The 72,089-nt window shown below is 41.8% G+C and overlaps 3 protein-coding genes and 1 long non-coding RNA gene across 4 annotated transcripts; 1 reads left to right on the top strand and 3 right to left on the bottom strand.

The window, feature by feature from the left end:
• Positions 1-7,207: 7,207 nt before the first annotated feature.
• On the bottom strand, positions 7,208-11,859 carry LOC116325171 (granzyme K-like). Its single transcript, XM_031745990.2, has 5 exons — positions 11,777-11,859; positions 11,437-11,578; positions 9,855-9,993; positions 8,233-8,499; positions 7,208-8,136 (listed from the first exon to the last, which is right to left on the bottom strand). Exons 1-5 carry the CDS (start codon positions 11,838-11,840, stop codon positions 7,984-7,986), a joined length of 765 nt encoding a protein of 254 aa, XP_031601850.1. The 5' UTR covers positions 11,841-11,859; the 3' UTR covers positions 7,208-7,983.
• An 11,153-nt stretch (positions 11,860-23,012) lies between these two features.
• On the bottom strand, positions 23,013-50,495 carry LOC116325170 (granzyme K-like). Its single transcript, XM_031745989.2, has 6 exons — positions 50,427-50,495; positions 27,801-27,872; positions 27,503-27,644; positions 25,917-26,055; positions 25,375-25,644; positions 23,013-23,940 (listed from the first exon to the last, which is right to left on the bottom strand). Exons 2-6 carry the CDS (start codon positions 27,862-27,864, stop codon positions 23,788-23,790), a joined length of 768 nt encoding a protein of 255 aa, XP_031601849.1. The 5' UTR covers positions 27,865-27,872; positions 50,427-50,495; the 3' UTR covers positions 23,013-23,787.
• Positions 36,863-39,803, top strand: LOC120442942. The gene is made up of 5 exons (XR_005614993.1): positions 36,863-37,108; positions 37,824-37,902; positions 38,491-38,648; positions 39,011-39,097; positions 39,478-39,803. It is a non-coding gene; the product is annotated as an uncharacterized LOC120442942 (long non-coding RNA).
• Positions 50,496-54,084: 3,589 nt separating the features above from the next.
• LOC116325172 (granzyme K-like) lies at positions 54,085-58,011 on the bottom strand. The gene is made up of 5 exons (XM_031745992.2): positions 57,851-58,011; positions 57,514-57,655; positions 55,692-55,827; positions 55,020-55,289; positions 54,085-54,913 (listed from the first exon to the last, which is right to left on the bottom strand). Exons 1-5 carry the CDS (start codon positions 57,912-57,914, stop codon positions 54,761-54,763), a joined length of 765 nt encoding a protein of 254 aa, XP_031601852.2. The 5' UTR covers positions 57,915-58,011; the 3' UTR covers positions 54,085-54,760.
• Positions 58,012-72,089: the final 14,078 nt, after the last annotated feature.

Below are 72,089 nucleotides of genomic sequence, written 5' to 3'. Positions count from 1 at the left end.
GATTACAAGCAAAGACTCTTCAAACGCACCACAGCAGCTTCTAACTTCTCCTTTTCTTCCTGCAGACGCTCCGGCTGTATTCCTACAAACTGTGTTCCTGCCGGCAGCTCACCTTCACTCAGACAAACCATCGCTGCTTTTAATACAACTGCAGTCAGCTGGAGTCTGCTCTGAGTTCACTTCAAGCTTAAACATTGTGAGTTTAGCCTCTGTAACAAAAGAATTTCCCAAATATGAAATAAAGTTGTTCTTAAATTAAAGGTATAAACATTAAAATCTGACTCTCTGTGTGAGAGAGAGATGGATACAGTATCTCACAAAGTGAGTACACCGCTCACATTTTTGTAAATATTTTATATCTTTTCATGGGACAACATTGAAGATATTACACTTTGCTATAATTGAAAGTAGTCAGTGTACAGCTTGTATAACAGTGTAAATTTGCTGTCCCCTCAAAATAACTCCAACACAGCCATTATTGCTTAAACCAAGCAAAGGTGGCAGCAACAAAAGTGAGTACAGCCCTAAGTAAGAAAGGTCCACTCTCTCATACTGTAATGTCAGTGGGAGTCACTGGGGAAGGCAGTGTAGTAACATCCTTTTTATTTGAGGTAAAGTGGTAGAATGATACAGAATGAAGGACTTGTGAGGAGCCTGCATGGCTGCAGTACACTGCAAAAATCCAGCCTTTATGTTGACACCATTACAGTTGTATCTTTCACTGTCTGAGGCAGATCGTGGAGAAGTGGGGAAGCAGGACCCAAATGCTGGACTCTTGGATGCAGACAGTGCCTTCCTCCCAATGCTCGTGCTCCGCGTCTCCCCTCCCGTGATTCTCGTGCCCTCTCGTTCCCGCACTCCTGCTGGAAAAGCCACAGAAGCAGCCGTTAGCACTCACTTCAATACCAACAGACTAACACGCACTGGAAAAAGTGAAAACGCTAACGGGTAATCACACAATAATCCAGTGTCGAGCAGCACTCAGCCGCACTGCTATGTAGCTCTCCTGACGACCCTGATCAGGTAGAGGTGTGTGTGTTCCTCCTCCTCGGGTGTGGCAAGCCTCCCAACGGGACACACCCACTAGGCCTGGTGGTCCAGGAAAACCAGGACATCACACATATGCACACACATACACAATACAAAGGGAAACCAGGGGCACAAACACCACACATAATCACGGTACACACAACAGCATATAAATATGTCCAAAACTGCTCACGGACCCTGGGTCCCCAGACCCAGATCCAGGTCCCTGACAGCAACATGCAAGATGCATTTTTGTTTTCATGATCATCCACTGTTCAATTAAATTAGGCAGTAAAATCTGAACTAAACATACTAATATTTGCAGCTACAAACACACACTGATCATGACTCATTGATTGACTGATTATTTGAAACACATGCACCCTCACGTACCCAGGCCATGATGTTAAAACACACTTCATGATATTTATTTGAATATCATTTCTATGCTTTGGCTCTCTGTAGACTGATCCACAGGTCTGCAGACTGTTGAGTTTCACTGCATCACACTCTGTGTGCTCTCTTAACTGGACATTTGCAGCCTGGATGGCTTCAATGGCCTCAGTTAGATCTCCAGTTATGTTTTGTAGAGCTGTACTCATGAGTCCTTCTTTACATCTTTGTTTGTTCACTTCCTCGACACGTTTAAACAAAGCTACTGTGTCAGAGTGGAGTGTCACTGTCTTCTCTACAGACGGTGTGCACGTAGCAGGCTAGTTTTGTTGTTGTAGATCATCCCAGAGCCGGAGTCCTGCAGGTTTTAGATCTCACCCTGGGTCAACACACCTGAATCAAATGATTAGTTCATTACCAGGCATCTGGAGAACTTCAACACATGTTGAGGAGGTGATTTAGCCATTTGAATCAGCTGTGTTGGATCAAGAACACATCTAAAACCTGCAGGACACCGGCCCTCCAGGCCTGGAGTTCCCACCACTGGACTAGTCCTTAGTTCCTCATGATGTCAGTTCTTTTCTGTGTCCAGTCTGTGTGTGTCCGTCATGTCTCCATGTCAGTGTCACGTTCATGTGTCTTAGTCCTGGTCTCTGTGTTTGTTTCTTTTCTTCTTTTATATTAATAGTCTCTCGTCCTGTGTGCATTGTGTTTCTTTACTCTGTAATTAGTTCCAGCTGTGTTCCCACCTGTTAGTCATTGTCTTGTTAGCTGCTGTGTCCTCAGTTTTCTCTGTTCCTTGTTGTGTCATCTCAGCTAGCTGTGTGTTCCAGTTTCCTCCTTGCCTGAGTTTTTGTATTTCCTGTAACAACAATGAAGCTTCATTTAATTTGTCTTTGGTTCCTACTCTGCCTGCACACAGTGCACCTTGACACAACAGGCTAAAGTAAATGCATAAAGCATTATCAGCAAAGTGATCACATTAATATGTAGGGTCAATCATACAGTTAGAACAGATGGACAGTTTAATGCCTCGAACAGCTTATTGCTCAACAAGCCAGATCTGTCATTGTCGCTCCACACGAGTGTTATTGTCCTTGTTTTGTTTTTGTTCTCCTCCTTGTGTCTGTATCACTGTGAAACTAAGCTTAGATTAATGTCATTTTCATTCTGTGCTCTAAAGACTGACGCACATCATGTCAGGATGTTGTTTACAGATGTTTGTGGTGAGTGATGTGTTCAGGGTCCGGGCCAGGGGACTTCTTGCTCTGTGGCTTGTGGTCAGATGCAGAATGACTGATGGAGGCAACAGTTACATTTGTCACTGTGAATGACTGAGCAGGTGAATGATAATGGTTTATTTGGCTGCTAAGTAGTTGCAGCCTCCAGTGTTATTGTTGCTGTTTGAGATTCCTCTTTAAATGAATACATTTTGTGAACACTAGTTTCTCTACCTAGTTAATATTTTTGTCCATTTGTGTTTTCTGTTCATTGCAAAGGTTTGAGGCCCGTTACATAAAAATAGCCCAACCTTTAAAAAGAGTCAAACATGTAGTTTATGTGATGGTTGAGGGCTGCTCTGCTGCTGGATGGATCGATGTAATCAGTGGATGGATGAATTCTGCTCTCCACCAGCAAATCATGAAGAATGTTTGGCCACGAGTTCATGTCCTGAAGTTTAAGAGCATTCAGGTTCAGCAGGGCAACGATCAGAAACACACCACCAAGCCCACCTCAAAAAACACAATGAATGTTATAGAGTGCACTCCTCAAAGCCTGGACTTAAATTCAACTGAGATGCTGTGACATTAAACAGGAAGTTCAAACACATCAAACGTTCAAACATGAATTAAAACAATTCTGCAAAGTAAAGTTGGCCAAATTTCCTCCAGAACGATGTGAAAGACTCATTTGCAGTCATCAAGTGCTTGATTGCAGATCTTGCTGTCAAGTATGGTGGGACTAGTTTTCAGGTTTAATTTTTCACATAAGACAAAGCAGGTTTGGATAATTTTTCTCTTTAAAGAAATAATTTATAAACTGCATTCTGTATTCAGTCTGGTTATCGCTGTCTGTTGATGAACTTTATTTGTTGCAAGTGTGACCAATGGGGGGAAAGAAATCAGGAAGAGAGCAAATGCTTCTTCACAGCTTTGCGTGGTTTTACACCATGTGGTGAAGGTCAGGAGGTGAAGTAACACTTTAGCTGCGATGTGCTGAGGCCGAGTCAGGAACAAGTTCAGTAAAGTATCAAACATTTAAAGTCTAATTTCCTCGGTACCATGTTTTTAAGGTATGAACTTCGATGTTATGTGTTATATTTTTAACAATGTTCTCTACATGTCAGTCATGATTTAAAAAATTAATAATGTGTTTTATATCATCAGTAAGTTCCCAGTTTCTTGGTGTTTCTGTGAACTAGTTGAAGCAACAGCTCTCAAAAAATGTAGCAGAGAGCTCCACCTAGTGGTGTAGTGTGAACGTGTCAGTGCCACAGTCCAGTGAGGACCATGAAAGTGTGGCAGCACGAGGGGGTGGAAATCAGGGCTGGACTGGGACAAAAAATCGGCCCGGGCATTTTGACTAGAGACCGGCCCACCAGGTATTATAGGAAAAACCATAAAGTCTTTGAATAAAAACAAACGCTGTTGTCGCAGTGATGTACACTGTCTTGTTGGTATATATGTATCAGTCTAATAAACTTAAACCTACACCATCCTCCCTATTCTGGTATTGTAAACAGTACCCGAAAGTAGACTGCTTGGTGGAGTTAACCTCCTGAACTATCTACAACACATGGTGAAAACCTGAAATTAAGACAGAGAAGGCTAGAGGTGAGACATGATCATTACTGATTACTGATGACAGATTTAGATATATTTTCATAAACCATTCATTTACCACATCAATAAACAGCATGGCAGGGCAAAATATTTTTTCTAACATGGTAACCTTTAATAAGTGAAAGGAGACAGAAAGACAGATGAGAAAGAATAAAACTTAATTGACTTTTTGATGGCATTTTACACACAGTACTGGTACAGAATCTAGAAAATGTGGGAAAATGCTGGCATCATAAACAGTACTTAGCTACTTCTGAAGAAATTATGATGGGACCCTAAAAAAAATTACTATGTACAATAATGGATAATAATGAGAGGAGAAGAGGCAGCTGTGCACAGCAAACACAGAATAACTCCAGCTTTGTGTCTTTTTCATTGTAGCTGAAATACGGGACAAACTGTGTTCCTTTTCACCTCAATACGAAACGCGCAATATTTTGTCTGTATATGAGACGATTCTGTTTTTTACGGGATGGTTGGAAACTAATAACTAACCTTATAAATAAGATAAAACAAGTTCAACATCATAATATCATAGCACCCGCCCAGCAGTATGGAAACGAGTTATTGTAACTGACTGTAAAAAGTCAGCATAACGAAAATAAACTCCACCTAAACTTGGTTTATATCTGACCCAGATAGACTACAGGTCATAACTTCTTACCTGAAGTTCAGTTCACCGCCTCGGGTCTCTGCTCCTCCTGCCTTTCTGTCATCCACCTGCCAGCGTGTTGCATCTGCTGGCCTCCACCACTTGCTAATGTTACTGAATCTGTAGAAGCTCCGCAACAGCCACCACCAAACAATTGAGTTATTTTTACACATCTCTCAGCATCTGGCCAATCCACCACCTTTCAGTGTTTATACCGTTACGGAAAAAAACGAAGAAAAAAACCCCATCGGCCCATAAAAACGAAAAATCACCATCGACCCACAGTCCAGCTATGGTGGAAACTGAAGAACAGAGCAAGCAACCGATGATGTCACACGCACACACTAGAATGGCGACGTGGTAACTGGGAGCTCAAAACTTTTATAATTATAGTGAAAACCTGACAACGCCACCCTGAGAATATCTAGTCTGAAACTATGCTAATTATCAAGAAGACACTTTGGTGTGTTAGGTTTGAGACAGACGCGGTTCAGGATAAAACAAACAACTGACAGCTGTTAACAAATGTCTCATGAAAGAGCCGATGAATCATTCGTTCATGTGCTGTAAAATTCAGAGCTGTGGTTTACCAGTGGGTGAATGGGATGCCAGATGAGGACAGGTCACCTCCACTATAGGCCTTCTGCTTATGAATGAATGAAACACAAGTTCTTAATATATCCAAAACAAAGCTTAAACACACAGCTGTGGCTAACCGTGCTGCAGAAACACGCTGTCGATCTGCAGCTAGAAAAAGGGCCTTCCAGTGGTGTAACACAAAAACCTACAAATCAAACATTCAGATGTACAAACAAAATAAATTAAATCTTCAGTTTAGAGCAGATAATTTCACAGCACAATTCTGTATTGTTATAAATACAACTGCTCTAAAAGAATAAGTCAAAACATTAAAGTGCAAATTAACAGGCTTTGCACAGACGGCTCAAATCCTGAAACCTTGAACCAGAGTGTTGCAGACAGAGCAAACAAGAGGACGAATAAGGCAACAAGGCAAAAAACAAAAAGAACACAAAAAGGAAACTAAAAAGGACACAAAAACGCAACGCAAAGTGGACACAAGGCAAAAAGTAAAAGAGACTTCTCCTTTTTCTTCTGTAAACGGAGAAGCAGTAGCAGCCCCACTTTAAAGCCATCAGCCGCCCACTCAGGCCCAGACTTCTGATCAAAAGGCGTCGCACAGTTTGCAAACAATGTGACCAATAGGAGGCTTCTGCAGCTACAACCTGTAACGGCGAGAGAAGTCAGGTAACCGAAGGCCTGGATGCGTACAGCAACAGGTGAGCCTGTGAGACACACTCAGGTGGCAGCTACAATTTATAGTAATGTGATTGGCTACTGATGGTGATTCACAAAGCTAGATTAAAATACAGTCCTGATCAAAAGTTCAAGACCATTTGAAAAATAGCAAAAATCATATTTTACATGTTTGGATCTTAACAAGGTTCCAAGTAGAGCTTCAACGTGCAACAAGAAGAAATGAGACAAAACACTGAGCATGCAACTGATTGAAAACAACGCTTAAACTGAAAGAGACTGTTATACAGCTGACCAAAAGTTTAGGACCACACCTCCAAAAGAACAAAAGTATTACATCAAACTTTACGTTACACCCACAGAGGCTGGATTTCAGGCCTTTAACTTCATTTCTGGTTGTAGCTGAGCCGAGGGAGCTCAGGCTTCGTGACAGTAAATATTCTTTGTGTTGACATTAATGCGATCGTCTTTTAAAGAAAAAAAATCCTGGAAAAATTCTAAAGATGACCTGAAGAGCAGGAAGAAAAGACTCATATTAGTCAGAGACATAACATTTATGCATATTCATATTGATATTTAAATATTAAATACTGTGATTGTTTTTCTGAAAGGAATTTAATAACATCTAATAACTGTGTTTCAGTTTGGGTGTCATGTGGTATGTTATCAGAAAATACAGTAAAAATATTTCTTGGGAAAAGAAGTTTGATTTAATTTGAACACTAAAAATGGAGGACTGAAACAATTCCTCATTGCAAAATAATGTGAAAGATTTAGGAGTTTGGTTTGGGCTCGTCGGCAGGTGAGGCTGAGACACACCGGAGCTCCATCAGCTCATCACACCTCCCTGCATCAAAGAGTGTGCCAGGACCCGAGGTTGTGGCTGTGTGTGAGACAAAGTGACAATCGAATAAAGAAAAGTGTGAAAGAGTGAAGTATGTGGTCATGTCTGTCATTTGAATGCCAAAAGGAGTTACTGCAAAAAACAGGAAGCTTTGAAAGAACAAACAATGAATGAAAGAAAGAGCCACCAGCTTTATTAGAAAGTAGAAAGAATAGAAAATGTGTCAGAACAAATCATTGTTTTAGGATTGTTTGTTTGTTTGTTTGTTTTTTAGCACAAACACTCCAGGAGCAATAAAATACACAAGAATGTATGCTTAAAAATTCAGCATAAAAAAATTCTGGCCACAATTTTTAGTTTCTAACACAGGAGATGGTGACAAACCATGACTGACAGACTGAATAAACTCACTTTGTTTGATGTTCATGGATTTCGTGTAAACATTAAAAATAATTGAAAAAGAGAAATTAAAAATTAAAATTTGAGTGAAAATAACATCTTTTCACAAATCAGTAAATTGGAGGGTAAAAAAGCTTATTTTCCCCTGTAGAAATGTGAAGATTGCTTTTGGAGCTGTCATGATCTTTTCGAGGTCATCACATTTATACAGGGTTGTGTATACACGTGTAATTACAACAGCTAAAATGAAAAACAGTCATCCATAAACCATCACAGTGGCTGTGCCTTTCTTAATACTGAATGGCAACAAAACGTGTTCAGGTCAGTCCAGTTAATGTTGTTGCCTTCAGTTCCTGCAGTGGAAACCACTGACCATGACAGGACCGCTACCATACATGTGCAGAATGTGAGCAAGCTAGCAGAAACTAAAATATGAGAAATGATAAAATGGATAATGGTCTACAGAGACATCACCGAGAGATTTAACATAAAAGCATCAAAGATTCTCATCTTGCTCGTAGAGATTCTCGCCTGTGCTTTCATGACATTTAAGCTGACTTTAATGTTTCCTTGATCCACTGTAGCTGTTTCCTTGAGACAAACGAGTAGACTCCAGGATTTTTAATGACACCACAACCCGCTCCAAAAGAAGTGACTCCAACCAGCGCTCCATCGCACAACAGCGGCCCTCCTGAATCCCCCTGCAGCAAGAACAAACACATGACAGTGTTTCAGGTGTTGAGCTGAATGAACATTTACTTTAAACAAGGAAAAATACATGGATTCTTCATACGTACCTGACAGGTATCAGCGACGTTTGTACCATCTGAACCAGCACATATCATGTCTCTGGTGATCTCAGGTCTGTGGTTGTAATAATCACGAGAGTTGCACTTCTGTCTGTCCACCACAGTCACATTGACAGACATGAGGACGTCTGATGCATCGCTGTTTTCAGTTACTCCAAATCCAGCCACCAGACACGTGCTGCCAGCTGCCGGGTCTCTGGCTTTGCATAACTTGAGCCATTTGACTGCCCCGGTTTTCTTTGCTGGTTTGTTAAGCTAAAAAAAAAAAAAGTATATATATATAAAAAAAACACCCAGCACGCCCCTGCGGGCGGTTTATCCTTCAAGCTCGGGTCCTCTACCAGAGGCCTGGGAGCTTGAGGGTCCTGCGCAGTATCTTAGCTGTTCCCAGGACTGCGCTCTTCTGGACAGAGATCTCCGATGTTGTTCCTGGGATCTGCTGGAGCCACTCGCCTAGCTTGGGAGTCACCGCACCTAGTGCTCCGATTACCACGGGGACCACCGTTACCTTCACCCTCCACATCCTCTCGAGCTCTTCTCTGAGCCCTTGGTATTTCTCCAGCTTCTCGTGTTCCTTCTTCCTGATGTTGCTGTCATTCGGAACCGCTACATCGATCACTACGGCCGTCTTCTTCTGTTTGTCTACCACCACTATGTCCGGTTGGTTAGCCACCACCATTTTGTCCGTCTATATCTGGAAGTCCCACAGGATCTTAGCTCGGTCATTCTCCACCACCCTTGGGGGCATCTCCCATTTTGACCTCGGGACTTCCAGGTTATACTCGGCACAGATGTTCCTGTACACTATGCCGGCCACTTGGTTATGGCGCTCCATGTATGCCTTGCCTGCTAGCATCTTGCACCCTGCTGTTATGTGCTGGATTGTCTCTGGGGCATCTTTACACAGCCTGCACCTGGGGTCTTGCCTGGTGTGATAGACCCCAGCCTCTATGGATCTTGTGCTCAGAGCTTGTTCTTGTGCTGCCATGATTAGTGCCTCTGTGCTGTCTTTCAGTCCAGCTTTGTCCAGCCACTGGTAGGATTTCTGGATATCAGCCACCTCCTCTATCTGCCGGTGGTACATACCGTGCAGGGGCCTGTCCTTCCATGAGATATATATATATATATATATATATATATATATATATATATATATATATATATATATATATATATATATATATATATATATATGCTGTCAGCATTAATCTTTGTTAAAATGACGTTAACACCATAACCGCATTACCGCGGCAAATCTCTGTTTGGTGCATTTGCACGGGGCTAACACGTTAACGAGCTAACCTGCCCCGTGCGGCGATCTGTGTTAACGTGGTAATAGAGATTTGCCGCGTTCATGCGGTTTTGGCATTAACATCATTTTAATGAGATTACTAATATATACATAAATATGCAGTATTGTGCTGAAGTTTTGCACCATCATTTATTCACTCATTTATTTTTATATTTTCCTTAGAAAATGTGAAATATCTGCAGTGATTTGTTGAAATGTGTGTGAACGTGTAAAAAGAAAATACTTTGTTTAATATGAAAATTCTTAAAATGTTGCATTTTCTCTTTACTTGCTTTTGGACACCGAATAATCTTTTTACCTTGAGCAACATGAGGTCGTAGCCCAGAACTACACTGGTATAGTTGGGATGAGGAACGTGTGTCACAACCTCTTGGATCTGTTTAGAATTTTCTTCCTGTTTCTTGATGGAGTGTGCTCCCAAAGTCACCTTATTAATACTGTAAAACACACACACACACACACACGCACACACATGCACGCACACACACACACACACACACACACACATTTTAGTGATGAGTGTTTAACTATTTTAAAAGTTAAAAGTTCAGGTATTTCAAAAACAATAATCATAATTGTCTCATTGCATGTGTATTATTATATAGCACAGGGGTGGGAACTCCAGGCCTGGAGGGCCGGTGTCCTGCGGGCTTTAGATGTGTCCTTGATTCATCACAGCTGATTTAAATGGCTAATTGACCTCCTCAACATGTCTTGCAGTTCTCCAGAGGCCTGGTGATGACCTCATCATTTGATTCAGGTGCGCTGACCCAGGGTGAGATCTGAAACCTGCAGGACACCGGCCCTGTAGGCCTGGAGTTTCCACCTCTGGCCTACAGGAGAGAGGAAAACTCCCTGGTTTCTGCAGTTCTGATGCAGCTGTTATACATAACACCTTCAAAGAGGATCAGCTCTACTCTCTAAGAAACAGCTTTCCTTTGGGTTTGTTAATGTTGTTAATTTAAATTACAAAAATATTTTGTGTAGCTCATTTTTTGGACTGTGATCACGTTCTCGTTTCGTTAAAGTGCAAACCTGTCTACTTGTTTTCTCCTTTTTTTCCTGTCATGTAAAGTTGCAAAAATGTTTATACTGCTCATATCAGTAAAATGTTTGCTGACATTATTTTTTGCTACTATAGATATAAATCCAGCAACATCATGTTTATGTCCTCACTCACAATCAATATATCAAAGTGTGCAGACATGTGATCCCATGTTCTTTGTAACTATCAAAATTTAAGAATGTCACAATATGTTCTCTTTCAGTCTGTTAAAAACAAATATAATAAATAAGCAAATATATTTAAAGAATAAGAAATGTCTTTTTTTTTTTCCTGTCCTGTTTGGCACTGTAACAATCAGTATTACTGTCTGAAGGCCAAAAAAAGCCCAACAGTGGATCATTATAGTTTTTGTCATATTGGTCCACTGGATTGTCATAGTTCATTCGATCTTCAGTATTTACTTTTTTTACTTTAAGGTTATTACAGCCAGAACGGACAGGAGCGGGGACGGGAAAGACAAAGGAAAGAGAGACACAGATAAAAGACACCAGATCTGTTTGATCACCTGCTGAAAAAAAACAAGCAAAAAGAGAAAAACACAGCAACAACCAACATGAGCATCAGTAGCAGTAAATAATAAATACTGAATGTTACACAAGACCGACAACACATGATTATTTAGAGGCAGCAGCCACCCAAGATAGTGTGTGTTTGTGAGCATGGCTTTGTATTCATAAGGTTTCTTCGTGTAACTGTCTAAGAGTGGGTGTGGGGAGCCATAGCCCCGCCCCCCAGGGCATGAAGCAGGCATGGAGGAGATCCGGGCCCCAGACAACTCGAGGCCCCCAGAGTATGAGAGGCTTCAGATTCTTACCCAGTGCAGTGGGCAGCTGTCAGGACCCACTGTGGATGGATTAATGTCCCTCCACAGAAAGAATTTGGACTTGTCACATAAGCCATATAAGGCAGTGAGTGTGGCACAACTTCTTTCCCATTAATAATCTCAGAACCACGACCTGAAACAGAAACCAAATATCCAGACACATAAATCAGCAGATGATGAAGTGAAGAACAGATGAGTGAAACAAACACACTGCACCAACTGCTCTGTAACACTGAACAATATCAGGAATGTAACTTTGTATTACGCTTGTTTACGTGAAGATTAAAATTATCAACAAATAAATTAAATTACAATAGAAAACATCACTCACCTGGCTGGATGATGAAGAGGAGCACACATGAGAGGACAGCAGTGAAATTCTTCAGGCAGAACATTTCTTCTTCCTCTCTTTGATCAGATGTTGAATACAGTGAAACTCACTGTGATGCTCAGCTTTACATGCTGAGCTGAGGGGGCGTGGTCTGAAAATTGATATGTAAGATAAATTGACACACTAGCCCAAAGCCTTTAAACCACACACACACACACACACACACACACACACACACACACACACACACACACACACACACACACACACACACACTCGCTGTAAATGTGTGCCACAGGAAGAGTTACTGCCACAAATCAGAGGTGATCCAAAGAAAAGCAGTAATCACTTACACACTTCTAAACAGTGTTTTATTATGATGATCATGATTATTATGATTATGAAATTTCCTGGTTTAATAGTATTACTATGAACAAGCACAAGTTAAACCATGCCCACAAAATATAACAGAGAGCCCCACCTAGTGGTGTAGTATGAACACTGAACATCGGCGCCTCGGTGAGCCCAGAGTTATTTACTCCAAGAAATCTTTGAGGCTGAATCTCATTTACAGTCATGCTGAGTTACATTTAGAGGGCAGCGGATGGGACAAAAAACACAACATATAACAAAAAAAAGAAAAAACACAAGTGAACACAAACATGTGACTCATATGCAACAACAGAGTGACATTAAAAACAGTTCTCCTTTTGCTCTTTTGGTCTGTGTCACTGAAAATTTCAAATATACTTCAAAGGTTTCTAAAAACTGTGTTAGAGAAAAAAAAGGATAAAAAAGGAGACAGCTTGAAACAAATGAAAGAGCAATTCTGGAAGTAAATGATGACAAAAGACACAGTGTCCTAATATTTACAGAAGCTGTCAACACAGTTTCACCAAAGGTTGCAAAACTATATCGCTGACAGTCTTTCCCAATCGAGCTGTTACAGATTTGCTGCTGCGGGTTTATTTTGCCTACCTTGAGACAGTTTTGCTTAATTGTTTTGCTTTGGTGGTTTCTAAAGCTCAGAAAGAGTTAAAAGAAAAGATTGTATAATTATATATGGTAACAACAGGCATTGGTAATTATTAGCTTTAAATAATTTCTCTGAACTTTTCCTTTTTCGGGGTGGAATTATTATTTTTTTATTTTTGTATTTTATTTTATTTTTTGCCTGTCCCGTTTGGATCTTTAGCCATCAGAATTGTTGTCTGAAGGCCAAGAAAGATGCCAAGCGGATTTACTTTACCAGTTGGATCATCATGGCCTTGCCATATTGGTCGATTTGATTGACCTTTATTAGAAGTTTTTATTTATTTTTTTATTTTTCGGTTGTTACAGACGGGACAGACATGACTGGGGGATGGGACAGGGAGAAAAAATGAGAGAAAGAGAGGGAGAGAAAGAAAAATAGAGGGGAGAAGAGATGGTGAGAAAGGGGGGGGGGAAGAAAAACAAGAAAAACAAAGAAACAGCTGGATCACCTGTATGGAGATAAGAAAAAACAGAAGAGAAAACAAACAAGAAAGATCAACATAATAAATTCAACACCATCACAATAAACTAGCTGACAGTAGATAACAGTAGATACTAAATATTACATGTTATTGTGCAGCACGCAAGATCGACAGCACACAATGTGCTTTGAGGCAGCAGCCAAGAAAAGTGTAGCTTGTGTCTGTGTACACCTGTGTGCACACCTGTGTGGATCGGCACGCTTGTATTCCAAAGGTTTCTCCATGTAAAGATCTACTAGGGAGTGTGTGGAGCCATAGCCCCGTCCCCCAGGGCATGAAGCAGGTATGGAGGAGATCCAGGCCCCAGACATTGAGAGGCCCCAGAATACGAGGACCCAAGGAGGACCACCAGGGGGGCAACCGTGCCACCCTCCTGGGAAGAGCTGAGGAGAGCCCCAAATGAGAGGTCAACCAGCAGCCACGGAGCAGAGGCTAGAGGGGGTTGCAGTGACGTGCCTGCGTGCTCTGCTGGCAGCCAGCTGTGCCAGAGAGGACCGGGCCTCAGGCCCAGAGGCCCGAGGGCACCCCACCCCCCGGAAGGGGCCCAGCCGGGCCACAAGTGCCAGGCCCCGCCAATCAGCCACCAGGAGTGAGCCAGTACATACATGAGCGCCCAGCACCGGACACCAAGAACCACCAACACACCAGCGTCTGAGGGCATCAGCCACCAGCAGGGAGTGTGGTGAGGGGAGATAGACCTCGGAGAGCCTGAGATGTTCCCAGAGAGGTGGAGTCTAAGACCCGACAGACGAACAGGCGCACGGAGACACAAACGTGCATTCCCACCCCCATATACACAAACAAATACTCGGCACTCACCCGACGTGGAGACAGACACAAATAGACACTGTACACACATTCACACTCCCCAAACATACTCTATATCCCAGGTCCGGGTACCCCTGCCCCCAGAGGGGGAAACCATACCCGGACCCAGGAGATGTAACCCTTCTCTCTGGGGTGGAGGAAAGCAGACCGCCTCCTTATCTGCAGTAGCAGGGAGGCCCCGCATCCCAGACCCCAATCTGACGGCCAGCACCTCCTCCCAGCCCCCCAGCCCCAATGGTTAACACAACGGGGGTGAGTGAAGACCCCAAACCTCCCTCCGCCCGCTCATATGTAGTGTTGCTGCGTGCTGTTGTAAAGTGCATTAAAACACAGGAGGGCATGGTGCTTCCTGCCAGAGAGCAGCACGGCTCCTCTGGAATAAAATTGAGGCACAGGCGGCCAGAAGGGGACAGAGGGGGAGTGCCTCCCCTGCACCCTGGTGACACACCTGCACACCAAGCCCTGCGTGTGTGTGGGTGTGGTGGAGCGGGAAGAGGGAGGAAACTGAGGATGGGGAGGGACGAAAAAGAGGGGCAAGCGGCCCCTTCCTGGGGCCAGCTTCCCCGTTGACCCCAGTAGGCACCCCCACACTCCGGAACCCACCATTGCAAGGGGGCCCAGGCCCATCTGGACCGGAGCGCACAGCAGCAGCACCGCCCCACCCCACAGAGTCCAGGGCAGCCCACCCGACCCCACCACAGAGAAAACTGCACCCACCCCATCAGGGTGGAATTATTATACAGCGTACATTATTAGTGTCTTTAAAAGTCACACAGTCATAATTTTACACAGATTCATTTCAGTACTTTCAGTATGTTTTTTTCTCGAGAAGTTTGAAGAACACAACCAGCCTCGCCCCTCTGACCCAAAACGGGTACAGTTACAAGAAGAAGAACACTTCACAGAATATAGACCAGTGTTCAAACTGAAACTGTCACGGGTAATGGGAAAATACAAACGCAAACAGTGCGTTTATTTACTGTGCTCAAAAAACAGTCTCAAAACACAAAGCAAAGTGCAGAAATCCAACAGTGATCTTCTCCAAATTCCCAGTGGTGTGCAGGTGAGTCTCCCAAGTGATTATCCGAGCGTGCTTCTCCTCCGGGGAATAAACCCAGCGGGCTCCTTCTCTCCAACCCTCTGCTCCGTATTTCTTCCTCCTACAAACAAGCAGCAACAACATCAGGTGAGAAGGCTAGCCGGCTAAAGCTATGTCACCAGTAACGAGCACACTTTACTACCGAGCTTCGAGTACAATCCAGCATCGACTGCCGCCTGGACACACCGTTAAATACCTCAGCTCAACAGGCCCTCCAAGTGTGGAGGCCTATCTCCCCTCACCACACTCCCTGCTGGTAGCTGATGCCCTCAGGGGTTGGTGCATTGGTGGTTCTTGGTGTCCGGGGCTGGGCGCTCAGGTATGCACCGGCTCACTCCCGGTGGCTACTTGGCGGGGCCCGATGCCTGTCGCTCGGTCAGGCCTCTTCCGGGGCAAAGGGGGCCCTCGGGCCTCCGGCCTCGGGCCTGCAACTTGTTCACTCTGGCACAGCTGGCTGCCGGCAGAGCCGGCGGGCACGCCAGTGCAGCCCCTCTGGCTTCTGCTCCGTGGCTACTGGGTGACCCCCTCGTCTGGGGATCTCCTCAGCCCTTCCCAGGAAGGTGGCACGGATGCCCCTCCGGTGGTGCTCCTTGGGCTCTCGCACTCTGGGTCCTCTGGATGTCTGGAGCCTGGATCTCCTCCATGCCTGCTTCATGCCCTGGGGGACGGGGCTATGGGCCTCCACACCCTCTAGCAGACCGTTACATGGGGAAACCTTTTGTATACAAGCGCGTTGATCCACACAGGTGTGCACACGGGTGTTCACTGTTCGTAGACATAAACTACACCTTTCTTAGCTGCTACTTCAAAGCACATTGTGCGCTGTCTGTCCTGCGTGCTGCACAACAACTTTCAATATTTAGTATTTACTGCTGTTCACACTCAGCTAGATTAACGTGATGGTGTTGTGTTTAGTATGTTGCTTTGTTTTTGTTTGGTTTTTTTTTGCTTGTCTTCTCTTCTTTTCTCTCAACAGGTGATCCAGGAGATTTTTTTTTTCTTTCTCTTTGTCTTTGTAAGTGCCCTTTCTCACTGTCCCTTTTCCTTCTGTTTTTCTTTTCCTTCCTCTCTTTCTTTCTCCCTTTCCTATCCCCCAGTCATGTCTGTCCCATCTGTAACAACTGAAAATAAAATAAATAATAACAACAAAGTTTGATCAAATGGACCAATACGGCAATGCCATGATGATCCATTTGGCAAAATAAATCCATTTGGTATCCTTGTTGGTCTTCAGACAACAATTCTGACGGCTTAAGAACCAAATGGGACAGACAAAAAAAAAAAAAAAAAAAAAAAAAAAAAAATACCTCAGCTCAAAACGAAGGATGATTAGCGACAGCTGGGTGGCGAATTAGGTGCAGGTGTGTCGGCTGCCGAGTGGAGACGCTTCCGGGTAAGGGGTTCGCTACACTCGCTCTCCTGGAAGCACGGCTCCTAAAGCCGGACAACCAGGGTGTGGAGGAGGAAAGAAGGAGAGACACACACATACACACAGGCAGGTCGCCCGGGGAGGACCGTCCGACTGTGACAGTAACATGCTGCTCATGTACTTTGTACATGTGTGAAAAACAAAAACTACTTATGAATGCTACCAAAAAGTTTATTCTGTCCAACTGGACGTAGAAATGTTTCGTCACTCATCCAAGCGGCTTCTTCAGTCTCAGCTCACACCAGGTTTGATCGACGCTCATGAGAATTTGTATATTAAAGAACATTCAGTGGGCTGGTTTCAGTTATTGTGTTTATAAGTTTGGGGAAGCCTGCAGTCAGCTGAGACTGAAGAAGTCACTTGGATGAGGTGATTGAGCATGCATCAAGACATACTTATGGATGTTGTTACTTTTGTAATATACAAGTAAAGGAAAAGGCATATTAGCTTTTGTGTGTCAATGGAAAAAGTAAAAAATGTACCAAGTGTGCCGTGAAACTGTATTTGCCCTCTTCCTGGTTTCTTAGTTGTTTTGCATGTTTGTCACACTTAAATCCATCACATCATTGAACAAATTTTAACATTAGACGCACATAACCATAACATAAACAAACTTAGCAGGAACATCAAGCTCCTGTAAAAAACTTGCCAAATCTCTTGTTTTGAGCCTCTGGTACTCCAGGTGAGTGCTGATCCTACATTAGTCAGTTTGTGTCCGCTCCAAGTATTCACCCTGTCAGAACTTAGGAACTGCACGCAGTCTTCTACACATTTGAAGTCAAGGTTTTCAGGCCAACATAGTTGACGGCTCTTTACCCAGAAAATCCTGAACAGACTGCACACAGCCAATCTACGGAGTCTGCCAGGAAGCCTGCCATTACTGCCCTTCACCATCAGGCCTGTTGTGCTGGTGTCGGTAACTTGTGAACTGGAACCTGAACATGTGGAGGAATGTTGTGTGAATTATAAGACTCCAGAGTCTGCCTACAACAGCTGGACCATAGGATGAAATCATGGAGAAGATGCAGAGAACACTGCGCTGATTGCTGCACCAGCAGGTTAACAGGTTTGGTGGAGGCAAAAAGAGGTTTGTCATCATTGGAGGCAATCTCAATGCAGAGAGATCAAGATGAGATTCTGCAACCGTTGGAAATCACATATCTGGACTGACCTCTTTCCTCCATTCTGACAACGCTCGCCCCCACAGAGCCGGGTTTATCAGAGGCTGTCTCCAGAGTTTGGGAGAGGATGGAATGGCCTGCCTGCAGTCCTGACCTCAACCCGTCTAACACTGGATCAGCGTGGGCGTGCTCTTCTTGACATAGAGACCGACACAGGGATGACTTGGCTGACATGCGAGAAATGAGATGCCACCCCACTGCAGTGTGTGACCAGCATGAGGAGGAGGTGCCAGGCTGCTGTGGCTGTGTTCGGTTCTTCCACACGCCTGTTTGTTAAATGGTTTCTAAAAGCTGAATTATAATTTAGAATAAAAGAAGACTGCTTAAAAACATGAATGTGTATTTATGGAAGTGACTGATGACAAAAGAACCATGTCCTAATATTGACAAAGAATAGTTGTTGACACATTAGTTTCACCAAAAGGTTGCAAAACAATACGGTTTACAGATTTGTCGCCAGCTGCAGGTTTTTTTGCCCGACTTCAGGCAGTTTCATTATATTGGTTTGCTTCAGTGGTTTCTTGGGCTAAAAAGAGTAAGACATTAATTATGTGGGAAATATGTCCTGTGATTATTTAAAAATTATGTAAGGCTAAGAACAAGACATTTGTAATTTTTATCATTTATTAATTTCTTTCGTCTTTTTTTTTTATTATACAGCACTCTTTAACACATCTAAAAACAGTTAATGGGGGCAAAATGTTGAATTTATTTGGGATTTTCTTTAATTCACACAGGGTCAAATATGTGCATACAATCACTTAAATCTTTTTTTTCTTTTCAATCACCTTTGAATCTCTCTCTTCCACAGCATGTCTTTATCCTGTTTTCCTTCTCTCACCCCAACCGGTCGCAGCAGATGGCCCCGCCCCTCCCTGAGCCTGGTTCTGCCAGAGGTTTCTTCCTGTTAAAAGGGAGTTTTTCCTTCCCACTGTCGCCAAAGTGCTATCGAAGTAGAGACACTATCTCTACTTTTAAGATTAGGCTTCAAACTTTCCTTTCTGCTAAAGCATATAGTTAGGGCTGGATCAGGTGACCCTGAATCCTTCCTTAGTTATGCTGGAATAGGCCTAGGCTGCTGGGAACTTCCACTGATGCAACAAGCATTTCTGCTGGGAGCAGCAGAAATGCTGGCTTGTGCCACAGAGCAAGTCAGAAAGATATTACCTATCAACGGCCAGCAGCAGCCCATATTCAGTTAGAATATTTATATACTTACTTAGCACTTAGTTCCTGCTACGCCGGGCAGCGCATCGGGCAGCTAGTGATCTCCATCGATGTCGGTCAGCAGCGACTGCTTCAGCTTCGTCCCAGGCAATGTCGACAGTTCTTAGATCGTCCATGAATGTTCGACGCCATGTGGACTTTGGTCGGCCTTGCTTTCGCTTGCCAGTGCGTGGACGTCATGTAATGGCAATCTTAGCTGGGCGATGAGGGGGTAGGCATAAAATATGGCCCACAAAGCGGAAACGCCTTTCTGAAACAACATCGGCTAACGGGCGGGTGCCTGCTCTTCGTAGGACCTCCTCATTTGTTATTCGGTCCCGGTAGGAAATTCTCAGGATTCGCCGCAGGCCACGTTGTTGAAGCACGTTCAGGTTTTGAGTAATAATATTTATATAATGTTATTATAATAATAAGCTTTTACTGGGTTGTAAATTCTGTTTCACTGTGACATTTAGAAGGAGTGAGAGCTCGATGAAGTCAGCAAAGGGAGAGAGAGAGGGAAAAAAAAACAGGTAAACGGGTAAGGCTTTTAAAAAGCCAACAAAATTATAAAGCCAAGATAGTTTTGCCCACATTCATTGATTCAATTCAATTCAATTCAACTCAATTTTATTTATAAAGCGCCAAATCACAACAACAGTCGCCTCAAGGCGCTTGATGACTTCAAATTCTAAATAGAACATAAGAATGAAATTAGCATTTAACAGGATTCACTCTAAGCATGGCTTGAACGGGTTGGCTGCAAAATATTTTCTCACGGGACTCTGCATACTGCTGTGGCCTGAAACCATGTGGTGAAGTTACACAAGTCAGCAAGTGAAGTAACACTTCAGATGTGATGCGTGGAGGCACATTGTGTTAGGAGTATGTGAGCCTGGAGTAAACTTGTACATTTAAAGTCAAGTTATTTTCTCTTTATCTTTATTCCTGTAGGATCCTCTGAGAGGATGAGGCATCTCAGTCCACATCTTCCAAATGAAATGTCATCTCACCAAAAGTTTTATCAGAATGTTACCTACTAATTTTATTATTTTATTAATTTTATTTTTATTCAAACTTGGTGTAAAAATGTGTCATGACTTAAAACTGGACAAAATGATTATTTTTGTTTTACAATGACGTTTACCACTTCTTAAATCTTAATCATTTTGAGAGAGTTATTCATGTTTTTAATCACAACTCAACTTTTGTAACACTCTTTAGGTCAGTGTAAATCTGTTTCAGTATTGGTTCTTTTTAATATCATTAATTTTCTAGTTTTACAAGTATTACTGTAAACTGGTTTGAAGCAACCAGAGTGTTGTCATCCCCAACACATAACATACAGACGATTTGTCACTCCTCTAGGCGTCACATAGGTAACCTTCCACGTCCTTATTAAACACTCCGGCTTCTCAATAGATATATATAATATCTATATTATCAATATAAACCCACTCGTGGCGATAAGAGACGCTTAGAGGAGATACTGCAGCCATACATTCCAACAGAAACACATGAAATGATTACAGATAATTCAACAATAAAACAGCTTCATGTTGTGGCCACAGGTTGTGTTTTCCAAAGTGATTCAGGATCTGAAAGCGAACAGATTTAATGTAAATAATACTTTGTTAGGTTTATTTTCATTTCAGATGAAAAACACATTTATAGATTCATTCCAACCCACTCTCATTTCCAACATGTAAAATACCAACAATTTGTCACAACACAGTACCCCCAGAATTTACCAGAGAGCCCCACCTAGTGGTGTAGTCTGAAAACTGAGTGCCTGTGCCACAGTGAGGCCAGGGTTATTTATTCCAAATGCTATAAAAATATGTTACCATAAAGAAGTCAAGGATTTAGGAGGTATTATAAAAAGATGACATGTTGAAAGAGTTGTAGAGCAAACAATGAAAGAAAGATACAGAAGCAGATGCCTGTTTTATTTCTGTCTTTATCAGATTGTAGAAAAACAAGAAAGAAGAGTAGAATATATTTTTGTTTTGGGGCTTCCAAGCACAAATATTTAGAAAGATTGAGAAACAAACAAGAAAATATGCTCACAAATTTACCTTTGTCAAAAGATTTGTTCACTAGCCTCATAATAGAGAAAACAGTGAAGCCCAACCTCGATGAGCCCAACCACAGTTGTGTCATCTACATACTTGACGATGATGTTAGTTGGTGGGTTGGTGTACAGTCATACGTGTAAAAGGCGCAAAATAGGGGGCTGAGAATGCAGCCCTGTGGGGATCTGGTCCTGAGTGACAGTGGAGAGGAGAAGTGGGGGCCGAGTCTATGCCAGTCTTTTTGGAGATGGGAATGATGGTGGAGGCCTTCAGAGAGGTGGGAACCATGGCATGAGTCAGGGAGAGGTTGAACAGCCTGATGAGGATCCCTGGGATGCTGTCAGGACTCACAGCGATCCTGGGGTCACCGCTCTGTCTCCTCCTGACCTCATGTTCCTGAAGGGTGAAGGGAAGGGGGAGGCCACCATGTCAGCCCACTTACCTCAGCAAAGGTCGTCCTGGAGTCAGATGTGAGAAAGACTCCAGTCTTCAGAGGAGATAGGTCAGATAAACATACAGTCTGTGAGTGGGAGGAGCTGATGAGAATGTCTCTCAGAAAGCGAGCAACACCCCTTCAGGAACAGTAGTTGGAGAAGGGCAAAGCTAAGGACATAAGAATAACTGTGAGAAAGCACACCCCATTGTTAAAACTTTGTGAGAAGCGATGGCGTTATTTTTGTGCCACTATTCTGAGCGCACGAAAAAAAGAATTTCATTGCTGCGTGCAAAAAACGTATTTCAGTGTTTGCTATTATCCACACACACAATAGCAGCACCTCTCGCTGAGTTCTTGCATTTGCGCTTGCTCGCAATGTGTTGCTCGCGCTCTCAACATTTCTGCCCATGCACGCTCAACTCTTTCTGTACACCGTTATATTTGTGCCACAAAGCCAGCCAATGACAGACTTGGATGCAAAAAAAATCTGATTGGCTGTTTTGTTCTCCAATCAGCTGGAAATGATAAAATGCAATATCCCAGAATCCATTTCGTCCAAAACTCAAACGAGGCAGAGGCAGAGGAACACAGAGTGGCGGAGTTTGAAATATTACTCTTTCTGGGTCACACAATAAACTTCTAAGATATTTTCATGTGAGAATGGTGCTGTGTAAACTTCAAATATCTGCTCGATTTATCAAGACATCACATATTTGCATAAGTGCTCTAACGTATTCGGAGAGATTCGGAGATGCCATGTATGAGGTCGAAATGAAACCGCATGGAGAGACCTGCATTGTTCCCGTCCTTGTAGTGCCGGGTCAACGTGATGATATAATCATAGGCACAAATGTCATCAGGTTTCTCATGCACCAATTGAAAATAACCAGTGACTATTGGCGCCTTGTGTCTGGTGGCGGTTGTCCCCCAGAGTCTGAGCAGTTTTTTGAGCTCATGGCTAGCTCACCTCGGTGGAGAGGCGAAGAGCTCCCAGACAAGATCTGCAAAGTCAAGCTTGAGCAGTTAGTCCCCTCGTTAGCAATCAAGAGCATCTAGTGTAGGGCAAACTGCCAAATAATGTTTCTATGTCACCAGGGAGCACAGTGATTGTTGAAGCTACCTTAAAGTCTATGCTATGTAATATCATGATTGGCCGTATCGTCACGCCTTTGTGGGCTGATAGGTGGTTTCCCATGAAGGTCACCAACCTGTTGGACAACAGTGTCACCCTGAAATGAAACAGCAAGTTGGCTGATGTATCCCCTTGTGTTGATGTCGAGGATTTTGAAGTTTTCCAGGGCACCTGTCAACCTCAGATGGGATGATGCCCACCTCACCGATCTTAAACAGAGTTCAAAAAATAGCTTCTTAAACACACACACACACACACACACACACACACACACACACACACACACACACACACACACACACACACACACACATATATATATATATATATATATATATTCTGTATTTTTATTTTGGGAGCTTTCATTTTCTTTGCGTGACCTTTGACTTCTTACATAGTCACTTCCTGTAGTTGCGTGCTGTCCTCCTCAGTTGTCTAGAGGCCCTGCAGAGGAGAGGTGTGCATGCAAAAGCTCAGTCATTTGTTTTTATTTTGAACAGTTTTGGGAGAATAAATGTGCCTCAGCTGGCAAAGCGAGAGTTGCCTCCTCTCATCATTCACACACCACATCGCAGAGAACAGTGTCAGGCCAGACCGGCTATACTTACTCCTTTTTGCCTGTAAATTACACGTAATTTTAAAGTACTTGCACCTTAGTCGGGGGTCTTACGGTGTAATTTGTAATTCATCGTTTCTTGTAAAAACCTGACTTGTTGCCTGCAAATTACATGTAATTACAGAGTACTTATGCGTTATTCGCAGGTCTTTTTACATTCTTCCATATTATTATTCTTTTATTTCTGGTTTTATTGTGAAGCACTCTGTGATTTTTATCTGTGAAAGTGCTATATAAATAAATTACTTACTCATATTATAAAGTGTTACTGTCTTATCAATATTGCAACATTGTTCTCACTTTAAGTTCCTGCAGTGGAAAAGCGTAACCATGAGAGGCAAACTGTCATAGCTAGCGGAAACTAAAACTTCATAAACTATGAGAGAAACAAAGAAATGATAAAATGACAGCACAAGCAGATGTAACACAAAAGTATCAAAGATTCTCATCTTGCTTAGCTCATCTGGACTAAGACCTCGGTATTCAGGACATTTAATTTGATTTCATTGTTTTTCTGATCCAGCTGAGTTGTTTCCTTGAGACAAACGAGTAGACTCCAGGTTTTCTAATGATACCACAACCCCGTCCAAAAGAAGTGACTCCAACCAGCGCTCCTTTACACAACAGCGGCCCTCCTGAATCCCCCTGCAGCAAGAACAAACACACGATAGGCTTTGTTTGACTCACATACACGTGTGAAAAAGCCAAAAGGTATATCAGATGAATCTGCATTTACTTACTTAAACAAAACAAAACACTGCCAATCAAAATGTTGGACACATATTCTCATTTAGTGGTTTTTATTTATTTTCATGACTATTTATATTGTAGATTCTTGCTGAAGGCATCAAAACTGTGAATGAACACATGAAATATGTAGTAAACAAAAAAGTGTGAAGTAACTCTAAACACATTTTATATTTTAGACTCTTCCAAGCAGCCACTCTTTACTTTGATTTCTGCTTTGCACACGTGTGGCGTTCTCTCGATGAGCTTCATGACACCTGCAATGGTTTTCTAACTGTCTTAGGGTTTAGGTCAGGCAACTGGAGGCAAGGCCATCTGGTGCATCACTCCATCACCTTCTTGGTCACAGAGCCCTCACACAGCCTGGAGGTGTGTTTGGAGTCATTGTCCTGTTGAAAAATAAATGATGGGACGGCATGTCGCTGCAGGATGCTGTAGTAGCCATGCTGGTTCAGTGTGACTTCCAATGCCCAACAGTCTCACCATCAAAGCCCCCCCACCAAAGCACAGATGGTCTCCTTGTGTTTCTTGGTCCAAACAAATCTCTTCTACTTGTTGCTTTTCCTTAATCGTGTTTTCTTAGCAGCTATTTGACCATAAAGGCCTGATTCACACAGTCTCCTCTGAACATGCAGAGATGTGTCTGCTACTGGAGCTCTGTGTGGCATTTATCATGGCTCTGATCTGAGCTGCTGTGAACTTGTGATTTCTGAGGCTGGTGACTCAGATGAATGTATCCTCAGCAGCAGAGGGGACTCTTGGTCTTCCTTTCCTGGGGCGTCCTCGTGTGAGACAGTTTCCTCGTAGAGCTTGATGGTTTTTGCGACTGCACTTGGGGACACATTCAGAGTTTTAGCAGTTTTCTGGAATGACAGACCTTCAGTTCTTAAAGTAATGATGTGCTGTTGTTTCTCTTTACGTAGCTGATTGGTTGTTGCCATAATATGGATTCTAACAGTTGTCAAATAGGGCTGTCAGCTGTGCACCAACCTGACCTCTGCACTACACACATGATGGTCCCATTAAGAAAATAAGAAATCCCACCAATGAACCCTGACAGACACACCTGTGAGGTGAAACCATTTCAGGTGACGACATCATGAAGCTCACTGAGAGAAGGCCGAGGGTTTGCAGAGCTATCAACAAAGCAAAGAGCGGCTACTTTGAGGAATCTAAAATATAAAACATATTTAAAGTTACCAATTTTTGTCTTTGCTATGTAATTCCATATATCTTGTATCTACTATGTAGACAGTAGTATTAATAAAGAAAAACCATTAAATGAGAAGGCGTGTCCAAACCTTTGATTGGCAGCGTATTCTTCACACTTACTTGACAGGTATCAGCCCTTTTTCTACCATTTGAACCAGCACATATCATGCCTGTGCTGATAACAGGGTTGCGGTTGTAATAGCTGCGAGAGTTGCACTTCTTTCTGCTGACCACAGTCACGGTAACAGCCTTGAGGACGTCTGATGTTTGGTGGTTTTCAGTTACTCCCCATCCAGCCACCACACACTTGCTGCCAGCTGCCGGGTCTCTCACAGTTCTTCTAAACCTGAGCCATTTCACTGCCCTGGTTCTCCTCACTCGTTTGTTAAGCTGAAAAAAAGTAAAAAAGTAAAAAAGTAATATCACATATTGATAATGAACATCTATATGTTATCGGTACATAGGTAATATACAGACTTAGATACTTAAAGTAAGAGTATATGTGCCACTAAAGTCTTGCACCAGCAATCATTTATTTTTGCTAAGAAAATGCAAAATATGCACAGTAATTTATTGAAATGTGTGTACATTATATGATATGAAAATGAACTCATTCACATTGTAGTATTTTTGCTTCACTTGTTTTTCTATCATCTCCTTACCTTGAGCAACATGAGGTCGTTGCCCCGAGCAGCACTGACAAACTTGGGATGAGGAACGAGTTTTACAACCTTTCGGATTTGCTTTGATTTTTTCTCCTTTTTCTTGATGGAGTGTGCTCCCAAAGTCACCGTATTCGCACTGTCATAAACACAGAAACAAAAAGTTTACACGTTTAAAAGGTTTTTGTTTTCTGTTTGTATTGTATTTATAATTTCTAATCTCCAGGTTCTTTGTTCTGTGTCTGTGCCTCCTCTGTGTTCCTGGTGTCATGTTGTTCTCTATTCTTCTTCTCCTTATTTGTCTCTGTGTGTTGTTTGCTTGTCTTGGTTCTCTCTCTGTGTTCCACATTTAGTTATTTTTGTCTCTGTGCTTCATGTTTCCACGTCTCAGTGTCTAATTTGCGTCTACATGAATGTCATGCTTTCTGTTTTATTTTGATAGTCCCCGTCCTGTGTGCAGTGTGTCTAGTTTTGCTCTCCCCTCGTCTCATGTCTGATTAGTCACAGCTGTGTTTCTACCTGTTTCCCATCCTCTCATTATCCTGCTTGTGTACTTTAGTCCTCAGTCTTCCCTGTTTGTTGTTGTGTTGTTAACCTTCATGTGGCGTCTCTGCTGTGTTTTCTCAGTTTCTTGTTTCTAGTTTCTTGTTTGTGGTTTACTTTTGTATTAGTGTGGAGTTTGTTCCCAGCAATAAAGCTGCTGCTTTAATTCTTCTCCGTGTATGAGTCCTGCGTTTGGGTCCTACTTCCTGCCTGCCACACAGCCGTAGCCTTGACAATAAGATGCCTATTAGAGGGAAATATATAAATAAGAATTCAATAAAATTTATTTCAAGTATAAATATTGTATATTAATCCTCTCACATACATTTAGACAGCCTAAAATGTATAATTATAGTAATTAATATTATTTGAACTTTAAAAGGTTCTGGATACATTAAACTGACATATTTTCCTACTTTCTTGTTCCAGTTTTGGAGCAGGTGTAAAACAAAATATCAAAATACTTCAGATTTACTGAAAGCTAAAAAAAATACACCTTGTCTTCATGTTTGGGAATGTCATTAAAAACATTGTATTTTCTTCGTTTTTGGGGGGAATGTGATCAACCTCTTGTTTCATTGAAGTAAGCTGTGTACTCGTGTCTTCCAGTTTTTTTGAGCTTTTCCTTAAAAACAGGAAACATAATCTGACTGCAAGCAAAACATTTTCAAGGAGATACTCATTTGATTTCTGTCAACGTGATACAGAAACATAACATTTTATTATGTTTACACTGTAAAGTTTTTAAAAAATTATATTAATCATATCAGTAAAATGTTTGCTGGTGTATTTCTTTTGATGCTATAAATTCAGCAATTTAATTTTTAATATACTTACAAAAATTATTATTCTATCAGATCACATGTGAACTATCACAATTTAAACGGACAAATTTTCTTTCAGGCTCTATCTACAAATATAATTAACAAAGAAATACATTTAAACAATAAGTCAATTCAATTTTATTTACATAGCGCCAAATCACAACAAAAGTCGCCTGAAGGCGCTTTAACAATAAGAAGTGTAACTCTTCAGATTCCTACCGACTGCAGTGGGCAGCTGTCAGGACCCACTGTGGATGGATTAACGTCCCTCCACAGAAAGAGTTTGGACTTGTCACATAAGCCATGAAAGGCATCGAGTGTGGCACGACTTCTTTCCCTTGAATAATCTCAGATCCACGACCTAAACCAAAAAAATATCCAGACACATAAATCAGCAGATGATGAAGTGAAGAACAGATGAGTGAAACAAACAAACTGCACAGACTGCTCTGTGACACTGAACAATATCAGTGATGTGACTCTCTGCTTGTTTACATGAAGGAGAAACATCGCTCACCAGGCTGGATGATGAAGAGGAACACACATGAGATGACAACAGTGAAATTGCTCAGGCAGAACATTTTTCCTGCTGTGGAAGATCAGATGTTGAATGCAGTGAAACCCACTGTGATGCTCAGCTTTATGTGCTGAGTTAAGGGGCGTGGTCTGACACACCCACCCAAACCCGTCAAAACCTGCAGTGAAATCTCATCAAAATGTAACACACACATATGAAATCATTTTGATTCTGTTTGGTTCCAAACAAAAGTATTTCAATAACTAAAACAACAAACAGGAAAACATCTCAGACGATAAATTGACAACCTCATTTTCAGTTTAAGATCATCATACAGCAAAATCATAATATTTATCCAGATTAAAATCTTCCAAGAGAGTGCAGCATTAGTTAAATTATACAATACATAAAATATAGCAGGTATAAAACAGAGCAGATAAATGAGCTCAAACATGTGAATCATATGCAATAACAGATCATTACAAGAGCGACATTGTAACAGTTATTACAATGTCGCAAACAGTTATTCTGCTCTTCTCTCACGTTTTTGCTCTGTGAAACTGTTTGACGAGTTTTGTGCAAATATAAAAAATGTCCTTCTGATCTCTCGTTGTTGAATCCACTGTGGTGCAAAGATTTATACCATCAGCTGAAGGGTGAAAATGAAGGAGCGAAATGGACAAAACCACTCAAACCTTTCATAACCTGCAGTGAAGTCTATGATCATTATCTAACAATCACATGCACATACATGCTATGTAACGAATAGAGCTCATGATGTCACTGTGTGCAGACATGTAGGTGTTCCCCAAAAACAAGCTGTGTTAGAATTTAGAGCAAAAGAAGTCAGCTTAAAAAAATAAAAGAGCCTTTGTAGAAGTAAATGATGACAAAAGACAAAATGTCCTAACATTTACAACGGACAGTTTTTGATACGGTTTCACCAAAGGTTGCAAAACTATATTGTTGACAGTCTTTCCCAATTTGTTCCCACTTGCTGTTTTTTTGCCTAACTTCAGACAGTTCCTGTCTTGTTTGCTTCACTGGTTTCTTAAGCTCAGAAACAGCTAAAAAGAAAGAAACATGTTGTTAATGTGAGCAGTAGCTGCAGCGATGTACTGAAACGTACAAATCATCAAACAAATATTAATATTTGACACAGATAACCTGAATATATAAATGTTTTTGTTATAGCAATGGTTCAGGGCAATAACTATTAAAACATTGGAGAGCCTGTTTATTTCCCCTTAAATGAGGCCACATTTGTAAGGAAAGTTCATTTGTGGGTTGAGCAGCAGAATATTTGGGTTGTGCCCATGAAAAACATGTCAAATCTTCTCTGCCAATGCCAGACAGCTTATTCTGCTACCGACTCTGGTTTTGAGCCTGTGGTATGCATCCTGCTACAGTTTGTGTCCGCTTTAAGCATGCCACGTTTCACTAATGTCACACTGGTGTTCTATAAAAACCAAGGTGCAGCATTATTTGGAGTGAGCCTTAGTGCCACCTCCAAACTGAAGGCCAGGTTCTAGATAACAGGACATGTAGGACTGGGAAGTGGGCGTCCCAGAAACATGGGACCACAAAGCATAAATTTCATGCACAGCATTTCTAGGCAAAGCCAAGAGAGTGGTAGCCTCAGAATCCCATCTCGTGGTGGCTGACAGGGCAGTGAAAATTTCAGGTTCTTATTGTTAATAGTTTTTGAGACATTCAAGTTCAAACATTGCCTCCGATTATCACGGCTGGGGCAGCAGTCATGTGGGGAAGTGAAGGAGGACCCAAGTTGCAGACAGCAGCGGTGATGCAAGTGAGTTTATTTACAGTGAAACTAAACGCACACCTGAACTGGGGAAAACTAACAAACAAAACCTGAAACCATAACTCACAGAATCACATGCAGGGAAAACATAAGGAGGTTACGCTGGGGATGGAGAGCAGAGAGATGCAGAGATAACCAAATAATACAGATGAACTGACAAGGAGCACAGGCAGACACACACCATTAATACACACAAGGTAACGTGGGAAATGAGACACCAGAGGTTAACACAGCTGAACCTAATTACACACAACGAGACACAAACCTTCAAAGTAAAACAGGAAACTCACAGAACAGAGCACAGGAGAGACACAGGTAGGAATAATAACACACAACCAAACCCTAACAACTAATACAAAACAAGAGTTAACACAAAACACAAGATGACACCAAAATGAAACGCTTGCTCTAACGACCCTGGACCATCACACCGTTTCTCCGATTTTGATTATTGATATATGAAGCTAAAGTTTCACAGAAATCATGCCATGTTTCCAAACTTTGAACTGAAAATGTTTATGGTTTAAAGCTGGTGATTTGAGCCAGAATGACCCTTGATCAGCATAACACTTTCATTTTTTGAACACTTTCATTTTCTTTCAGTGTTTTTCAAAAGCGAATCATTTAATTTGTGATTCAAGTGTGCACTGGCAGTCCTTTAATTAACAATCACATGCAGTTTCCATATTTACACATGGAAGATGAAATCCCACAAAAGCTTTTCTGTATCAGCTCTGTAAAATATAACGTCTCCAGTCGAATTCTGCATATTTAAAATATTCATAATACAAAACTGAAATTAAAATAATTTACAGTTTGCTCTTGAGAAGAAAAGTGTAAACCTGTTATGTCAGATCATAAAAAGCAAGTAAACACTGAGGTGCACAGCTTTATACACTGAGCTGAAGAAATGCAGTCTGAGCAAAATGGACTCATCCACCCAAAACCTTCACAGCCAATGGGTGAAACTGATCTTTAATATCTAACACACACATGCACATACATGCTGTGTAACGGCTGCACTACATGTCTGCACCCTGTGATGGGCTAGTACAGTCTGGATACAGACTTATAGGCTATCATCTCCCAGCCCATGTAGGAGATGTTGATGAAAGACACAATGTCCTAGCATTGGTACAAAGGTTTTGAAACAGTAATTTCCCCAAAAGGTTTCAAAACGATATTTTCCCTGTCAGGTTGCCACATTTTTGCTGACAGTTTTTAACCAATCATGAGTCAGTTTCATTATCTTGGATTGCTCTTTGATATTGACCAACATAATTCATTTTTATCAGGATGTCCTAAAAACTCCCTGAAAAGCCTTCAGTTCATCCATCGTTTTGTTTCCCTGGTGCTTTGTTGATTATTATTGTTATTATTATTATCAATAATATGTTTTCAGTGATTCTGGTTTAGGGTTTTGTGTCTCATGTTTTGCATAGTTTGAGTTCCATGTGTGATGTTCTGTCTGCCTCTCTGTGTCGAGTTTGCGTCCTTGTGTGATGGTTTCTTGTTTCCTGTTTTATTTTGATAGTCACAGTCTGATGTCAGTGTGTTCAGTTTTACTTCTCCCCTTTCTCGTTAGTCTAACTTCTCCCAGCTGTGTCTCCCTCCTGTTGCCCATTCCCTGATTACTCCCCTGTGAATATAAGCCCTGAGTTTTTCTGTGCTCTCTGTCGTGTCGTACCCTCAACTTGCTGTGTGTTTGTTATGTCCAGTCCTCCAGCACCTCTGTTTGGAGTCTTGTTTTTGTGAGTTTTATTTTATGAAGACTTTATCCAGCAATAAAGCTGTATTTTCACTTTAAATCCCGTCTCCAAGAATCCTGCATTTTGGGTCCACCACTTCTGCCTGCCTCCCACACAGCCAACCATGACAGAGCCTTCAGTTTTCAGGCCCCTCTTCTGTGGAACCAGCTTCCAGTTTGGATTCAGGAGACAGACACTATCTCTACTTTGAAGATTAGGCTTCAAACTTTCCTTTTTGCTAAAGCATATAGTTAGGGCTGGACCAGGTGACCCTGCATCCTCCCTTAGTGATGCTGCAATAGGAGTAGACTGCTGGGGGGCTCCCTTGATGCACTGGGTGTTTCTGCTGTGCACAGCAGAGCTCCAGAGTCAGACAGATGTTACCTGTCAACCAGCAGCAGCCCACATTCAGTTCAAACATTGGCATGAAGTCACATTAAATCGGCCTTTAATGGGTTATGAATTCTGTTTCGCTGCTAGGTTTACCTTTTGATGACAGCACAAAGACCGAGGAGGGTGGAGGGTGTTAGGAGTGAGAGGTTGACGAAGACAGCAAAAGGAGAGAAAGCAAAAACAAACGGGTCAGAGTGGATGTATAGTCAAAGTCAGTGGCTGTGTCCGAATTCAGGGGAAGGATGCTTAAAATGCCATATTTGGAGGCAATGACGTCACAGCGACGCGACGAGGACTGTCCGAATTCAAAGAGCACTCAAAATGTGGCGACAAATGTGTCCTACTTTTCCCGCTGAATTTGAGGGTTAGTCGTGTCCGAATTCAGGGAAGGATGCGCCAATGCCATATTTGGAGGCAATGACGTCCACGGCGACCCGGCGAAGGCTGTCCGAATTCAAAGAGCACTCAAAATGTGGCAACAAATGCGTCCTACTTTGCCCTGAATTCTAAGGATGGTCCGATGTATCCTTCATGTCCTACTATATCCCAGGATTCATTGCGGGTCATAGAGGAGATTTGTTTCTGATAACGATGGTGGTCGAAGCAGGAGAGGAAAACACTTTCAAATGTAAGTATATGAAAATCTGGTTGTACAAAAGTTAAATTGTTATAGCGGTCGTTTTGTTAAGCTTTGGGCATCTGCATAGACATGTTTCCTTTCTTTAAAATAACCATAAACCAGCTTGTAAAGGGGGTCCCGTGATTTTTCATGTATTGCCGCTTACATACAGCTAATTTTGATTTTTTCAAATGGTGATATGTTGTGGGGAACAAAGACCAAACGGCTTAATTTATTAAAACGAGGAGAAAACGATCACCTCTTCACTGGGGTGAAGAATTGGGCCGCTACGGCGTGGATGTACAAGAATAAATCAATGTACACATCATATTCATATGAGTACGGTCCTATTAACCCTCATGCTGTACAGCAGCGGTCCCCAACCTTTTTGAGCCACAGACCGGTTTATGTCAGACACGGAGCCTTTAAGGTATCGCGGATAAATACAACCACATAAAATGATCCGACCAAGACAAAAACTGTGGTATTTTGTAAATATAATAATAAACGTGAATGTACTGTGTAATTGTGTAACTTTATTAGCAGTGTCCTCCTGAAAATGCGCCAATATTTACAGTAACATACTCCTCTCTGCCGCTTAATGCTCTCTGGTCGCTATGGTAACGTGTAAATATTTCTTTCAAAATAAGACACACAATTACAACAAGGGAAAGACTCAGGGAAACCGAGTTAACATAAAACCCCTGAAAACCATAAATTTCACACCGGAGCCTTAACTCTCGTGGCCCGGTACCAAACGACTCACGGACCGCTGCTGTACAGAACCTGTGATGTCCAGATGGTGTTCCTCTGGTGTTCTGCTGTGAAAACCTTTGGGCTTAGGGATTAACATAGTTGCCATGATGTCTTATCTTCTCTTATTTGTTGTGTGTGATCAGGACAATTCTGGAGAAGATGGGCCTGCAGGGGAAAGTCACCCGCTTGCAGGCCAGAAGACATGAGATAACTTTAAAAAAATACAAAGTACGTATGTGTTTTATCAAGAAGATAATTCTCAAGAACACAAGTTAATAAATGTGCAATTACTAAGAGTTGTTGTGGTGTTTTTATTTGCCTGCTGTCATTTTTGATTTCCTCTGCCTTTAGGATTGCAAGTATCCAGGCTCAGGAGAGGGGGTCAGTGGGAAGCCCACTGCTGCTACTTGGCCCTGGTTTGCCCTCATGGATGAGGTGATAGGACAGATGCCTTCCATTAAGCCTCCTGTCCTAATTTCCTCTCTCTCTGAGGACACTCCAGGGCCGAGCGCAGCAGTGGGTCACCAAAACGACAGCGATGACGAAGCAGCTCAGCCACCTACGACAGGGAGAAAGAGGAAACGAGACAGGGATGATGAGCTGCTAGAGCTCATCAGAGAGGACATGAGGCAGCAAAGAGAGGCTGAGGAGAGGAGAGCAGGGAGAGGACGGACTGTTTTCACTTCTAGAAAGATTAGTTCCCAAATGAGTTATGTATTGAGAAATTTATTTATTTGAATATATTTGTTACATTGTTATATGTGTTGCATTAGTTTAAAGGTTTTATGTTATTAATAAATTGATTCAAACAAACAGTAACTGTCACTGAACTCAATTTGATTTACAGGCATTTGTAACACGTATGAACATAACGCTAACTTTGAACAGTATTACTTGGATATTTATTTGATAGCAATAAAGTAAATAACAATAACAATTAAACAAGAATATTTCAAATACACAGTATGTAAAGATGGAAAAACAATATTTTCAGTTGTTCACACAGGATTAACCTGAGTGACCTGTTCCTGGACCGTTTCTTTAACAACTGTAATAGATTACAGGAAGTCTCTGGCAGTGTTGCTGAATCTGCCGGAGCAAGATCAGACGTGGATGAGCTGCTGCAACTGAGACCTGCAGTTTGTCTTTTCTGATGGGCGAGTGGAGAATCACACAGGGTGGTCTGCAAAGAGAGCTTTAGGATGCTTCCTCCCACTGTCCACTGCATCCTCCATCCACAGGGTTTGCAGGGCTCACTCATGGCTGCCACACCACTAAGATGTTTACAGAAATATGCAAGCAGGAGATGGTGGATGCTATATTATTAGTATAATACTTGTAACTCTGTAGCAGACAACAGTTTGATAAAGTGCTATGTAAAAAAACAAACAAACAAAAGATTAGATTCTATACGTTTCAAAGGTATTTAGTTTATATATTTTATATGATACAGTACATGTGTGAGAATGACCGATGTTGTGGCAAAAAATGATCGTCTGCCAAAAAATGATTTCCGGTTTTTGCCCTAAACTGATTGCTCGTATTTAACCTGCTATGAATAACTTGTTGGTCTATAATACGTGAAACATGTCAAATGTGTCCCTCATTAGTGATATCAAGTCACCTGCCACCAGCAACATTCCTGTAACAAGGTAGAAGCTGCAATCAGTTTTTGGCAGTGACTTTTATATATCCTTTATTTATCCAGTTAAAAAAAAATCTTATTGACATTAGAAATTTATGTTTTAGGAGTAATCTGGCCAAGAGGACAGCAGACAGCGCAACAAATATATCAATTGTACCTACATTATAAAGTTATAAAGATACTTGAACAACAGGTAATTGTTGTATATATAAAACCCCTTAGTAAACCATGTTCACCGAAGTCTATTTACCAACATACATAAAGATATTACACATATTACACTCGGAAACATTGGAAATCAGTTTTGGCAGGCGAACACTTTTTTGACACAACGCCAGCGATATTTCAATTATCCGTGTAATTAGCTAAGTAATTCCTAAATGGGTGTAGATTAAAGGAAATTATTTTACCTGGATATGATTGTCTCTGATGAGCCTAAGGTACAAAACGTGCGGGCGGCGACGATAAGGTTTTTCTAGCTCCTCGAGAAATAAAATTGTCCAAACAACAGAGCGACATTTCTGCGTCCATTTTAAAGTTTTCGCGCTGTGGCGCTAGCGTCCGGAAAAACACACAAGTAAGGGCGGAGTTGAAGGCTAGGAGGCTGTCCACAGCCCATCTGTTATGTTGGATACTCATTGTTTGTTCAATAAAGTTTCTATGGAGAAAAAAAGGGGGCTGTCCATAGCCGCTCACTTCCTGACTACCCGTCCGTCTAAGGACACTACCTTGTGACGTAGGTAGGTAGAGTCCTTATGAGCATCCTTCCCCTGAATTCGGACACAGCCAACGAGTTAGGAGTATGTGAGCCTGGAGTAAACTCATACATTTAAAGTCAATTTATTTTCTCTTTATCTTTACTTCCTGTAGGATCCTCTGACAGGATGAGGCATCTCAGTCCACGTCTTCCAAATGAAATGTCAGCTCACTAAAAGTTTTATCAGAATGTTTAAATGACATTAAAACCTGGACTGCCTTAATTTTCTTTAATGAGAGCGAGGCTGAGGTCCTGATACTTGGACTCATTTATTACAAACAGAAAAGAAAAGAGAGAAACGAAAAGAAAAAAGTTGTAGAAAGTCATTGAGTGATTTTAGACTGTGTGTGTGCCAACTGGTACCTGCCTAACCATGACAGGGCTGCTCTTACAGCTGCTGAGTCTATAAAAATTGGAGTAAGCTAACAGAACTGTCATAAAATATTAAAATTCCATTAATATGACAACAATGTGAACAATAATATGAAACAATGACAAAATAGAGATGAAGACAGAAACTTTTAAAAAGCATCTGGTCACGATGTAAAATGCTAATGGACATTTAACCAAGTCTTAGTCAGTTTGTTTGTAGATGTTTGAGGCTGTGCACTTGCATAAATTCAAACTTATGTACTCAATTCTTACTTTTTAAAGTTCATAGAGATCTTTGCTGTATAATCATTCCACACTGAATTCAAATAAACTATTACACGCTTCAAACTGGGGGACTACTTTAGCTTGCTAGCACTTTTTACCTGTTTGTCTTGCAGAGGGCCGGTTTCAAATCTGTTGTGAGGTCGGTTACTACATCTCTGTGTATCAGGGTTTCTTGTATTCTCTCCACTATCCAATTGCTAAAAAGCCCCTAAAATAAATGTAAAATAATAAGGCCAGAATTACATTACATTAATGTCCATGAGAGAAATACGCAGTCTTGTGACCACAACAGAGCAAAGAAACAGAGAATGTCCTCCATCCTGAGGGTCTCATGGTTATCAAACTAACTCATTGTTATTTTAATCTGTGCAGCTTTTAAATTTTTCTTTATGGTAGTTAATATAAGCACACAGGAAACACACAAACCCTACACATCACATGCACTGTAAAAACGATAACTAGTAATTGTTGATTTGAGTAAAGTTTTCAAATTAAACTGACTTAGAAATAAAACTTTCCATTTACAACCTAAAATAGCTTGTCTGCCCAACAAATTTCTTCCATTGTTGTCCTAACTAAGATTTTCTAGCGAGCATAACAAAGACTATCAACTTTTGAGTAGATTTTTGAGTCGAGTTGGGAACCGTGGAAACCCCGTGGGTGACTGGCACACGTCGTGGTCTGAATAAGTTTGAACTAGACCAAACGAGTCTGAGCAGACTGTGTGATAGTGGTTTGTCGATGTGTTCTGAACTGAAAACCTGCTAAGAAACTTTGAACAAACGTGGCCAAAGTTGGATGAAAATTACAATTTTTCGACCATTACGGATTTTACCTGGTCTGAAGTTGGAGTGTATTATTTGACCATTTTTTGGACAGGTGCGGGAGCTGCTGGCCATTTGCCCTAGCAGGTAAGCTAACGACATCTGTTATTAGGATTTTCTACAAGCGCTAGGCTGCATCCTCCTGAGGACCCAGGAGGGTGGAACGAGTAAAGCACTGAAAAAAGCCAAACAATAACATATTTAAGTCATCTAAGGGACTTATATATCATGTTTAAGCTAGCGAAGGACCGCGCAAGGGGGTTGAAAATGATATGCCAGGAGTTCGCTGCTCTAGCGAGCCTTGAATCCCCAGCTAGCTATCGAAGCTGGTGGTAACAGACGTCTCCAGCGTAGAAGCATTTTTGCAAAAATGTGTTGTCTTAATAAACTGAGCAGATATTTGAAATTTACACAGCTACATTCTCGCCTGAAAATACCTTAAAAGTTTACTTTGTGACCCAGAAAGAGTAATAAGAGTAATATTAAAACTAAGTGGCTGCCGCCATTGTTTGAAACTAGAATCGGCTGGGCCGTGCTATGAATTCTGGCATAGGGTGGGCCACGAAGGATACACCTGACCCATCCTTCAAAGCTGTGGAAAGTATTGTATTGTTTTGAGAGCCTTTTTGTTGGTGGAGTATTGATTTTATGTACAATTCCACGGGTAGACGCGATCTGTACGGTCCGACTTTGCACATGCGCAGTAAGGATCGGGGAGTCCGATCCGTAACTTTTTTTTTTCTCGTTTTTTTTTTTCTACATTATATTGAAATGTTTCATTATTGCAAACATTTTCTCTCAGGCGGAGAGAGGTCGTGGAGTGTCAGCCTATGGTATCTGAGGTCCAGGAGAGATGACCTGCGCTGTTTTCCTCTGAGGAGGTAAGACTGTCCTAATTTATTTATAATTTAATTATTATTCAAATTGGGCATGATTTATACTTATATTGAAGCAGTACGGTATTTGCTGGGGTAATGCATTGGCCAACTTTATTATCTTGTGTTACCACTCCAGTCAAGGCCCTTGCCAGTGTTATATTGAAATCCTTACCCTGAACATTTCTGCCAGTACAAGAGTCCCCATGCTAAATCAAAATTGTGAAACAGAAAGGCAATCTCATAATTTTGACTTAGCATGTATTTTTTTTTTTTTTTTTTGTGCTAGAAATAGGACTTCTATAGTCTGAGATTGTTAGGGAAAGAATACTAAGGCAGGTCACAGAATCTGATTGGTCACAGATTTTGGTGCAACTTAGAACATAATATGTATTTTCATATTGATACTGGGTTTTGTGGGAGGTGTTTCTATTCCTGTGCAAAAGACGTATTCATGAGAGATTTTTGAAGTAGGTAGGTTTTGCTGTTGATGACACAGTCAGGCATATAACATGGTGCAGACTGTCCAAGACAGCTACCCAGGAATTTTCTGTGTTGAATAAATGACAATATTTTGGTGAATGTATTGTTTAGATATCTGAAAATTTCATCGGATCACAAGCAAAGACCTCCTGGGGACCTTCAATGCATCCCTTGACAAAGTTGTGCCTGGCCTGCTGAAACTGTACTGGTCTAAGAAGGGAGTTCTTGGTGAGGAGATGGAAGACCTCCTGGATAAACTTGATGAACAGGTGAGTGAAGTGCTCCTTTATCTGACATTTTCAGAAGAGAGTATACTTTTCTCTTAACAGAAACTGAAAAGATGTTGGCTTCAAATAAAACACATCAGTGGATATGTCAGTAAAAATGAATGTCATGAGTCATTGCTTTGTTCTTATTTGGCAGTATTTTATTTAATTTGTAAAACGAAAGTAAAATTGTTAACATGGTGGTGGTGTTGTTTTTTTGGGGGGGGGGTTTGTGCGTTTGCGTGTTGCTGGGTCTGACCTGTGCTTTACTTTCATTACTATGAGAGTTCTGATTTTGCATTGTGTATAGTACACCATGTTACTTCACTAATTGAAATTCTTGTTTTCCACTGAATACTCTTTAGACATCCAACACTGTGTCCAACGGGCACTGAGAGGCCTGCCCATTTTCCTCAAGAGAAGATGCAACAGAGGTTTTCCTGAAGTGCTTAGTAAGTACAAAAAAGTAATGCAAGTAAAACTAATTGCTATGAGATGTTTTTAAAGGATGAGTTTATCCAAAATGGAAATGTACACTTTCTCAGTGCAGTCCAGATAATTTTATAGTGGGGATTGCAGTTGTCATAACTCTCACTCCTTTTTTTCTGCTGAGCAGCAGCTGGGCATTGTTAGTGGTTGTTCCATAGCAGAAAATATTTTTGTACAAAACTCACAAGGTGGCATTAATTAAAAGAAAATAAGCTTTTTCTTCTTAAAACCTCCATGGGTCAAACGACCAGCATGGTATAGAGGTTAAAGTTAAAATCTTTAGAAATTTGTTTTGTCTTTAGTTTTCTTAGCTTTCAATAATTCATATTTTACTTTTCTTCAGGACACTGACATTTTGGAACCAGTGTTGAACGGTGCATCAGTTGCCATCCTCACCATCCTACAAGATGACGATGCTGATACGTCTGTACGAGAACATGCAGTTGTGTTGGAAGGGGACATCGTGCTACATAACATTCCAGATCTCTCTACTGCCCTGGCACACCTCTTTGGCCTTCTGTATGCCCTCAACATTGATTATCCAAAGCAGATGAGTTTTACCTTTGAAGCAATTCAGGCCATCTTATTTTGGCCTGGTCGGACAATATGAAGGTGAAGTGGATAAATCATTATTCGAAATGTAAATTTTAGTCAGATGAATCTGTATTGTTGAGATATATGGTGAAAATTTGTCTTGTAGTATTTTAAAAGATTTGTTATAGTGTTAGTTTCCTCTTCATTGATGGTAACATTTCTAAGAACTTTTAACTTCCATAGTTCATCATAGTAAGCCTGTGTAAAATGTCAATGTCTGGGTGCATAGGCAATCGTTTGTAGCACTACCCTATTTAATGTGCAATAGTAATGTTGAGCTTTTACAAGACGGTCAGGGTGTGTGTGCATGAATTATTAAGTTGCTGGACACTTTTCTTTTTTGGTTTTGGACTCTGGAATTTTAAGGTCTCTGCTGGGGTGCTCAAAGCACCCAAAAGAAACTGGCAACACGTTTTTGTTTGTTATTTCTTTTCTTTCTTTCTTTTTGTTTTTTTTTAACAGAAATTCACCCTACTACCCATGACATTCTGAAATGTACTGAAAAGACTGTTGAACAAAATAAATAAGCTTTTAGATAACATTGAATTGTGCTTTGTTTTATTCTATATCTATTTATTAAGTGTTTTTTTCAAGTATAATAACAACATACATTTTCCTTTGTTTATATAGGTAAATTTTCAACTCACTGGAGTAAGAATTGTATGATTACTCAACAAGAATATCTGTGTTTGGTGAAGGCAGAAATACATGGCATTGAAACCAGAATTTCTTCGTTAGACTTCCAGGATTATCCTAATTAGGTGAACAAGAAGATCCAAGTTGGCAGAACTTGTAAATCTTAGTTGAGTCAACAACAGTTAGCAAAAGTTGAGAAAACTCAAAAATCTCTTGCATCATGTTGCCTTGAAATTTTAAGTTTTCTCAACATTTTCTTTTTTACAGTGTGCACTGGAACGCCTCCCACTGAACCAATCGAATAATTTACTCAGAGCACCTGTGAACACAAGGACAAGAGCTGCAGAACAGTCAGTGTTTGTTGATCAATGGTCAGGAGAATTTGCATATTAATGATCGATGAACTGACCTCACAGCCCATTTTTTCTCAGTAGTGCTGGTTTCAGTAATTATGCAAATGTAAATGGACTGGTTCTTGTACTGTTTTTAAGGTTGGAAACCTGCAGTCAGCTGAGACTGAAGAAGTCACTTGGATGAGTGACGAAATGTTTCTCCCACTTAAAACGTCCAGATGAACAGAATCAGACTTTTGGGTTAATGTACCTCTATGACTGAACATGCATCACGACTTCAAATACATATTGAAATGAATTTTAATGAATTATAATGTGGAACTTTATGATATTTTGAACATCTGTTTTCAGAAACTTGAGAAACTAACTGGACATCCTTAAATTAACTGAATACTCCTTATACTCCTTAACCTACATAGCAGACAGGTCTGGGCCGGATCTAGTATCAAGTCCCAGCTGCTGATGCCGGATCAGGGCCAGACCTGTTGCCTGTCATGGCAGGGTGTATGTCAACCAGGTGTGCGCCAGGTCTGGCAATGATGGCACTGTTTATGTTCCTATTTCCCTATTTTAGTCAGAAGACCCAAATTCCATGTTGCAACACTATACTGCTGTGGTAGCCAACGTTTCAAATGCAGGTTTGACAGGTTTGAGAGTGTACACTTTATCCAAAACCTAGTGACAGTTTACTCATCTTTGCCAGTGGGTGGCTGTAGCTCAGGAGGTAGAGCATCGGAAGGTTAGTGGTTCGATCCCTCGCTCCTCCAGTCTGCATGTCAAGAGTGTGAATATGTATGGATGTAGTTAGGAAGCACTCAGTTTAGAGAAAGTGTGTGACTGTGGCATGTTGTATAGAGCACTTTAAGCAAGCCATAAGAGTAGAAAAGCAATACATAAGAATCAGTCCATTTAATCTCTGAACAGAGTTTTGTTGTGTTACTTTTGCACTATTATGTTCCGGCATGTTGTTACTACATGGCTTAATTAAGGTACACATCAGGCTGACATCTGGGGCCAGAGCTGAAACTGTTCTGGGCCAGCAGTGTGTATGCACCTGGCCTTGTGCAGGCCACCTCTGCTGGCAAACCAGATCTGGGCCACCAAAGGGCCGTCATTCTTTGCGGTATGTGGGCCATGTGTAAGCACGTTGTGTTGGCCAGATCGGGGCCATACCAATTTTGGTATGTGAGTTTATTCTAACCAGAGACACCTGAGAGATGGGTAATGTTACACCATGGTTCAGGCTGGAAGCAAAGCTGGACGCTGCTTTCTCTCTAATAGCTAAAAGCTGGGAAACAAACTTCCTATTATTGTTGAGTGAGCACAGTCAGCTCCTCATATGTGGAAAATAAATAAATAAAAACCCACTTATATAGACTGACTTTTTTTTTGTTTTGCTTTTTTTGTCTTTGTCTTTTGTTTGCATATTTTTTTATAAATCTTTTCCCCTGCTTTGTTAACCATCAGGACCATTACGAAGATCAAAATTATTTATCTAAACAAAGCGAACAATAATTTAAGGTTGGTAACATTAAGTTGATTTGAAAAATAAAATAGTACAACGGTGTTATTAAGATAAAGTCGTGTTTTGTGAGGGCTGCTAGTTAGCAATCTAGCTAATGTGTTAACTTTAGCTATATGATCTTATTTAAGCTGTAGGATATTTCCAGGTACTGTGAGTGGAGGCTTTGGAACCGAACCAGAGAACTGCTGTCATGGCATGGACAAGTTTGACGATGCCATACTGTCTGTGTTGCAGGTTAAGTCTTATTTTTCAGTTATTTTGGTACGTTAGCTAAGCAGCCTTAGCATCTGTTAGCATCGTTTCTCAAACCTGGAGCTAGGATTGTACTCTACTCTGAACTTTATCATAGCCTTGAGCTATTTTTTCTTGAAGACAGCCAAAGATAGTTTTATTGCATTCCCAAATATTTGATAAAATTCACATTAGAGGATTATTCTATCGTATTCTATTCTAGTTAACACATAAACTGTTTTAAGTTTGACATTTTATCCTGTTATTATTACTTATTGCAAAAATACATTTATTGACCAAAAATGACCTCAATATCTAGTAAGCCACGCCCAGGAAAAGAGAAATAAATATCACTTTTAAAGTTGTTTTTCTCTTTTACAGCTGCGAATATTGAAGAGGAAGCTTTGAGAAGCTTTACCCGGGATGACCTAAAGGATCTTTTTCCGGGCCATGAAAATTTCTTCCGGAGAAGGAAGATTTGGGATTTCATCAGCCAAAAGGTAAATACACATTATACCACTAAGAAGATGATTACTGTCCATATTGTGTAGCATTAATTTGCCTAATTGTGTATTTTTTTTTATATCCCAAAACTGTTATAGTTTAAGAGTACTGACCAAGATGCCAACACTTGCCATCGAAGCGAGAGTAACCCCTTAGGCTTTGATGTGTCACAATGTCAGCCTCAAACTTCCACTCCCATTTCCTACACTGCTGACAAAAAAATGAAAATGCCACACCCACCAGAGTATGTGGTGTATACAGATTCAGAGTTGGACATGGTGCGCAGGCAGTACTTTGCATTGCTCCACAGTGGAAAGGAAAAGGACTGTAAGATGTCGAAGGAGCTCTGTTGCAGACATGTAAGGAACACAGTCACCAGCATGGTTGCAATCCTCCGTGCTAGTCCCATGCACTGTAAAATGTAATTCTAGATGTTTGTTATTTCAACATATTATTCTATATCAGTTTGACGATAGATGACTGAAGTTGTTGTTATAACATAGAATTACAAGTTAAAAACGTCCCAATTACACCAAAAAAAGCTAACTTGAAAACTCATGTCCAGCTAAATCAGCAACTTATGTGAACTTGACAATGTGGGTAAGTTGAGCACAGCAGGATTCAAAACTGCCTCACGTGACTGCTACCGAGGTGCATCATGGGGAATTGGCGGTTAACGACATGCTCACTTTACTTGGACGTTTTCTAATCGTCTTCTTTGGAATATGCTTTCAAGGTGAGTAACATTGGTTATAACTATAAGGAAAGAGAGCTACAAAAGTTGGAACATGTTTTGAATCTATGGCATGATGTGTGTTTTCTCTTTTACCGAAATGTTTGCTTTAGCTAATGTAGCTTTAGCGGACAAGGTCCAGCTTGTATGTCATAACCAAACTTGACCTAATAAACTGACATATGGCCTTTTTATGGGTTTAATGTGGCACTGACCAAATCACAAGTATTGTGCCGCTAGCTTTAAGGTTGTGCACTCAACCACTGTTGCGATATTAGCAAGCTAACTCAGCTAATTAATAAAGCTTATTTCATATTGTCTCTGTACTTGTAAATTTCTTTCAAGTTCACAGGCTGTTGTATTTTGGTGGAAGTTCATTTTGGCAATATTTCCAATAACTGGCTGGGTTCAAAAAGAACTTTTGGCAGGACTCGGATGCTTGTTGTCATCTGTTTACCCCTATGTAATCACTTAAGTTGTTATGAACTGCTGCATGCTAAGCTGCAAGAGTGCACTGAGGACTGAGACAAAATATGGTCTACAAACCAGCATTATATTAGTTTTTATCAGATAGTCCTCCAGTGTGTTTAGTTTTTGCTTTAATTCTATTGTGCAGTTATTTGTTACCCTGAAATGCTTTATGCTTAACAACAGCTCACTATTTTGACTTATTTTGAACTCTTGTGATCAGTATGACTAGGTTGTGTGAGTTTCCATACTAAAAGAGCTGTAGTGATAAAATAATTGGCATCAGAGACACTGATTTTTGGCATGGTATACTGCAGAAGTTTTTTTTTTTTTGCATAATTTACCTTTTAATTAAACTGCATTCTCTGTATTGTAACAAAACTAACATTGTTTATATGTCAGAAAATTAGCAAACATGAATAAATGGCGAAAACAATATAATTATAACATATATTTTTATTTTACTTATTTTAGGTCTGTGAAGCCAAACTTGATGCTGGGGATTTATTTTTGTCAGTGGAGTCAAATGGTAAGTTACAATTTGTGCATTTTGTCATACTGGAAACACCACAGATTATATTGTAACTTAATAGCTCTGTAGAACAAATGATATAAAGATTGTAGTGTCAGGGTACTTCTTAAGAAGTAATATGGCACTATTGATGATCACATGCAGGTGGCATAAACTAAATATTCAGACCTGTTACCAACAAATGATTCATTAACAAAAGCAATGGAGCAGACTGTTTAGGTTCTTGTGGTTGTAATAACATCCATAACTGCAAGTTTGTCATTAATTTATTTTCACAGGTCTAGATGATCACATCTGTCTTTGTCATTTAAATGAGGTGGACTTGCAAACTTTGCGCTCTTTTGGGTAAATTGCTGTCCACTACATATACACAGAATGTGCACAGTATTTCAGATCTAAAAAGGGTATGTAATGGACTTGCTGGCTTTAATGTAAAAAGCCTGTTGTGTAACTTTAATGAGGCAGTTGGACTAAAACAGTATTGCTCATCAAGGTAAACATCTGAGGAATAAGGAAATTGTTACTTGTCCTTTTACTCAGTGTTCTTTTAATCGCATCGTTTACTAAAGTTTTACATCACATAAGTCATTTTCACAATCATTCTACTTTAAAGATTTCAAGACAGAGCTTATTGTTCTCTGAACTTCCTTGTTTGCTGAACGGCAGGTAAAGTGCATCTTTTGTTTGTTTGCTTTTGTGTGTTTGTGTTTTCTCTAATGGGCCTCAGATGACTGTTTGCTTAAATTTGGGTCTCAAAGAATCTTTTTTTTATTCTGCCTGTACTCTCCACCCTCTTCTTCTATTGCTCAGGTTGAAGCAGAATTTGCCCGTCTTACATCTGTTGACCTGAAAGGGTTCCTTTTTGCTGTGCTTGACCATTATGGAGAGGTTCGTGGAGCTGTACAAAATCAAGAGCGGCATAGAAGGGCTAACTAGGCTCATAAGATGCTTCGGAGATGATGTAAGTGTTCAACTGCGAAATGTTCTCCTTTGTTTAAGTTTTAGGTTATCCAGTTCAACTGATGAACTCATTGAAAGAAAGCTGATAAGTAAAGTCTGTCATCATATTTCACAACTGGACATTTAGTGTGGTAACTTTTACAGAATCTGTGTATATTGGTGGTAGGTTGGATATCATATTCTACTTGAATGTCCTGATAAGCCTGATTCAAAATCTCCAATGATAATCATATATTGATGGAATTATGTATCAAAAAGCTGTGAATTTGGAGCTGTCTACATGCTTCATAAACACTGTTTAAAAAAGTGTTTTGTTTTCTTTTGACTTCTTTGACCAGAGCCCTACACAAAGGAAGAGGACAGAGGACCTCATTTTCTAAAGGAAGATCCTCACACACTTTCAAGACTGTGAAGGTTAGCATTGTTTCTTTTAGTAAATTTAATAATGACAGCACCACAGTGGATTTTAAATGAAACATGTGGCATCTATGAAACAACAGATGCCACATGATAACATGTGTACTTTTTCCTCACCAAATGTATTATTACAAGATCTTTGACACTGGATTTGGTCTGGGTTTCAGAGAAACTAACTGGCAAGCTAGCATTGATATTATTAGTGTCTTGTGTTTATTCATGTCTTCACCAGGGTCTTTGACATTTCGCTGCTGTACTGTTCACTTCAGCTTTACGTTTGATTTCTCACATTGTATATTGTAATGGCAGAGATATTAGGATATTTAAGGGGCTGCAGTGGCTGCTACAGCTGTGGGGGGCAATACTTTGGTGAAATGTCCTGGACCCTGGAAAAGAGACTGTGTAGACTGGGTAAGCAATTAAAGGTTACTGGCCGAGAGTCATTGGGCAGCTGGGTAAAGGTGGATGTTGATATTCAGTGCCAATTATGCAACCTGTTCAGCCACGTCTATATACTCTTTTTCATGCTGTTAATATAGGGGAAAATAAACTTTAATCAATAAACTGATTAAAGAAGCATTGTCTATGGAGCCACAATCTGATCCTGTAGTGTATCTGCAGTTTGCACATTTCATGTATTCTCAGCCAGATTTGGTTTAGAGCACAGCCAATATTTAGCATAACTAGATTTAAATTCACACACTGGTGATGGCAAGCTACATTGTAGCCACCGCCGCCCTGGGGCGCACTGACAGAGGCGAGGCTGCGGACATTGGCACCACCGGGCCCTCTGGCCACCACCAGTAGGCAACAGGTGAAGTGTCTTGCCCAAGGACACAACGACTGAAACTGTCGGAGCCGGGGCTCGAACCGCAACCTTCCAATTATAAGACGAACTGTCAACTCTTGAGTCACGATTCAGTCATCCACCCATGTGTGTGAATGACTGAATGTGTAAAGCACTTTGGAGTCCTTAGGGGACTAGTAAAGCGCTATACAAATACAGGCCATTTACCATTTAAATTGAAAATTTTGTTTGAATTCTGCAATTGAAGACATGCTCAGTTATTTATGAACATGGTCTTTGTTTAAAGCAAGAAATGGATTTGTAACATGGGGTGCATATCTCATTCTGAAAAACTTTAACAACTAATAAGTGTTACCCAAAGCCAATCACCATCATCCAAAGCATCAGTATGGCTCTTCTTTGGAAAGACATGAATTCTTAAGCACAAGGGATATTGTGTAATTGTAATTGTGTAATTTTTTTTTTTTTTTTTGTCTTTGAACCCTTTTATAGCCGACAGGTATTGAAGACACGTTTTCTAAGAGGATGAAAGTTGGCATTGCGATGGTGAAAGAAGAAGACATCATCGATGTGTTGGTTGTCCTTGAGGCGGCAGTAATCCTGTCTAATCTGAGGATGTCTCAAGTGCCATTTCCATGCTGATGGGCCTTCTTTTTTGCCCTCAACATAGACTATCCAAAGGAACTTAAGGACATCTTTGAAGTCATTCAGAACATCCTAATGAACATTGGTGGAAGGCAGTGCATCTCACTAGTGCATGGTCTAAGAAACAGACTCTTGCAGAAAGCCATGCAGAACTGTAATTGTATGTTCCTTAGTGTTAAGGACAGTTTTATTTTACTGTTTGTTTTTTTATTCTTGCAAGTTCTCATTCTCACTTTTGTATGCCACTAAATGACTACACTTTACATTCCAGATTAGACAATTACTCATTTGTTCATGGTTTAAGAAACTTATGTGAACAACAATATAATGCTGGACTTTGCAGATGCTTATCTCATGCAAGTCAGTAGTTTTTCCTTTGTTTTGCAATTGAGCAGACTCAAACTGATGTTTCTGAAATATCCATATTATCAAATGTTTCAGAAGCATGCACTCATTTTCAGAGATATTGGTTCTGTGGAATTTGTTGCAATTGTAAACGAAGACAAATACAAGAGTTTGATGTCTTACTTGTTATAAACTGATCTTTACTGTCACTTATCAAAGGTTTTGTACTATTTTAATATTTCAAGTTTTATGCTAACAGGTGTGACTGAGCACAATGAAGTTTAAAAATTTTGCAAATGTAAAGAATAACTTTTCTAAAATAGCAAGTGTCCCGTTGATACATTACATTAATGCAGACTTTATGTTGTTACTTCACAAGAATCACTACTGCTCCTAGAGTATTGGTCAGAATTTAATCTTCACCCAAACTGGGCTCAAGACCAAGTTCAAATTTATTGTTTCACAGGAGCAGCCTTTGAGTTTTGATGGATTGTGAGCCTGATGAGCTACGTCACTGATTTTTCTGTTTCTCAGATGACTAAGATGGCACAATAAATGGTGAATGTTGGGTGCTCATGAGTAATTGTCTTGTCATGTTCTTAAAACAAACTTTCTGTATGAAATGATCAGATAGACTTTAATGGAATCTGTGGGGTTTTATTTTTTTTTCTGTAAACAACAGAAAATTAATTTAAAGGAATGTAGGTATTTAAACCTGAGCTCTAAGATAAACCTAACAGGTAGTTTTGCTGAAATGGATGTTAGAAAGCTAAAAAAACAAAACAAAACTTAAGATGTTTAATACACATTTTTCTTTACATCCAGTCAATCAACTCTGATAATTAAAATGAAACTGATTTACAAGTTCACTCAGCTACCTTAAGGAGCTCAGTTAATTAATAAACTTAAATCAACTTAGCTAACAGATTATGTTAGTTAAGCTAAAATAGATTCCTAAGTTAAAAGAACTACTAAAGTATTTGAATTAACTAAAAAACCCAAGTCAACTGAACTAGGACAAGAGTTTAAACAATAGATTATTTTAATTTAGCTGAAAGGGTTTTCCCAAGTAAAAATGACAATTAAAGGAGTTGAACTGACTAACAAATCTCAGTCAACTAAACTAAGATGAAAGTTTAGACAACATGTGATTTTTCATTAAGATAACAATTGGTTGTGTTATAAGAACAAACTCTATTTCTTGACTTAACTTAAAATTTTAAGGCAGCCCTTTACCTCATATTTTTAAGTTGAAACAACAAGTTATATTTTACAGTGTGGGGAAAGAAGTAAGATACCCCTCCAAACTCGAAATGAGAGCAATGTCATAGAAGATTGTCGACTATTACCCCATGTTATGTGATGCTGATACACACATGCCATACGTAAATCATTCTTTACCCACTACAATATCTAAAATTGAGTGAGATAATAAAAGGATGTACAAATATATATTATTTTACCACAGCTGACCATCTACACCAAACTGTACAAACGACTCCAAAATATGAAGTCTCTAAGGAAGAGGCAGGGCTCCTTGCCGCAACGAGGCAGGCTCGGGAAGACTCTTTTCAGCTCAGATGATACAGACAATGGGACTGAAGGTGACCTAAGTGGTGAAGCAAGTGGTTCAAGTGACTATATCATACTTCTTGAGAGCAATGATGACCTCAGAGAGGATAACTCAAATGCAGGTGTGTACTTTGGTCTGCTGTACTAATGACTTTTGGACATATACATATACATATACTTCAAAGACACCACCTGCCCTCAGTTTTCTGTTCAGAGTGCATCACAAGATTTATACAGTTGAGTATTTTCCTTAACTTTCAAGCTATTCCCTGTTATTAAATTCTGTTCATCTTCTGTTTTTTCCTCAAAGAAAGAATCCCAATTGCCGCTACTCTCCACTGTACCAACTAAGTCAAACAATACTACCCTGGCTTTACCATTATTATCCAGGTCAGCCTCATGCTCTGCACCCAGGGCTGATATAGGTCCATCAACTGCACCTCCAGATGATGTTGGTAAGTCCACCATCACCCTTATCTACCTCTCAATCTGACTGTGGTTCCTCTTACAGCTCTTTCCAAAATATGGCTGCAGCAATGAACCCCGTTTTAAGTGTTTATTCCATAAATCATAGTGGTTTGGCATTAACTCAAGTTGGTGTGTAAAATCAACATAGATCCCTCATTCCAGTTTGCCAGTTAGCCATAGTAAGTATTTTAACACTTTGTGTTTTATTCAGTGTTGATTATTTACACATGTAAATCCTCATGCTGGTTACATCTATCATGCCTTATCACAGTGTTTCTGTCATAGATCAAATTACCTAAAAGATTTTTATCCATCAGCTCATAATCACTGTCCACACTGATGTGAACGTATTAGCTTGAGCAACAGTAATGATCATCAAAATGAATGCCTTTTTTAACACATACAAATCAACTGTCATGAATTACAAATAAAATATAGTTTTTAACAAATACCGCTATTTATGCTTTTTTAACACCTTCATCATGAAATATATACACTTACGGCGTTGCCTGAACAATGCTCCCAAGTGGATGGCTGTGGATAAGCCTCAGAGCATGACCGCATGTCACTCTCCCTCTTAGCGCAACCAGGAAGAAGAAGTAAACAGGAAATGAACAAATACAGGTAACCTACCAGGAAGTGAGGTTATTAGCAAGTTCACCTTCAAAATAAAATCTTCTTATTTAACATTTTTAACCCTTTTTACTGTTCGTTTTAACTTACATACATACAAATGAATGATTTTAAAGCAAACATTAAAGATAAATGACATAAATGCCTTTGAGGCATCACAACCACATTTACATGGCAATGGCCATTTTCTGCTGTGCGCATGGAGCGTTTAATTGGTCTCTGGCCCTTTAAACTCAGAGGGGCTGTAACTTTGGTTACTTTTGGTCAATTTGCATGATTGACACCTCTTTTTAATCGTTTGAGCCAATAGAATCCAGTAACGATGCCACGTTCACAGCACTTCAACCAATCAGACGTTGCGATGCCAAAACCCACGTGGGCCCAAATTTACTGCATGCGGCGTCTGTCTAGGCACATGTCTGTAGGTGGATCTAAAATGGAGGTTGTCGAAAGAAAATGGCTGTGATGCGGCAAGGTAGGCGTGGTAACTACTGATAATCACGTGGCTACCGGCTACCGGCGAAAATAACGGAGGAAATCGGGATAGTAAGCCAATTTCTGTCTTAGCGCATTTGCACAGCTGTGTGTTTTTGTGGTCTTCTTTTGCGGCTCATTCAGTGAATTTTGGTCAGAGCGTGGTGAAACTTGGTGTTTGGAGTCAGTGATAGCTCTGGAAGCTAACTAGGCTTTCTTTAGCCGGTTACATGAAGTTTGAAGAATTTCTTGTTCGGTTTTGTTTGTTTAGCGGTCTTCTGCGCATTTACGTAACTGCTTGTTTAATCATGGCTTGGTTTGGGTGTGTTTGGTGGTTGTAGAAATGGTTTATATGATATTTTAGCTGAGATTCAGAGGTTTCTGTGGATACCACACATGACTGGACTTATATTTCTCACCCCGTGTTATAACCGATTAAACGTGATTTCCTCCTTTTTGCCCCCGATACCGGGGGCATTGGACTTAAGTGGATATTATACAAGTAACTAATTACCAGGAAAGGTAACTATTGTCTTACTTCAAAAAATGCTTAACCCTCTGGGGTCCAGGGTATAATTGGCCGTTTTTGACTATTTTTGATTTTACCTCTACATTTCACCTTTAAAAACTATTTATCGTGCCTTGTTCGTTACACACTCCAAACACACTAAACGTCACAAATCTCTCACATCTCAAAACTTGCTCGCTCTCTCTCTCACTGCCATCACTCCCAAAACTTTCCCCTCTTCCTAAACAGCTTCAACCGTCTGCACTGCATTTTCTTTTAATTAATGGTAACAGTATTGTAATGATAGAAATATATTTATCAATAACGCTATTCATATCAATAGATAGACTTATTACCAAATCAAATGCAACCACGATATTGCACATGAGAAATATACTGAATTTTGTCAGTGTTAGTGTGCATTTAGTGGCCTTACTTTTTAAAATTTTAAATTACATTGCTGTGGTGGCTGGGAGTGGAGTCATGTTCGTTTAAACCAGCGGTCCCCAGCCTTTTTTGCGCCACGGACTGGCTTATGCCCGACAATATTTTCACGGACCGGCCTTTAAGGTGTCGCGGATAAATACAAGTACAAACTAGTACCGGTACCGAAAAAACAGAAGATTTATTCATAACACACTTGAAAAGACCCAGGAAAACAGAGTTAATGATAAAAACGATAACAAAATAACGCTGAAGACCGATAAAAACCCTGAAAACCACACATTTCACACCTGAGCCTCAACTCTCGCGGCCCGGTACCTAACGACTCACGGACCGGTACCGGTCCGAGCCCCGGGGGTTGGAGACAGCTGGTTTAAACAATACAGGAGATGCATGGATCTGGCTTTTATGCATAGTCAACACCGAAGTTGATATCACCGCAGAGGGTACATAAAGCTGGATGCACATAGATCCCAGACCTGAAAAAGTACCCAGTCTACCTGTGTTTTAACCTTGCATTCTTTCCAAAGGCCAGGAGGTGATGTCACCTTTGAAGCAATTCTGAACTAAAGAAGCCTCTTGGATGACAGGTGAAAAAAGCCTTAAAGAAGCTCAGTCATCTTTTTTTCAAGCTCTTAAGACTGTCATGACCTAGGTGACTGAGAAGCTGCACAGACTTTGGAGTCAGAGTTGAACAGCCTGCAAATTGTAAAAATCTTATTTTCTCTTTTTCCAGTTAACTTAGATTAACTCTAAGAAGATGAGTGCTCCTGTTTGCTGCAGATTATGAAGGAAAAACAACAAAGTGAGATTATCCAGCCTGTCAGCCAAACAGATTCACTACTTGGTGCATTTTAAACGTAAACTCAAAGTTAAGCTTGTGAACATATTTTTTGACAAGGAGAAATTCTTGAACATGCTTCCTTGTTTGTTTATGTCAAAGTTTGAGTGTTTGTGCTTGGAAACATTAAAACAAATATATTTTTACATATATTCTGTACTTTTCAATAAAGCGAGACACAGAAGTAAAAAAAAACGAATAATTCCTTTTACCTCTTTTGTTTGCACAAGAACTCTTTCAAAATGCTGCTGTGATGACCAATTTAGCCACCATGAGGCTGAAGTAGGGACTACTGCTCTAATGTCTCGTAAGCAACCCAACAAATTGATCCAGTTTCCAAAAACTGCTCCATAAATTGTTTATTTGCATGTTTAATAATCCATCAATACTGCAGTCAAGCCCGAGCAATAGAAAGCTACTCCAAGGTGCTCTGATCTGAACAAGATGACTGACAGCGGTCAACAAGAAACACCCTCCCCCTTACTCACCCAGTCTCCCTGCTGACACACCAGCGACCAGGTGAACACATTTCCTGCTCGTTCAACACTTCCCACATGACTTGCACGACAACCTTAAATCCAGGAATATACACGCAACACCATACACCACAAACTGTATATGGTTGGTACAGCAGCTACAAAGTCTTTCTGTGGCATCAAAAATTAATATGATACTGTGTTTGTTTTAGATTTCAAGTTCAGTGAAACAATAATTTGTTCACTTTTTTTTTCTTCTAAACTTATTTATGAAAAGGTTTCTTGCAAAAGACAACTACATGTAACTGACATGTAGTTTCAAAGCCTGTGGTGAAATTTATGATAAATACCACGTGGAGGACACTGGGTGCAGACGTGTATATGACTGATACTTTCAGCCAATTTAGCAAAAAGAAAGAAATGAATCAGGATTTGTGGAAGTAATCAATGACAAAAGACACAGTGTTGATGGAGGTGAATGTGTGAAGATCATGTCACTGAATCCTAAGGAGGAGGAGATCCTCAACATGTGAAGTTGTCAGTTGTGTATTTCTCATGTTCCTTTGTTTCTCATAAGTGAATATTCTCTGTGTTATTTTCTTTTTAAGAAAACCTTTGTACAAGAAAATCTACAGCTGATCAAAAGAGTAGAAAAAAGCAGTGAAAATGTTTCTTAGGCCTCAAATTAGACTGTAACTGTAAACTCATTATATTAACGATGCTACTTTGAAAGATACAGTTTGAAACTGCAGCACAATCAAAGAAAGAGAGAGTAAATGCGTATTTTTTTATTCATGCCTCCAGCTTTATTAGAAAGCAGAAAAAGTAGCAAGTAGAAAAAATATGTTTGTTTTTTTTGGTTTTCAAGCACGCAGTCATAATGTGAAATGAAAAAACAAAGAATGTTACAATTTTTAAAAAATCTTTTTCAACAAACCTGTTCACAAGCTTCGTTTGTGTTTCAGTTGGTTGTATATGAGCTGTTGAATCTGTCTGTTTGACAGTCTGAATAATCTCTCTGTTTTACATTCATTGGTTTTGTGTGTACATAAAAATTGCTAATCCCTGGTTTTACTGCAGCCGCACTCATCTGCAACAACCAGGAGCACTCCTGTTTGGGAATTCTTTAATTTATTTGAAAAAATGAAGATTAGATATAACCATGTATCTGTCTGGTTTGTGTGGTGAAAGATGGTAGAATTTCAAACAGTGTTTCCAATTTTGTTTAAAGTGGGCCTAAAATGTGGTTAAGAGGTCAGTCAAATTTATCTGCCATAAGATCATGTGGTGGACTAGCCAAGTGCAGAATCTATAAAAAAGTATAGCAAGCTGGCAGAAACTAAATTATCATAAACTGTAAGAGGAACGGTAAAATGATAAACTGAATAATGGTCTACAGAGACAGCACTGACAGATGTAACATCAAATCATGCAGACTGATGCTGGTGGTTTCACACGTTTAGAAATACTTCATCATAGTTTTGATCCAGTACAGTTGTCTCTGTGAGATAAACGAGTAGACTCCAGGTTTTTTAATGATACCACAACCCCGTCCAAAAGAAGTGACTCCAACCAGCGCTCCATCACACAACAGCGGCCCTCCTGAATCCCCCTGCAGCAAGAACAAACACATGACAGTGTTTCTTTGACTCACAGGTGTTGAGCTGAATGCACATTTACTTCAAACAAGGAAAAATACATGTATTCTTCATACGTACCTGACAGGTATCAGCGACGTTTGTACCATCTGAACCAGCACATATCATGTGTTTGGTGATCTCAGGACTGTGGTTGTAATAATCACGAGAGTTGCACGTCTGTCTGTCGACCACAGTCACATTGACAGACATGAGGACGTCTGATGTTTGGTTGTTTTCAGTTACTCCCCATCCAGCCACCAGACACCTGCTGCCAGCTGCCGGGTCTCTCACAGTGTCGCCAAACTCGAGCCACTGCACTGCCCTGGTTTTCCTCACCGGTTCCTTAAGCTGAAAAAAGTTAAAAAGAAATATCATATATTGATAATGATTGTCTCAATAAATAAAAATATATGCAGCACTGAGTGAATCACCACTCATTTATTTCTAATATTTTGTTTGGAAAATATGTAATATGTACAGCGATGTGTTGAAACATGTCTATACACACGTGGAAATACATTTTATATGTACAATATTAAAACTAAGTTTTACTTAAGTAAGCAAAACTTGAATTGCATGCATTGGAGTGTGAATGTGTGTCAATGCTAGACAGAAAGCCCTTAGAAAAAAGTGTTTGGGTGAATAATTATAACACTCTGAGTGCTCAGGTAGAGGAGAAAGGTGCTAAATAAGAAGCAGTCCATTTACCATTTACACTATTTGAGGTCATACACTGATTTATCACCTTACCTTCAGCAGCATGAGGTCATTGCCGTATTTTACACAACAGTATTTAGGATGAGGAAAACTTTCCTCAATGGCTCGGATTTGCTTGTAATATTCGTTTTTCACTCTGGAGTGGGCTCCCAGGGTCACTTGAACTATCCTGTAAAATAAAAAACACAATGTGGTGATGAAGGTTTACATATTTAAAAGGTTAATGGATCAGTGGTTTCTAAAAAAATAATCATACTTCCTTATTAGGGATGGGTATTGATAAGATTTTCATGATTCCGATTCCATTTATAATTCTGTTTAACGATTCGATTCTCTCATCGATTCGTTTTTTAAAAAAAGGAGAACACTAAGGTCAATGAGCTTAGAACTTTGTTTTATATCTTCTCTTTGAACAAGATGGAAATTTAAGGGGTAACATGGCCTTACAAACCCAACAGTGAGATCTTAAGAGATCCACAGCCTACGGCTCTTTAATGGGGTGTCACAGGGTCCCCAGGAAAAAAAAATTGTAAATGTAAAATAATAAAATAAATATTCTTCTGTAGCAATAACAAAGTATAACATAAATTATTCTGTAGCAATTACACAAGAATATCCAGTAATGTCCCTGCCTACAATTAAACACATTCACTTACCGAAACTCGGGGGCATCTGCTGTGGCAAATGGGTGCAAGCCTTTTACCACAAACTTAGTCACTGCTCAGTGACATTCGTCTATCCTGGCCTGAAAGGAGATGCTAACGGTAGACTGCAGTCAGAACTGCCAGCATTTGAGCCAGCTAGACTTTGTCTGTCTCTCTTATCATGGTCACCTAAATGCAGCTCACTTTAATGGCAGGTTTTGTAATAAGGCAGATCTCGCTAACTTTTCTGCTAAAGCATACAGTTAGGGCTGGACCAGGTGACCCTGAATCCTCCCTTAGTTATGCTGCAATAGACGTAGGCTGCCGGGGATTCCCATGATGCATTGAGTTTTTCCTTTCCAGTCACCTTTCTCACTCACTATGTGTTAACAGACCTCTCTGCATTGAATAATGTCTGTTATTAACCTCTGTATCTCTTCCACAGCATGTCTTTATCCTGTCTTCTTTCTCTCACCCCAACCAATCACAGCAGATGGCCCCGCCCCTCCCTGAGCCTGGTTCTGCCGGAGGTTTCTTCCTGTTAAAAGGGAGTTTTTCCTTCCCACTGTCGCCAAACTGCTTGCTCATAGGGGGTCATCTGAATGTTTAAGTTTTCTCTGTATCTACTGTACAATATAAAGCGACTTGGGGCGACTTTTGTTGTGATTTGGCGGTATATAAAAAATTTTAATTGAACTGAATTGAATTAACATAATATGCACTGTTAGTTGATTACTTACCTGCCGCATTAACAGGAGAGGACGTGCAAACGTTACCGCTGCTGCTGGGTTGAGATTCATGAGTCCGATGCGGAATTAAATACATGACATTCATTTAAGGTTATCATGTGTTTTGTAAACAAATGCTTTGGCATATTCGTAGTGTTTCCTCCCTTAAATGAAATATCTACTTTGCAAGTATTGCAAGTTGCCCTGTTGTCATCCGTTCTCGTAAAGTAGCTCTCTGAGCCTGCTGCTCTCCAATGACTGAATGAATGACATTTTCTCTAAAGGAGAGGCCAGCCACCATTTACAGAAAGCAGATTTCTGCTGCTCTGGCCCTGATCTGTCACTGATTCTTTCAGTAACTACCCAGAGCTCGTGACCACAGGTGAGGGTAGTGACCGAAGGAATTCGTTTTTTCAAATAGTCTTTTAACATAAATACTGCATTATTTTTAAAATTGAGGAAAATCAGGCCCCAGATTCTTACCCAGAGCAGTGGGCAGCTGTCAGCACCCACTGTGGATGGATTAATGTCCCTCCACACCAACTTTTTTCACTTCTCACATAAGCCATGTAAGGTAGTGAGTGTGGCTTGACTTCTTTCCCATTAATAATCTCAGAACCACGACCTAAAACAGAAACAAAATATCCAGACACATAAATCAGCAGATGATCAAATGAACAGATAAGAGAAACAAACACACTGCACCAACTGCTCTGTAACACTGAAGGATATCAGCAGTGTGACTTTACATTTTGCTCGTTTACATGAAGATGAAAATAATCAATAATTAAATTAAATTACAGTGGAAAACATCACTCACCTGGCTGGATGTTGAACAGGAGCACACATGAGATGAGAAGACTGAAATTATTCAGGCAGGACATTTCTTCTTCCCTCTTTGATCAGACGCTGAATGCACTGAAACTCACTGTGATGCTCAGCTTTATATGTTCAGCTCAAAGGATGTGGTCTGACCGTGGAAATGCATGAGTCAGCAAAACAACACTCACTGAAACCTTCAAATGATGACAATAGAGACGACAATAAAGTTTACTTTGACTTCAGCAGAGAGCAGGCGCACCGAGGGCTCTCGCGCTCACTTTTCGTGTATAGAATTTCGGAAAAACATCGATGCAAATTATAAGTCTGTATCATAATGTCTGGTGTTTATTTTGTTTTATTTTGCGAGTTGGTTATTAGATGCTGCTCCGGCTGGTCAGAGAATCCCCCGCCGCCCCGCCCTCTCCTCTCTGCACTGCAAGCAGCAGGCGCACCTCGCAAACGGAGGGCGCCCTTACTCCCAGCAAATGGGCGATAGAAAACCGATCGGTGCCTATGCCATTTCCAATATGCGCTGGCATGACGTCGGGGCAGCATGAGTACGAGCATTTTTTTTTTTTTAAATTTTTTTTGCCGATGCCCGTGATGCCGCCCCCCACCACGATGCCGCCCCGGGCAACCGCCCGTGTCGCCCGTATCTAAAACCGCTACTGCTCAGCTGTCTACATTTTGCTTTTCATTTTCATCAAACAATGTGGTACACTGTAATTCCTAACACATTACCGTGTATAGATATCCAGCTTGACATTTTTTACACCGAAATCTGATGTTTTAAAAGTATTACTTTAAATTTTTTAGCAGTACAGAACAAAAAAAACAAATTTTACTTTGCACTCTTCCTGTACAGGAGTGGAAAATGTCACAGATGTTTTATCTTAAATGCTGTTGTCCCTTCATTGCTGTCAGCGGATGACTACCAGCAGTGGCGGTCCTAGCCTGTTTGACGCCCTGGGCGAACACTCCCTCTGCCCCCCCCCACCCCACACACACACACACACACAGACAAAACATATTAAGGATTGTACATTAACATAAAACTGTTGTACACACACACACATATGAAGAGAGAGAGAGAGTATGCATAGTATGCAAACGGCTACCAAACAGCCATCATAATTCGTAATACAATGAGAACAGGACAAATCAACAATTGACAATGACTTATTAATATTAAAATCTGTAACATAATGTATTGTTTGGAGTTTAGTCTGTTACTGTTGCTATTTTTACCATTTCTTCTTGGAGCAACTGTAATGCACATAATTTCCTTAGGGGTTAATAAAGTATTCTGATTCTGATTGTTTCAGGATGACCTGCCATTGTCCAATGACATATCTGCTTACCTGTATCTTTTGCTCGTTTCTCTTCCTCTTCTTTTCTCTTTTTTCTAAACTGAGCACCTGATGGCTTTGAACTTTTCTTGTCCATCTTCCATTGGTTTTAATTTTGCACTCCAGTATGAACACAAATCCCCCAACTCAAAGGTCACCACAACATAACCTAACAGACCTACACCTTAGTTCACAGATTCACTTTATCTAGGGTTTATTTCTGGGATTTCACACAACCCAGGATTCAAATCATGAATACATAATGGGTTTGGATTTACAACATTATAAATGAAATGTGCTCTATTTGGAAGCAGCCGCCCCCCTCCCCTTTCGATGGGTTGTGTGTGAGACTTTAAATCATCAAACTGTAAATTTTAAATTGTTATTGATCCCTTCACCCCTGGTCCTAAAGTGTATATTTATTTTCTTACTCTTCTTATATATATTGTTTGTTTACTTGCACTGCTGTAACTGGAGCCTCGTCGTCTCGTCTCTCTTTATACTGGACTGTATGTAGCGGAGATGACAATAAAGTTTCTTCAGCAGCAAGCAGGCGCACCGAGGGCTCTCGCGCTCACTTTTCGTGTATAGAATTTCGAAAAAACATCGGTGCAAATTATAAGTCTGTATCATGATGTCTGCTGTTTTCATGTTTGTTGGTTTGTTTTTATTTTGTTTTATTTTGCGAGTTGGTTATTAGACGCTGCTCCAGCCGGTCAGAGAATCCCCCGCCGCCCCGCCCTCTCCTCCCTGTGCCGCAAGCAGCAGGCGCACCACGCAAATGAAGGGCGCCGTTACTCCCAGCAAATGGGCGATAGAAAACCGATCGGTGCCTATGCCATTCCCAATATGCGCTGGCATGACGTCGGGGCAGCATGAGTACGAGCATTTTTTTTTTTTTTTTTTTTTGATGCCTGTGATGCCGCCCCCCACCACGATGCCGCCCCGGGCAACCGCCCGTGTCGCCCGTATCTAAAACCGCTACTGACTACCAGTTAGCCTCTCTGCAGTATTTACTACCTACTTGTTATGTAATAACATATACCTATGTTATTTCACAGAAAGAGATTGGCCATCAAATTATATCTCACCAGACCTAAAAGACTTTCTTTTGAGTAAAAAAAAAGCATCTTTACACTTATGTGCCTGGATCACTGTGACACTGAAACAGGATTTTTCATACTGTGACAATCGGTATGTCACTGCTGTATTTTGTGGGCACTGTGGGCCTTTAACCACACAGCTCACAGTAACAAGTAGAAAATGTATAACAATTTTTACAAAGCACATATGATTTATACATTAACAAACTGGGAAAGTGTTATTTGAACCATCAGTGATTATTGTTGCAACATAAATAATTCAGCACTTTAACAGAATTGACACACGTATAATACATAGCATTCATGTCTGTGAAGCTTCTCAGTCATCCAGGTCATCGTAGTCTAAGGAGCTTAGAAAGAAAAATGTCTGGACTTGTTTAAGTTGCTTGAAGACGTTTCACCTCTCATCCGAGAAGCTTCTTCAGTTCTAGGATCAAATGGTGGAGAGTCCCAGATTTAAACCCAGTGGGAGTTTCCCCCCAAATAGGGGCAAAGGACCCCTTGATGATCCTCTACCTAATCACATGAGACCCTAAAACTGAAGAAACTTCTCGGATGAGAGGTGAAACGTCTTCAAGCAACTTTAAGAGTGTCATGGTCCTGGGTCATGCGACCCAGTGTTTTGAGTTTTAGTTTATTTTGATGTTTATTGTTTGTTTAGGTTCATTAAGTATTCTAGCTCATTTGTTATTATATCACCCTTGTGTTAAGTCTCTCTTGCCCTTCATGTGTGTTATGTCTGTGTGTCTTATGTTGTCAAGTTCATGTAATTATTTCTGCCATCTTCCCCTGTACTCAGTCTCCCTGGTTTCTGCGTCTACGTGTCATGTTTCATGGCTATGCAGTTATGTTAAGTTCATGTCATGTTTTATCTCCATGTCTATGTCTCTGTGTTTCCTGTTTTATTTTGGAAGAGTCTGGTGTTCTTTGTTCATTGTAGTTAGTGTTACTCTCCCCTGTATTGTCATTTAGTTTCATTCTAGTCAGCTGTGTTCTCATGTGTCTCCACTTCCCCTGATCGCCTCATGTGTGTATTTAGTCCTCAGTCTTGCTGTGTTCAGTGTCGCGTTGTCTGTGTTCTCACCTCCATGTTTTCACGGTCCGTCTTTGCAGTAATCATCATAGTCTCTGAGTCTTCTTAGTTTGTCTCAGTGTTAGTTTTCCCAGTTTAGTTATAGTCTAGTTTAGTCACGCTATCCCTGCTTTGTTTGTACACTTTGTCTTCAGCCATAATAAAGGCTCGCTTTCTGTTAAGTTCACTCCCGTCTACTCACTTGTGTACGCACCTGGGTCCATCACACACACCACCGCACGGCCTGTCTCCGCAGACCGTGACAAAGAGGTCCAGACCCTTTTCTTTCCAAGCTCCTTAGACTACTTAGCATTCATCTTAAAGTCCACTGGTGACTACTAATTAAAACCTCAGTGTTATATAATGTCTACACTATTATGTTTTAGCCTTTGAGGACACTGCTGTGTCTTCAACTATTCTCAGTAAGCATTAAGACCTTTTCTTTTTTTTGTCATCATTTACCACAAAAAGTTTCAATGTTTTTCCAGCTGTTTTCTGTTTTGTCTGAATTACAACACAGCTTTAAGAAACCCTTAAATGTGTATAATTTAGGGTTTCAGTCACCTTCTTACACATCTACACCCTCACGCTGTGATAAAGTGTGCTGCATCATATAAGAAGCCTCTAGCATCTAAATAAAAAGGTTATTATTTATGATCAATTTGACCACAAGCTTAAATTATATCAGCACGCATCAGCCTACTTGTCTCTTTTTTACAAATTCACAGTTAGACCACATCCTTTCAGCTTATGATAAAAATCTTTACACCACACTGGGTGCTTTTAACACCTGATAAAAGACAGATAAGAAGAAATGTTCTGCCTGAGAAATGTAACTATTTTAATTACTTCTTTGAACTGTTCATTTTCTAGTGTGGCATGGTTTTACAGCATACAGGCTCAAATATATATTTTAGCACTCACTAACATACTCCTTGATCATTAAAAAGAACACTTTCTTTAAACTGTATAGAATAGAATAGAATAGAATAGAATAGAATAGAATATAATAGCTTTTTATTAGAATAGCTTTTTATTGTCACTGTTACAAGAATAGTGAAAGGCAGTTTGGCATCTCTCCATGTATGTGGAGTACACAATAGCGTAAGTATTTACACAATAACAGACAAATTTACATTTACACAAGAAAGATATGTACAAGTTATACATACACCTGCAAACATACACACACATACATACATATATGTATATATACTTATATGCATCCATCCATACATACACACACATATTTCCACATACATGCTTACATCTATATACATACACATACATGCCATCTAACTAGCAGCTGCATTGAGAGGTGCAGTGTGATCAGTGATATTGCACATTGAGTGTGTGTGTGGGGGGGGGGATGATATTGCGCATTGAGTGGGGAAGGGGGGGTTCTGTTGGAACTATACTAAATAATGTTATAATAAATACAGTTTAAAGAGTTAAGGGTGTTGGTGTCTGTATAAACAGAAATACGATTTAACAATAAGGTGTAATGTCCATGAGTATTGGCAGTGCAGTTATCCTCCAATCAGGGTGGAGGTAGGGCATGTTTGACAGCCTGTGGGTAAAAACTTCTGTTGAGTCTGTTTGTCTTTGACCTGATGGACCTGTAGCATTTACCAGAGGGAGGCGGGGGGAGTGAGTGACCAGGGTGTGAGGGGTCTTTGATGATGATGCTGGCTTCTGCTGAAGTCTGCCAGTATAGATGTCTCTGAGGGGGGTTAGTGAAGTGCCGATTGCCCGCTCTGCTGCCCTCACCACCCGCTGCAGTTTCCTCTTGTCCTCCGCGGTGCAGCAGTTGAACCAGAGTGTGCAGCAGTAAGTCACAAGGCTCTCAATGGTGGAGCGGTAGAAGTTTACTAGCAGTCTTTGGGGTAATTGGGCCTGACGTAGTTTCCTGAGGAAGTACAGCCTTTGTTGTGCTTTCCCTACCTGGTGGGAGATGTTTGTGGACCAGGTAAGGTCGGCCGAGATGTGGACTCCGAGGAACTTAAAGCTTTCTACCCTTTCTACCTCCTCCCCATCAATGTAGAGGGTAGAGTGCTCAGATCGCTTTGTTCTTCTGAAGTCGATTACCATCTCCTTGGTCTTGGCTGTGTTCAGATGCAGGTTGTTGTCATCACACCATTGCTTCAGATGCTGAACCTCCTCTCTGTATTTGGAATTTGGTAGATCTTTGTCACTACTGGTAGCACAAGGCCATACCTTGACTCTACAGAGTTTGCACAGGTAGCCCAGGTAGCTTCTCTATAAGAGCTAAACAAGGTTGTAGTAGTCTTTAAGCATTCAGCAGAACCAGTATCTGTAAGTGATGGTTTTAGGAGGCATTTACAAGGAGGACAAGGATGAGCCATAAGGTATCAGAATGTCAGACGCTTTAAAAATTTACTTAGTTTTTTGAGCAGTATGTTTAATTAAAATTAATTTCTTTTCAAATGTAATATATAGCATCAAATCACAACAACAGTCGCATCTGTCTTGGCACTGGGTCTATTCTATGTTCAGGTTTCATGTTTCATGTCTCAGGTTCTCTGGTCATCGTTTTTTCAGGTTTCAGGTATTTAGAATTTAGTTGTTTTGTTAGCTTGTTCTTTGTTTACCTTTTGTTTTCTGCACCACGTTCAGCCGTCAATAAAGGCTCATTTTAGTTTAAGTTCAGTTCCATCTCAAGTGCGTTTGGGTCCACTCACCACTCCACCCTGACAGCCTCAAGGCACTTGCCTATATTGTAAGGCAAAGAGCCTATATTAATTTAAAGACAGTAGAGAAAACTTAAACAATCAGATGACTCCCCATGAGCAAGCACTTGGCGACTGTGGGAAGGAAAAACTCCCTTTTAACAGGAAGAAACCTCCGGCAGAACCAGGCTCAGGGAGGGGCGGAGCCATCTGCTGTGACTGGTTGGGGTGAGAGAAGGAAGACAGGATAAAGACATGCTGTGGAAGAGAGACAGAGATTAATAACAGATATGATTCAATGCAGAGAGGTCTATTAACACATAGTGAGTGAGAAAGGTGACTGGAAAGGAAAAACTCAGTGCATCATGGGAATCCCCGGCAGCCTGAGAAAGAAGAGTAAGAAAATAAATATACACTTTAGGACTCGGGGTAAAGGGATAAATAACAATTTAAAATTTATAATTTACAGTTTGATGATTTAAATTTTCACCCACAACCCGTCGAAAGGGGAGGGGGCCTGCTTCCAAATAGTGCACATTTCATTCATAATATTGTAAATCCAAGCCCATTTTGTATTCATGTTTTGAATCCTGGGTTGTGTGAAATCCCAGAAATAAACCCTAGACAAAGTCAATCTGTGAAGTAAGGTGCCAGAGGGAGTGTTCGCCCAGGGCGCCAAACAGGCTAGGACCGCCACTGGAGCTAGGTGTCATCTGTATACCAGGGAAAATGTATGCTATGCCTTCTAATGATACTGCCTAGGGGAATCATGTATTTTTTTTAACTACTTTACTGGGGGAAAGAAAGGGGAGAAAGAAAGAGGGAAAGAAAAACAGCTGAGAAGAGGGACGGGGAAAAAAGGGCAAAAAACAAAAACCAACAGAATAAGCAGACAAAAAATACATATATCGATCACCTGGATCACCTGTTGAGAAAGAAAAAAGAAAACAAACAGAAGAAAACGAGAGTAATAGAACAGCGCACAGTGTGCTTTGAGGTAGGAGCCAAAAAGGGTGTAGTTTGTGTGTGAGATCACCCGTGTGTACACCTGTGAGCATGGACGCGCTTGTTTTTAAAAGGTTCCTTCATGTAATGATCTGCTAGAGGGTGTGGGGGGCCACTGCCCCGTCCTCCAGGGCATGAAGCAGGTATGGAGGAGATCAAAACTCCAGACATCCAGAGGCCCCCAGAACACAAGAGACCAAGGAAGACCAACAGAGGGGCAGCTGCGCCACTATCCCAGACAGAGCTGAGGAGAGTCCCAGATGAGGGGTCACTCAGCAGCCGCGGAGCAGAAGCCAGGGGGGCCGGCAGCCAGCTGTGCCTGAGTGACCGAGCCCCAGGCCGAGAGGCCGAGGGGACTCCACCTCCGAAGTGGCCCGAGCGAGCCCCAGGCTCCAGGCCCCGATAAGCAGCCGCCAAGGAGTGAGCTGGTGTGTACCTGGGCGCCCATCCCCGGACACAAAGAACCACCAACGCACCGATGTCTGAGGGCGTCTGCCACCGGCAGGGGAGGTGGTGAGGGGAGATAGGCCTCCAAACCTTGGAGGGCCTGAGATGTCCCCAGAGAGGTGGCGTCATGATACCCAACCTGACATATAGACACAGACATACAGGCACACACAGATACCAACATCCATTCCCACCCTCATGCTTTCAAATGCAATTACTCCACACTCAACCAACATGGAGACAGACATAAAGAGACACTGTACACACAATCACACTCCCCAAGTGTACTCTAAGAACCGGGTCTAGGTACCCTTGCCCCTGGAGGGGGAAACTGCACCCAGACCCAGGTGGTGTTACCCTTTTCCCTGAGGTGGGGAGAAGCAGACCGCCCCGACTCTGCAGCGGCAGGGAGGCCCCACATTCCAGACCCCAGTCGGATGGCCAACTCCTCCTCCTAGTCCCCCCGCTCCAACAGGCCGCAGAGGACGGGGGTGTGAGAAGACTCCAAACCTCCCTCCACCCGCTCATATGTAGTGTTGATGTATGTGTGTTCTAAGGTGCATTTAAAACCCAGGAGGGCATGGAGCTACCTGCCAGAGAGCAGCAGGTAAGCGCATAGCCCCTCCTGATAGCCCTCAATGTCTACGTGTATTTAAAATTGAGAGGTGGGCAACGACGCCAGGGGTGAGGTGTACACCCTGATGGTAATTTGGATTCTGTGTGGCGTGCCCACCCCCAAGATCCTATAGGTATGTGTAATGAGAGTGTGAGTAATGTGAATGTCTAAGTTGTGGGATAAAATTGAGGCAGAGGCAGCCAGAAGGGGATGGGGGGGATGCCTCCTCTGCACCCTGGTGACACACCCCTACCCCAAGGCCCTGCATGTGTGGGTGATTGTGGTGGAGCGGGATGAGGGAGGCAGCTGGAGATGGGGAGGGAAGGAAGGGAGAGGCAAGTGACCCCTCCCTGGGGCCAACTCCCCCGCTAACCCCAGTAGGCACCCCCATACTCCACGACCCGCCAGGGAAAGGGGGCCCAGGCCCATCCGGACCAGGGCCCAGTGCAGCAGCGCAGCCCGGCCCCACAGAGCGCGGGACAGTCTACCTGACCCCACCACAGAGAAAACTGCACCCACCCCATCATCCACTCATCTTCCAGACTACACAAGACAATAGACGCCCAGGCTGAGATCTTCCTCCACCTCTCCTGTATCTCCCCCTCCTGCAGAGAGAGTTCCTGAAGAGAGGAGAGCACCTGCAAGGTGTAACAACCTCCCCCACCAGTTGAAGAGCCCCCTAGGTGGCTCGATGCACCAGCGGCACCCTGCGCCAGGGCTGGGCCCCCATACACCCACCCGCCCACAACCCCGGTAACACACCAACCAGGACCCAAGCCCCCGAGGCCTGGCTAGGGTCCCAGCCCAGAGACAGAGCGCCCCCAGAACCTCACGCCCATCCCGGACCCACCCAGGGGCAGCCAGGCTAGCAGGTCAGTAACCCACGTCCGTCAGCACAGACCCTCCCCTAGCCCTGCTGCACGCAGCCACGAGGAAACCGTCACCTAAGAGCCAACAGAGCCCCTAATTGGCCATGACCGCTACCCCTTGTTGAGCCCCCCAAGGAAGATGCTCCTGGGGAACCCCCGACGCCCTAAGCCCGTCCCTACCCCCACACCTATCACAACAGTGAAGGCGGGACCAAACTATGACCCCCCACCCCCACTAGGTGATGGAGCTGATCAAAGTAGCCCAGAGCAATTGATCTGATGTGGTGGCAGAGGCTGTATCAAGACTAATGTAATCTAATAGATAATTTCTATATTGGTTAGAATTAAGATTATTTGTTGTAGGGACCCTCATGAATAACCCAGTTGTTTTAGTGAACGTCTATGCCCCAAACTTTGACAACGCTCTGTTTGCTAATAATCTTTTGAGGATGATTCCTGACTTAAATACGCACCTCCTGATCTTCGGAGGTGATTTAAACTGCGTTATTGACCCAGCTTTAGACAAATCTGCCACTTGCTCTAAAGCTCCATCTGCTATGTCCAGGGCTTTCTCACATTTTATGACCCAAAATGGATACATTGATCCTTGGAGGTTTTTTAATCCCAAGCCAGAGAATATTCCTTTTTTTCAAATGTCCATCACACATATTCTCGCATCGACTACTTTTTTATAAATGGCTCCATGGCTTCTAAAGTTTGCAACTCTGAGTATTTTCCGATTGTTATATCTGATCATGCTCCTTTGGTCCTGGATATGGCTTTGTCTTCAGGCTATAGACCTCAGCATCCATGGAGGTTGAACTCTCTTCTTTTGTCTGATTCAGCTTTCTGTGACTATATCTCATCTGCAATTGATAACTTCTTTATTACGAATGAGTCTGAGGACATCTCTAAGTCTCTACTTTGGGAAACACTTAAAGCATACCTCAGGGGCCAAATTATTTCCTATTCATCTCACCTATCTAAATCAAAGAAAGCTAAGCAAAATGAACTTTCTGCCAAAATTCAAGCTCTAGACCGGCAACATGCTCAGACCCCCTCACCTGAAATATATAAGAAGCGTCTTAACCTACAATCTGAGTTCAGTCTCCTGTCGACCCATGATGCAGAGCAATTGTTATTACGGTCCCGTGGTAACTATTATGAACATGGTGATAAAGCCTCTCGTCTGCTAGCCCACCAGCTACGTCACCAATCGGCATCTCGCCAAAGTTTGCAAATTAAAAATGAATCGGGAACTTTGACTTCTGATCCAACGGAAATCAACTCAATTTTTAAGTCATTTTATAGTTCTCTGTATACATCAGAGTTCCCCTCTAATTCTATGGATATGAACCAGTTTCTTAGCAAATTGGATACCCCTACAATTACAACCTCAACAGCAGCAGAAATTGATGCACCGCTCACGGCGGATGAGGTTATATCATCAATCACGTCCTTACAGTGTCACGATCCTGGGTCTTATGACCCAGTGTTTTGAGTTTGAGTTCTTTTGATGTTTATAGTGTATGTTTAAGCTTATTAGGTTTCCTATGTTCATTTGTTATTAGATTCCCCTTGTGTCTTCCATTCCATGTTAAGTCTCCCTAGCCCTTCATATGTTTCATGTCTGTCTTGCGTTGTCAAGTTCATGTTGTCATGTCTGCGTCTTATGTTTCCTGTTTTATTTTGAAGAGGTCTTGTGTTCCTGTGTTCATCTTGTTTAGTTTTACTCTTCCACTGAGGTCGTTATGTTCATGTGTGTCAGCTGTTCTCCCATGTGTTTCCACTTCCCTCATTAGCCTCCTGTGTGTATTTAGTCTGTGCCTTCTCATTCAGTCTTTGTCGGATCGTCTGTGTTGTTTCCATGTCAAGTCCTGCGTTCAGGTTTTCATATATCCTTATCATTGCCATGTTTAGAGTTTTGTTTGTGTTTCTGTTTGCCAGGGTTTTCATAGTTTGTGCTTCCTTTCTAGTTTACCCAGTTTAGGTTATTGCTTGGTTTGCATTGTTTTTGCCCTTTTATTTTGTACTGTTAAGTCTGCCTTAATAAACAGCTCTTCATCAGTTAAGTTTGAGTTTTAGAATGTCTGCACCTGGGTCCACTCTTCACACTCCACGCAGTTTGCCGAGGCAAACTGTGACAGAACGATCCGACCATTACATGGACCCAGCAGATAGTGAGCTGTATGAGCGCCAGGAGGCAGCCATCGCCCAGCTGGAGGAGGAGCTCCGCTGGAAGCCGTGGCGCGCTCCGGATTTTGAGCATATATTCCGTGGAACTCGGCTGGCTTGTGGAGGTCCCCAAAGTTGCCAAAAGCCTCCGCCTGTTGCCCCGCTTGCACCCAAGCCTCGGCCGCTTCAGGTGGGAGTGCTCCGTTTTTGCTCTGATGCTCACGCTCCAGCCTCTGCATTGCCGTCCCGCACGTCAGAGGCTCAGCTGTACGCCCCGTCAGCTTCCTCTCCTCAGAGGAAGCGACGCTCACGCCGCTGTCACTTTTCACCTGCTGAGCAACTCCCGGTGGTGAGTTATGACTGCCTTTCACACATTCCACCTGAAGCCATAACTGAAAAGAACTATAAACTCACCCCAGACACTGTTGGAGTCTCCCTGTTGGATGATGACATAGACTGGGAAAGGTTTTTTCGTTTTGCTCCCTCTGAAGAGGGAGAAATCAAAGACTATAAGCACTCGCCATAGGCTGTAAATACTGTTAAAGGAAAGACTGTGAGCAATGTTACCAGGTCTAAAACACTCAGTTCAGGTTCTGTCAGTTCAGGTTTTGTCAAGTCTGGTTCAGTCATCCCCAAGTCAGCTCACTTTAAGACTGTTAACCCAAGGACTTCAAACACTACTAAAACAAAGAAAAATGCAAAATTCATTTTTGATAGGTCTGTTTTTGTTGACCCGGTATGTATTAACCCTGAGCCTGCCAATTCTAAGCCTACTCATGTTCCTGCACCCAGGGCAGCTCAGGCCCAGCTTACCCCTGCACCCATACCAGTTCCTCGGGTGAGGGAGGCTGGGGCCCAGTTGGTCCCTGCTCTGGTTTCCAGGCCGGCTGAGGCTCTGTCAGTCTCTGCACCCGTACCAGCTTCTCGGGTGAGAACGGCAGCTGCCCAGCCGTTGCCGTTGCCGGTGCCCGTCCCGGCCCCCAGGGTGAGGGCGGCCATGAACCCGTCTACTTCTGCACCCGTACCTACTCCTCGGGTGGAAGTGACTGGTGTCCAGTCCACCCCTGCACCCATGCCGGTCCCCAGGGTGAGGTCAGCCAGGACGCAGCCTACCTCTGCACCCGTACCTACTCCTCGGGTGAGAGCAGCTAGTGTCCAGCAGGTGCCTGCACCCGTTCCTGTCTCTGCTGGAGGCTCAGCTGAGCCCATCCAGCATTTTTTCTTGTGTTCAAGAGGCTCAGGAGAGTTAAGTCCACAACCACCATCACTACTGCATGCATTTCAGTCCATAGCTCAGTCATTAGCTCTGTTGGCAGCCCAGTCCATAGTTCAATTCCCTGTGTTACCATTAGCTCAGCCATCTCCCCAGTGTTCAGCTCAGTCATTTGTTCCACCACCTGCTCAGCCTTCTGTTCAGCCAGTGGTCTCTGTCTCTACTGGTCATGCCACGTCAGCTGGAGGGCCCGAGGAGCCCGTCCAGCCTCATGCCTCGTCAGCTGGAGGGCCCGAGGAGCCCGTCCAGCCTCATGCCTCGTCAGCTGGAGGGCCCGAGGAGCCCGTCCAGCCTCATGCCTCGTCAGCTGGAGGGCCCGAGGAGCCCGTCCAGCCTCATGCCTCGTCAGCTGGAGGGCCCGAGGAGCCCGTCCAGCCTCATGCCTCGTCAGCTGGGGGTTCAGGAGAACCGCTCCAGCCTCATGCCTCGTCAGCTGGAGGGCCCGAGGAGCCCGTCCAGCAACCTTCCTCGTCAGCTGGGGGTTCAGGAGAACTGCACCAGCCTCATGCCACGTCAGCTGGAGGGCCCGAGGAGCCCGTCCAGCAACCTTCCTCGTCAGCTGGGGGTTCAGGAGAACCGCACCAGCCTCATGCCACGTCAGCTGGAGGGCCCGAGGAGCCCGTCCAGCCACCACCTCCAGCTTCACCACCTGCGGCTGCCACGCCATCGCCTGGTCCAGCTTCATCGCCTGCAGCGCCTACGCCGTCACCTGGTCCAGCTCCAGCTTCAGCTACGCCGTCGCCTGGTCCAGCTTCATCGCCTGCAGCGCCTACGCCGTCGCCTGGTCCAGCTTCATCGCCTGCAGCGCCTACGCCGTCGCCTGGTCCAGCTTCATCGCCTGCAGCGCCTACGCCGTCGCCTGGTCCAGCTTCAGCTACGCCGTCGCCTGGTCCAGCTCCAGCCTCTGCTTCTGCCAAGCCACCGCCTCGTCCACGTCCGGCTCAGCCTGCTAAACGTCGTCCACGCCTGGTTTGGCGTCAGCGGCCACCTTCCAGGCCACTGACTGGACTCCGGCGCGGCCAGCCTCCTGACCTCCTTCATCGCCACCGCTGGCTCCGAGGTCGGCCCCCAGAACTGTGTCCACGCCGCCGCCTTTGCCGTCCACACGGTCGGCCCCCAGAACTGTGTCCACGTCGCCGTCGTTGCTGTGCGCACGGTCGGCCCCCAGAACTGTTTGACCATGACCTCCTGTGCCGTCACCCTCCGGGTCGGCCTCCCGAGTGGTGCTTTTGAACTTTCTTTGCCTGGAGTCATGGTCGCCACCCTGAAATGATTATAGACTGTTTCCTCTGCTCCAGTGCCTTTCCTGGACTTTTGGTTTGGACTATTTTGTGACTTCCAGGTTTTCTTATGGACATTGTTTTTGTGGCTTTGTTTCAGGCCCTCCGTCCTGGACCCCCGCCGCCCGCCCTGGGTGGGTTGCTTTTGGTTTGGTTTTGTTTTCCTGGTTTAGGGCGTCTGGAATCCGCCCTTGAAGGGGGGGCTATGTCACGATCCTGGGTCTTATGACCCAGTGTTTTGAGTTTGAGTTCTTTTGATGTTTATAGTGTATGTTTAGCTTATTAGGTTTCCTATGTTCATTTGTTATTAGATTCCCCTTGTGTCTTCCATTCCATGTTAAGTCTCCCTAGCCCTTCA

Source organism: Oreochromis aureus, linkage group 12 (genome assembly GCF_013358895.1).
Source record: "Oreochromis aureus strain Israel breed Guangdong linkage group 12, ZZ_aureus, whole genome shotgun sequence".
NCBI lineage: Eukaryota > Metazoa > Chordata > Actinopteri > Cichliformes > Cichlidae > Oreochromis > Oreochromis aureus.
This window is presented reverse-complemented; position numbering and strand designations above follow the sequence as displayed.

Coding starts and splice junctions, on each gene's coding strand:
- LOC116325171 (XM_031745990.2), bottom strand. CDS start 11,840: ATGTTCTGCCTGAAGAATTTCACTGCTGTCCTCTCATGTGTGCTCCTC. Junction 9,994..11,436: donor ACAGCTGCCCACTGCACTGG/GTAAGAATCTGA, acceptor TGTGTTTTACAG/TATTAATAAGGTGACTTTGG. Junction 8,500..9,854: donor ACGACCTCATGTTGCTCAAG/GTAAAAAGATTA, acceptor TTTTTTTTTTAG/CTTAACAAACCAGCAAAGAA.
- LOC116325170 (XM_031745989.2), bottom strand. CDS start 27,864: ATGTTCTGCCTGAGCAATTTCACTGTTGTCATCTCATGTGTGTTCCTC. Junction 27,645..27,800: donor CCTCTTCATCATCCAGCCTG/GTGAGCGATGTT, acceptor TTTTTGGTTTAG/GTCGTGGATCTGAGATTATT. Junction 26,056..27,502: donor ACAGCTGCCCACTGCAGTCG/GTAGGAATCTGA, acceptor TGTTTATGACAG/TGCGAATACGGTGACTTTGG.
- LOC116325172 (XM_031745992.2), bottom strand. CDS start 57,914: ATGTCCTGCCTGAATAATTTCAGTCTTCTCATCTCATGTGTGCTCCTG. Junction 57,656..57,850: donor CCTGTTCAACATCCAGCCAG/GTGAGTGATGTT, acceptor TTTCTGTTTTAG/GTCGTGGTTCTGAGATTATT. Junction 55,290..55,691: donor ATGACCTCATGCTGCTGAAG/GTAAGGTGATAA, acceptor AACTTTTTTCAG/CTTAAGGAACCGGTGAGGAA.